Here is a 67170-nt window from a genome sequence, read left to right on the forward strand (position 1 = left end):
GTGTGTGTTTGTGTGACAAAATATACTACAGCGTGTATGTATTTATAGGTCAAGGTGAGAGGGAGCCTTTCCTACTCACAGGGATATTCACAGTTACAATATCTTGATGAGAAGACAAGTTGCACAAACATTTATCAAAGTGGGAGAATGCAAAATTACACTAACAGCCTTGATTTGGTTCATTTTTTTTTCCTCTGGCTTTGCTCCTTACAAGTCACATCTTAACCATAATTAATGAGATACATGTATACTGTCAATCTGTTGTGATAAGCAATGGTTTTTCTCTATATGATTTTATGCACATAGCAACTATTATGGCAGTAAGTAGTATCCACATGTAACTATTATGTGAGGTTTTGTGTGTGTGTGTAAGTATGTGTGTAGGTAGTTGTGTGTATGAGGGAAGGGAGAGACTTTTGTTTGTATTGTGATATTGATTTCTATGCACATGCATACACACGACACAATGAATCGTTTGGGTGTTATATGGATTCTCAGCAAAAAATAAAAAGTTCTTTTTAAATCTATCATTTCAGAATCAGTAGGCCTACTTGTACAAATATGCACTCAGAGCCTCGTTCATCGTTCTGCCTTCAGGGCAGGGCGCGCTTTGGCTGAAGGGTCTTAGTTTGTCTTGTTGCCTCACCGTTGTGATTACTGTATTTATCTGGTCTCTTTCTTTTGTACTTTTCTACGAGGAGTTACTCTTACAACAACATAAACTTGGCAGTCCTGGTGACTTTGTTATAACAGGATTTCAACCAGGGTTTTCATGTACAGCCTATAACAGTCCTACATACTTGCCAAGGTGACACAACATTTGCTCCTGCGACAATTGCTCTGGTCTTACTTTCTCCAAGGACTTACAGTTAGGGTTAGGGTTATGATAGGGTTTTAGGTTTAGTTTGATGTTAGGATTAGGATAAGGAATAGGGTTAGGATTATATTTCTGGGTATAGAATTTATGTTCCGCTTTGCGTGCAGATATTACATGGGAGCAATTGTTGCAGGAGCAAGTGTCATGGAACCTATTGCCAATGCTATACAACATGTGCAGCGACTAATTTTTAGACATGACCAAACATCTCAAATTTTCTCACATCACACTGGAACTGACAAAATTCTGCTTATGTAAATGCACTCACATGGAAAGGGGGAATTACATTTTAATCATCCAACTCTCATACAAAAATAGTGATCATTTCACAGGAATGATATTCTTAATTAAAAAAGAAAATACAGTGCTTCAGAAAATGCATATACAAAGAGAATCTTTCACAAATGTGGACATGATGAAATTCTAAATGAACTTGCATAGGTGGAAAAGAATGTTCAATCAACACTCTCAAATGCATATAAACCTCAAAGGCGAATAGTTTTTACTTGAAAAGAAAAAGAATCTAAATCTAAATTTGGTTCAATGATATGAGAACAACACAAACAATAACACATTATACCCAAAATTGACTCAAATATTCCAGTTATTGTGTAGTACCCAGTTTCTCACATCATTAACGAAGGTATGCAACTGACACCCATTATTGCCGCTTGACCAAATATATACATGCCATAAAACAAATATATAAATTTTGTACATTAAAAAAAAACCCATGTACAAATAACAATATCATATGTCATCAACACCTCGTGTCATGATTCAACATGGTCAAATAAAATCTATTACCGGTATATATCTTTCACATACAAGCCTATATCCACAGTTGTTTGATCATGCAGAAGACATTAATAATAATTATTTTTTTTTTCCTTTGGCATCATTAATTATCAAAACGATCTGAACAGTTTATCAGTACTTACAAACATACAAACACACAAAGACAAATTTACTTCCAATTGTTTGAAAAGCATCATATTTTGTAACTATCTTTGTACACCAATGCACAGATAATGCCTTATTCATATCTGTCCTTCTGTCAGGCAAAAAAAAAAAAAAAAGCCAATGACCAATTGCCTTATTCTGAGATATTCTCGTCATCACTCTTTTTTTTTTTGGGGGGGGGGGGGGGATTGGACTCTGCATATTCTACACACATGCTCCACTTAAAGCGTAAAAACATATTCTACTGTGAATGCAAGTTAAAATGAAACTGGCATTAATAGAAATTTTGGATACATCTGGCTCATGTATATGAAAATCAAATTGTTTTGTCATTAATTTGCTTCTTTTGGCCATAGCAGGGTAGCTGAAATGAGTACAGTATAGCAAAAATGCTCACTATAAATCCCATGATTACGGCTTGCGAGCACACTTCAATTTCAACATTGTGGAAGATTCTACAATCTATCTCTGTAAATATTGCTTAAGATTGCACTGAAAAAAAAATGTAACAACAATAATTATTATACATTACAAAATATCAAGATGAGTAAATCTATGTCACAAAGATTTGTGATGGAAGACAGATAAGTGCCAGAAAACAACAACTTCATGCATAAGAAACAGTAAAATATACTTTATATGTATTGCAAACATACTTCAAACACTCTACTGTACATAATCCTTATTTCAAAAATAATAGTTCAGTAAGATACAAAACATTACATTTAGCACAGAAATTAGCACAACAGCATCAGACTTGCATTTCAATTTTTCTTCAAATCTTTCCAAATAACCAAAAGTGGTGTGAGAACGAGCGACCGGTAACGGTAGTAGAGGTAGCACCAGTAGAAATAGGAACACTGATAAACTTTCCAATAACAATGATTTCCAATCACCATAAGGCGATTATGATTTGTTTTATGTGGCTACTGACAGAGCCATGAACACTCTTGTGAACACAACCAACCATGAGAGGACGAATGGCTGTAAGTCTGCCTCAGAAGGACTAGGAAACAAGGACAAAGTGTCATGCTTAGGGGTACAACTACTATACTGCCATGGGACCAGAACCAGCGACCTCACAATCAGGAGTCCATGATCTTAACCACTGGGCCACAACAACCCCTTCAATAGCTCATCATTAACCACAATATTGTGATGATTATCATACCTACCAAGTCTCATGCCCCAGCAACACAACTCACACTCACTGACCCATTAATCATTTTCTCATGCCTCCCAGCAGATTGGCTAAAGGATACCTCCTACTACAAGGTTGTTTTCTTACCAATTACAGCTATCTATTCTAAATTTAAAAATCCAGAGGGCTCTAAAATTGTGTCATCTACCGAGTCATGTCAGTAATACATTCTACAAATCAGCTCTCATTCACCCTTTCAAGAAAATTTGGGGAAATATACTCGAAATAATGTCTTTCAGAACCATCTTCCACATCCCAAACGAATGAGAATTATACAAGTTAAATTGTGTTAGGTATCACCTATGCACCTAATTGCACAATTGAAAATCCAAAAATGAAAAAGCTCCCTACCGTGGGAGGGAGACACCCATTCCTGCATCCCCCCCCCCCCCCCATGGTCGCTTAGCACCCTTGTAGTTACTCACTCCCAGCCAGTAGAGAAACTTGGTATCTCTGGATTATAGTATGATGTAATAAAAACTATATAAATACAGTCTAACCTGTCTTAGCGATCACATGTCTCTATAGAGGCCATCTGCCGTAGATGACCAATAAGAACGATTCCCTCTGAAAGACAAAGCATGTTAAATAACCTGTCTATACCGGCCACTTGTCTATAACAGCCACTTTTTTCGTCTCCGTTGGGTGGCCAGTATGGAAACGTTTGACCGTACTCTGATAGTGAAAGCAGTACTGACATAAATGACCACAATAATGACACACCTCATTTGAAAACTGAGAACTATGAGATTGAATATTGACATACGGTGTTCTACGGTTTCCAAAGGTATGTCTGAATGGCTCTGGCTGGAATCTGAGCATTGATGTAGCCCACTGCAGGATCATGAAGGCTGATGGGAATAGGTACGTCGGCCCTGAAATCGAATCATTCCAAAGATTATTAATGTAATTATGTTTAATAATACAAAATTACATGTAATAATATGGTGTAATATATGATGGTATAGTATTCATAAGGCCCTTAGACACTGTATTAAGCCAGGTAAAAATGTAACTTATAATCATTACTATCAAAGACAGAAAAAAAAAAATTACAGTTAAAGAGCACATTTACAGGGAGAGATCTAGCATTTTTTCACTCTTCAGGGTCATTTGCAACAATTGATTTGTTTTTTCATGATTTTGTCTATAAATATATAGTTATGCTGCCTGAGCCCTGTTGCATAAAAAGATGCAATCTAACATATTAAAGTCATAAATCAAACATAAGTCAGGTATCAACCAATCACAAGCAAGTATTCAGAGATTTATGTTTGATTTTCTGACTTATGTTTGATCAGAATTTTTGTAAGTTCAAGAAATGACCTTTTTCAATATAGAAATATAGGATACATAATGGCATAGTCTAGCTAAAGTGTTTGTTTGCCAATAACTTGTAAACCAAAGCTTTTGTTTTTAACATGTTACTGTTATACTATATGAAAACATATCAATCATACTTAGGTTTAATGGCTTTAAACTACACGCTCTTGTTGAACTCGGTCTTACGTGTTGAGAATGACGACAGACGTTGAGCCATCTGGCAGGCTGAAGGCGATGCTGTGGAGATTCTTGACGTCTACTCCCTTGCTATTCACTGATAGTCCCACACGCACAGAGCCTGGCACGATAAATTTACTGGAATGCAACAATACACACCATGTCATGATGCTATTATGAATGAATGCTCCTCCCATTCAAGTGCTCAATTCATCATCGTTGTACAGAAAACATCTTTCAACATTGGTGCTGAAAGCCAGTTTAGAGAGGGCTACTTTGAATACATGTACATCAAGAAACTTATCCAAATCTATAATAACTACAAGAGACATAATCGATTATAATAAACTTGTTCAAAGTATAAAACATTCATTCATAAATTGCTATCCACACTGTTGGCACTGCTTCAGTATTCACAATCTAGCCTGCTTTGTAGATATCACTACATTATCAACTTTATGCGAACATGGAAATGATTCCTACTTTACAGTAAATAATAACTGTTTTTATTTTGTATGTTTGTTGCTTTTTTTTAGGTAGGGAGCCGGAAAGGAGACACATAAAGCACACTTGATTATTTGTGATTCTGAGATTTTACCTGAAGTGGCCGAGATGGTAGTACATGGGCTGTTTGTAAAATATGTCTTGAGCGGCATCTACAATGATGGGACTGTCAACATAGTTCTGGACCCAGTTTGGTCCTCCTTGGAGATTCAGTGCTAGGTTCCAATCCACCCACCCTGTCACCCAGTGATTCATGACCTGCAGAATAATAGAAATAGTAATAGAAATAGTAATAGTAATAGTAATGATAATGGTAATGGTAATGGTAATGGTAATGGCAATGCAGAAAATATCCAGGATTTAAGACAGCACCATACAGGTTTTAGGGTCTCTCGTTCCTACATTATCAAATATCATTGTACTCTTTTGCAATTTACATAATGTATCATATTCCTATTTTCATTGACATACTGGTGGATTTCAATGCATATTGACCAGCCAGCTCATGTACAGCATGTAGCAAAATGAAGGCAGACAAACTGAGCTGAAAGAAAACACCTTATCTTTTGTTTGCTGGGCACATCACCATGGCTAACCAGTCTGTCATCAGTTGGGACCACATTCGGTTCCCTGTCCCCTGTGCCCCATTCTTAAAGTCCCAACTCCCAAGCTTTCTCTGTTTTAGTTACATCATCATCAAACATTGTTCCACTCTGCAAGAGGGTATAGCGCCCTCGCCAAAGCAAGGCCGTACTCACGTTGATGATGCTCTGGCTGTATCCCTCTCCTCGAGACCAGCTGCCGAAATCCACTCGCCCGTCAGAAAAGGCGGCGCCGTAGCACGCCTCCGAGTAGAGCATGAAGTGGTTGGGAAAGAGGCTGTGGGTTTCTGACAGCTTTAGACCCACGGGGGTGTACCTGTCTAGATACCAGTGAACTGCAATCCCTGAGAGGTACTTCTCTGAATCCTTGTCGCCAAGAATCTGAGAGAAGATCGTGGTATAGAGAAAGAGACTGTGACATGAACCAGACATTGCAAAAGCCCTACATACAATAGGCCTACATATAATACATACAATACATTACACATAGACCTGGGGCCCGTTTCATCAAACCTGTCATCAGTGACAAGTTGTCACAGATGTGACAAGCTACTGAAATCCTTGCATCTGATTGGCTGAGAGAAAATTTGTCATAGAAATGTGGCAGTTGTCACTGATAACAAGTTTTATGAAACGGGGCCCAGTATTATTACATAACCAGGCCACTTGTAACCCAGTTTGTGATTCTCTTCATCTTAACTTTTAGAAGTATACAATTGACAGATTGAATATCATATTTCATTATATGATACATATCTATTATGTTCCTATTGTTGGTCAGCTCATAGAGATTGAATTGAACCAATTGTTGGATAAGTGTGTATGATGCTATGAGATGTATGATTTCAGCAAGAAAAGTTACTTGTTCCACCAGCTGAGGGTGGATCATTTTATTGTCAACGAATACCTGCCATGATATTTTAAGGAGACCCTCTTCCTGCAAGCAAAAGTTAGTCTCATGAAGCAAGCAACATTCACAAATCCGTCTCTAAAAAAAATCTCCTTGAACCCTGACAAGAACTGCTGCTACTGAAATGTGAGGCTGGCACCGGACAAGACTCTGCAATTCCAATGTGCATCTTGACGTAACTTACTTCTTTGATTCATTCATACACTTTTGACTAGTCTTGAGGTGGTGAATCTTCTTAAACTGGAATGATGGATGCCATATTCCTCCTGAAATGTACTGTATAAGCTATTACTTTTGCATACAGATATTTTCACAAATGAGTAGATCACCCGGACAAGCTGATTTCCCATAGACGCCTGCCTGAGAATAGGAAAGACTATTCTTCAATAGGTTTATAAGGGGTGCAAGCAATCCTTACAGTCTGGGGCCAGCTGGGCAGTTTGAAGCTCTGGTCATCATTCATCATCAGTTTGAGGTCCTGGAACCCGGCAGCCTCCAGGGCTGGTCCGAGGTCCAGCTTGACAAAGTCCCGCTCCATGCTGGCATTGTAGTACATCGCCTGGAAGGAGAAGTTTCCAATGAGGCCGTCCATCGGTTCGTTCTGGACGGTAAGCCCCCAGAGGGAGACATTCTGCTTCGCATACTCCTGAACGAATCTAGTTAAATGGCAAGGACAATGATGAACGACAATATAAAACAAGTCATATCACCCAAACTAATTGCATTTCAGAAAGGCATAAAAAACAAATTGATATTGAATTCACAAAAAATGAGAAGTACAAATTAAACACCAATCATGAATTCAACACCCATCATGGGTGTTGAATTCACGAGCCATGATATCTACAATACAATTAATGAAAGTGAATTTCTGCTGAAAAGTGAGAAAAAAACTTGTTTTTCTCTCAATATGGTATTTCAATATTGTACATTGTATCTCAATATTCATCTAAAAAGAAAAGAAGATATGAACAAAAGAATAGTTATAAGCTATCAATGAATCAAGAAATGTATCTACAAAAAAGAAAAATGCTTAGAGATTTTATAACTTTTTATTGCAGTGCAATCCAAAGGAACACACACACACACACACAAACAAACAAACACACATACACACACCCTGGTTGATACAGTCCGCCTCACCTGACAAAGTACAGAGCCCATGTCTTGAAGTATTTACCACCCGGCTGACCAATCAACTGACCCTTGCCATTCATGTGTCCATTGGTCTTCATCCAGCCCGGAGCTGACCAAGGGCTGCCAAACAGTTTGACCGGCCGAGAGGAGAGCCCCATAGCTGACTTGATGACAGGAATCTGTTGAATAGGATGGTAGGTGTATAGACCCAGGGTCAACTGGGGTCAAGATAGAACAGTGACTTCTCGAAAGATCATTTTAATAGAAAAATGAGAGATGCCTTGAAGTAGTGGGTACATTTCCTGCTGCTAAATGTACCATCTTGCTGCATGGTCATGTTGCCCAGTTTGTGCAATCTTGACTCTAACTGTAATGTTGTACTTTGTTCACTAATTGGTGCAGATGTTGGAGTGTTTTCTTCATCAACTAGCACAGATGTCTGAAAACTAATTATCAATAAATCTACACTACCTAATTCCCCCTCATCCCTACTGTGATACCATAAACCTTCCTGTTGGACTGAGGTACACTGCTACATCTGATCTGGCTTGCTAATTTACAACTTGGTTAAGTTTGGACAAAATACTATTAAAATGCTAACATGACAAAGACTTGACAAGTTAAGCTATTAAGCTCCTGGGCATTGAAAGGGTTAATGAAGAAATGAAGCTAAAGTTCAGCCGGATCCTTAGATAATTTTTTGTTGTTATGGATGTTCATGTTATCTGTGTTGATTGTCTGGTGTCAAGGTAGTTGCGGGTAAGTTTCATCTTTAATCATTAAAACAAATGGAGCATAAATAGGAGATTTATAGTGAGTGTATAAGTTGCTGAATCCTTGTGAAGGTTTTGTCAAAACACACAGATCAAGCTTTGAGTACAATATCCCACATTCGATTTCGTCCAGTTTCCCTTGCAATCTCCCTGGGAAATGTTTTGTCAAATAATGACGTTGAACATGATCAAGCTGTCTCTAGGAAGGTCGGTCAGGATTAAAGAACAGTGGTGACAGTGATTAAAAAGGGATAGTACAGTATTGGTGGAGATGAGAATTGGGCTTTTAACTTTTTGCGAGATACCAAGAAAACACTTATTATATAGTATAGAGCATACCATTTTAAGAGGAATTCGAAGTTTATTTGATGAAAATCAGGTTTGGAATGACTGAAACATCCAAAAACAAAGTAAAACAAAGCGATCGTAATAAAGTGTGGGTCCCACACTTTATTAGAATCGCTCTTTTTTGGATATCTCAGCCATTTCAAAACCAATTTTCATCAAATAAATGTTGAATTCCTCATAGAATTACATGCTCTTTCATATTTCACAAGAGGTTTCTCATTATCTCACCAAAAAATGTTAGAAACCCGAAATTAGGTCTCAACCAAAACTATACAATCCCTTTAAAGCAATTGTGAGAGTGGAACTCATCGACCTTGAAGACGAGATCCTCCTTGGCCAGGGAAAAGTTGAGGAGACCGAGATCTCCGGAGTGGTCATCGTAGGAGTATTCGTGGGTGGAGAAGTCGCAGCTTGCCATGGGGATCCGTCCGATGGTGTACTCAATGCCTGTGGAATTGTTTGATGCCAAGAGAATATTATTAGCACAGTCTTGAAAAGTAGAAGTACTGTATGATGATAAGGATAATTGTAGTAACAAGAAAATAATAATTATGATGACAAAAAGCAAAGATATTTTTAAAAATAACAATTATCATTTTCATGATCATGGAAAATAAAACTACTACTAATTATAACAACAATAATGATATCAATTATGATGACTATATCACAGTACAACAGAAATAGTAAGACGAATATCAATACTATCCCTACTGCTATCAATAACAACAGTAAGTTCACCATCTTGGGAATAATAGGACTTCAGAAGCAGTTCTTGGGCCCCGGTAGAAAGGTTGAGGATGTTGATGGTTGCTGCATCCGTAAAGGCTCCACCAAATCCCAACACTGACTGGAAGCGAAGACTAGTGTTAACACTGAAGACAGCACCAAAGTCTGGTTTGGATGGGAAGAGGAGAATTAAGGGAAAGTGTATCAGTAAACCATGGACTGCAACACAGTCAGACAATCATGCAGTGCCAGAAAGATCTATAACAAGAGACTCATGAGTCTAGTGGCCATCACTTGAGCACAAACTCATATTGAGGCGAACTGTTTAAAAGATCTTGAGATTTGGAGATTGCTGTATTTATAGGCCGCTTGGGCAACACCCTCCTAATTTAGAACATTTCCATTTCTTTTTTATCATTTTCTCTCTTTTTCTTTTCATTGGGTATAAGAATTTAGCAACATTTTTACAGCATTTGACTGGTCCAATATACCCAAAATCTAATGAAACTATTTTCCCCTCTCCTATGTAAGAAAAGTGATTGCTTTAACTATATTCGTAACGTTACAACTGTGCCATGAAATCTGATGTTTCTTCTTCCTCAAGCCAGCTTATCACAAACATGTCCCTGGGAATAGTTTGCCCTTTTTCCTTTCTACTATCACAAATGACAGCCACCCTGAGATTAGAAGCCCTGGAAGGTAAAACACACACAGACACACCAACAAACAAACAAAAAGCTACACCATACTTTGCAAGATCAAAGGTGTTGTGTGCTTTGTAGAGAGAGACCATGAACTAGCAAATATTTGCATAGCATGGCTAGCTCATGCCTTATCACTTTAATATTGTACTGTCAGTCATTAGGTCAACAGAATAGGAAACTCTTGAAAGAAGCCCGCCGAGAATTTGTTTCTTTTAAATTTGAAAGAATCCATTACGGCAGGTCACTCTACAAGATTGTCACACTTTGCTAACAATGCTGTATGACGACGTCTGAATGCATGAACAAACACTTCAGCATACACAAGATGTGAGAATTACGCTGCTACCATGAAGAGTAAAATCTATGGCCAATTATCACCCTGCAAATTTACTAAATGGTTTATTTTAACACTACAGTCAGAGTACTGAATTATAGTTAATGAGGTCACTCATACAAAAGCAGTCTTTCTCTCTTTATCATTTGAAACCATTAGGATATAATTTTCAGCTCTAAATTGTTCTCATAGCTTCAGATAAAGCAGAGACTCTGGTGGATGCATAGGGCCATACAGGTCAGGTTTATCAAATTGGAAAACTTGTAATGTACAGTTTGTGTTTTGTTGTAGGTCAAACTCTTGTTCACAGTTCCAGACTCTAGTGCTATAATCATGCGGATTACATTTCAAGTGTATGGTGACATGAAAATTATGTCATACATATAAATTGTGCTGCAATGCTAAGGAATATACACCTGCAATCTGCAACTAATTATAAGCACAAGATTTGTAAAATAACAATAACAATAACAAATAATGTGCATTAGTTTATTTACCTGTTACATTGGACTGTTCAGATGTGTTGAAGATTTGCTGGCGTAGACGGTCCGATGCATTGCTAGAGGTGTAGACGACAAACTGGTCTCTAGGAACCCGACTGTAGTTGGCAACAGTGTCACAATACGTGGCATTACAGACACATACAAATCCCTGCGAACCAGGAAAGGTTTTGGATATGCATGGCTTTGCTGAAGGCACACCTACAGTTCAACAAAGAATGATACGAAAGATGAGTGTAATAAAGGGAAAATACAAGTACAGGGCTGGGGATTTCTTTTTATCAAAATAGAAATAAGAAGAAAGAGAAAATACACTCATCCTAAAATGGTGTGAGAGTCTCTGTGACAGAGAATTTGTAAGTCCCAAATGAGAGTCATTGATGATCTTTGGCATATAACGTTAGAGCATTTCATAAGTAGTAAAACTAAAAGCTAACAAACACAACTTTGTTGATGGGGTGGCAATTTAAGCCTTAAAAAGGGACTGTACAGTACTGGTTGAGGTGGGGATTCAGGTTTATAACATTCCAAAGTGAGATAATGAGAAACCTCTTATGAAATATGAAAGAGCATGTAATTCTAAGAAGGATTCAACGTTTATTTGATGAAAATTGGTTTTCAAATGGCCGAGATATCCAAAAATGTGATAATAATAAAAAGGCGACAGGCCACGCCTTTTTATAAGGATCTCTTTGTTTCACCTTGTTTTTGGATATCTCAGCCATTTCAAAACCGATTTTCATCAAATAAACTTTTGATACCCCTTAGAATTGCATGCTGTTTGACATCTCATAGAGTGGTTTCTGAATATCTCGCAAAACGTTAAAAGCCAAATCCTCACCTAAACCAGAACTGTACACACTCTTTAGAATATGTGCACTCCATTTAATTCAATTCAGTGTATTTCATAAACATTCACATCTTCACATTGTACACATTATTTGAAATTGTACACATTACAGATATTAATCACAAAAATTTTAAAAGCAGGTTTACGGGGCAACGGGGGGGGGGGGGGGTAGCCTGAGCCGCCCCCCCCCCCCCCCCCCCCCCGTTGCCCCGTAAATCTACTTTTAATATTTTTGTTTGTTTGTATTGTTTGTTGTTTTTTTGTTGTTGATTGTTAGCTCATGAAACCCGAAAGTGCCCCCCCCCCCCTGCCCACACACACACACACATACACTTTTAAAAACGTGTCCTACATATTAGAATGATGTGGACCTCAAAAAAGAAGAAGGAGAAGAAGAAGAAAAGAAGCCCTGTCACTGGTACAGAACCCTGCGCTATCGCGCTAGGCGTCTGGTCGGGCTGTCCGCCGCCGCGCCGGGCGGCTGGCCCTAGGCCTAGCTACTCGGAGAGGTCTCCCATTGTTCACTGTACTAACGTAACGTTAAGGCACAGACAAACAGGTAGCTAACATCTTCCACCAATGATTCTAAACGTGCAGGCCCTACTTACTGACATTGGTGTCCCTTGCAGCTCCGGTCTTTTTGGAAAAGGCCGCACAGAGAAGGACGAGGAAACAAATATGATAAAAGACAAGTCTGACAGACTGCGTATCCCCCGGTGCCATCATTTCACACACTACAGACCGGCGCGGCGGCCAGCAATTGGTCAATCACAAATGTACGGCCTGACGGCCTCGGATGAGCAGCTGTCGTCTTTGCACATCACAGTAATCCTAGTACTTGACGGCGGCTGTACGGTAGCCTATGGCACGCTTCGTTTAGACGTCTACTGTATGTAAAAGTGGAAATTTTCGCGGTGTCGAAATTTTCGCACATTTCTCGCAACTAGAAACTAGTGGTAAAATAAAAGCACGCAAATATTTTTGCTTGCCATATGTTCCTGTGTGTGTGTGTGATGTCTTGATTCCGCGGAATTAAAAACACGCAAAACTCGTCTTACCCGGCCAAGCGCGAAAAATTAGTCGCGCGAAAATATCCACTTTTACAGTACCTGTCTCACAGCTGTACGAACGAAGGTTAATGATCAGGGGCGGATCCAGGGCCCTTCTGATCTGAAGATTCTCCTGCCTGAAACCCCTAGCAAACGGGAGACTCCAACTTTGATGTGTGCGAAGCGCGAAGTTCCTATGGGGTTCTAGATGCTCTCTGGTGCTATCTAAGGCTTATTTTTTCAACATACGATAGAAATATAAGTAAGAAATCCTTTCCAACGGGAGACAAAGAGCCAGGGCGGGGGAAATTAAATCTCAAGCGGGAGAACGGGAGATTTTGCAAAAATGGGTTTTCGGCGGGGGATCTCCCGTCGAAAACGGGAGAGTTGGAGTCTCTGTATACCTTTTACCATTCACGGTGAGACGTAGTGAAGTAACGTCACCGCTGGTAGGTGGTCGTTTATGAAGGGTTGCAAAACAGAATTAACAACGTTTGCTAAAATGGGGGCCAATTCTGAGTTTCATGAACAAAAACAAGCAAAAAACAAAAACAAAAACAAATGCAAATACAAAAACAAGCGCAAAAACAAAGACCTTACCGGGCTCAAATGTTTCATTGTATTTTTCGTCTACACTTCCGGGATTTAAAAAAGAAGAAAAGAAAATAAAGTTGGGGGCCAAAGGACGTGGTGACACCCTGTGTATTCCTATGTACGGGTGCAAAAAAGAAAAAGAAAAAGTAAAGAGCCCCCAGTCTAACAATATTTGAGGTCTGCTTCGGTTAATGGAGATGGTCAACATTATTTGGGACATGATTTTGCCTAAAGGAGTGGTAAAGGTTCGGTTGAGATAAAGATGGGCATTACTTTTTGCGAGATCATTACAAAGCCACTGGTAAAATATCAAAGAGCATACGTTTTAAGAGGACTTCAAAGTCTATGAATTGTGAAGAACGGTTTTTGGAAGGGCTGAAAGATTACATTAATTCCTTGTGCGTCGAATAAATATAGTATTAATGGGTCAAAGAACTTCCGTTCATGTAATCCACGGGATAAAAATATCATGTCGACCATTGTTTAACTCCCGTATGCAACGCCTACCCTCGATTGCACAGCATACGGACTATACCGGTTGTGAACTCTTCTAAGAGATCTTATAGGGTTACGTAATCTCTTCGGTGGTTACGTAATCTCTTCGGTATAAAGGTGCACTCTCTTTTGTCAACATACGATCGTGCGTGGTGGCTTAGTATACTGTACTTTCCAATATTACTTGTAGCTCCATGAGCTCACCCTTTATATGTATAAGTCTATACACACTGGCTACATCTCTTTCAGAGCAACATGGCCGCATTTTGGGCCCCTCGAGGATTAACCAGATCATTATGTAACATACGCGATTTTACGTGTTTTCGTTTGTCGTCTGCGTTGAACATTCGAAGACAGAACAGTCGTTACCTGTCTTCTTCGTGGGCTTCGTCCTCTACGAGCCACGGTAGTCAGCCGCAGAAATGCCGAACGAGGGTCCTCGATGTTCCAAACTTTATTGGACATTACAAAATCATATTGGCTTCGCTCGCTTCGGCTTCTCAGAGTTCGCCATGGTCATCCGACGTCCCCTACCAGACCGATGAGGAGAATTCCGTCCTGAACACCACTTTCGCCTCCGAAAAGCCCGTGTATCCACGATGGGAGGAATGCTCCGAATTCGGTCTTGCCAACGTCGTATCGTCTGGTATCGGTGATCGGGTGGAAGTAACATGGTCATGTGATAGACATAGTCATGGTGATGAAGGGGTTAACGGAGGTACGACGAAAAACTCGTTTCCCTACGTCTGGCTGAGAGATAACTGTCGATGTAACGAATGCTTCAACAAGAATTCCAAGTCTCGAATGGTTTCTCTGCATGGGCTCTTAGCAAGGTGTGGAGTAGAGACGGTGAATCGAAGTGAAGATGGCAAATCAGTAAGTTATAGAGTGTTGTCATCAACATGTAGAAGACATACTACGATTGCTCTGCTACTTTAATATTGGAGTTCAATTGGCATCGTGCCCCATGCGGGCACTCCAGGGCTTCCAGAGCCATCAAAGCAGGGAATCTTGAACACAAAAATCTTCGTTTAATCCAGAAATGAAAGCGCTAAAATGGTATTGTATAAGCACGGATATTTACGTCTTTAACGCCGTTTCACGTGTCATCATCTACTTAGAGAGGATGAAAACCAGTTTCGCGTGTGCTATTTCTGATCCAGGGTTGCCCCCGGTAGGTCGGGGGGTGGAGGTATCACGGCAATTTTCTCTTTCCATCTTCTTGAAAAAGCTTTCTCAAATTTATCACCAAACTTGGTGTATTGTCACTAATAAGATTATACGATATATATATGTTTGTACAAATGAGGGTAAAAGGTTACTCGTCATGCTTCCCACCTTATATTTTGCATATATATCCCTCTATGCACTATACCTTTATTCACTACATACGGTAATTCACATACTTGAACGCTACTCTGCTTAATATGTTTCAATTGAATCAAAATTTACAACCTTTGAAAGAGTGTAACGGACCTTTTCGTGGTTATATTATATAGTTGAGATGGACATGACCATTATCCTATTTCAAGATCGGAGCATTTGACCGTTAGATAACTGTTTGGAGCTGTGATAAGTTTGTCACATCCTAAGCTAAAATATTCTTTCCATTTAACTTTACTACCAACTCACAGGGAATAATTTGTGCTGCAAGGCTCGTTACACGTCCTCTACCCACGTGATGCAAGGAGAGGACAACATCTAATCTACCTGTCTCTTAATACTTGTATCGTGTTATGTGAACTCACTTGTTTCAGTCCACGTTCTATCCAGATGCTATTCGGCTATGGAACTCCCTACCACCTTCCGCCATTAGCTGCACCTCCTTGGAGATCTTCAAGAAGGAGGTGCACCTTGTCAAGCTCCGATGAGCTCTCATCTTGTTTTTTTAGCTGCACATAGAAATTTTGTAGAGGATTTTTACCTGCACACTGTACACCCAGCACTTGACAAGCACAATGTACGATAATACGCCAGAGGCGGACTGTACCAGACTGGAAGAAGAAGAAGAAGAAGGGGCAATTTTCTTGGCCTTTCGTGATAATCGTCAATAACACGCCAGTTGAAACATGTACCTCAATACCTCCATGATTTTATATACATCCTCATACTTAGTAAGTGATGCTCTTCAGAACATTTGATATATCACCTGTCAGAAAATGTGTTACTAGTATCTGGCTCAATCAACAGAAAAAGATTGTTCAAATCAACATTCACTGCAATATAATGAAATCTATGCTTTCCCATGCAAGTGTTTGTTGACACTATTATAGATATCTTGGTCATCTAGTCGATTCAAGTTCATCCTTTTTTAAAACATAATCGATGAATGCTTTAAATTGTTACGTCAGGCAAACTTGTGCATTATGTCGCTTTGGAAGTGCCTAACCAAACTGAATAAAACAGAAAGAATGAAAAAGGGGCATATGTACCCGTGTTCTCGAGAGATAACTCTGTAAAATGATCGCCTTGGCCAATGCACAAACACACTATTGCCATCTCAGGCAGGTCTTATAGAAAAACACGTAAGATCCCTTACGATTGTCATCACTTCGTGGAAAATGTCCTAGGAGTCTACAGTATATAGACTGGGATATCGTGGCTCAAACAATGCTATTATCTATGTAATGAATACACGTACTCTACGAGAAAAAAAGCAAACATTTGGCAGGTTGATTGTGATTTGTAATCTCATTCCCCCATATCTCGGACATTGGTTGGAGTAAACATGGACAGTAACATGAGGCGGACATCCATGTCTTACCATTGAGCAACTTAACATTCATGTCCACATAAGGTACCCACTTCAGTACCTATACCAAATTTGTGACACACAATTTCTATACTTCCAGGTTTGGTGTCCCCCAATCATTATTTGTGTTTATGTAAAGGTAGTTGAGACTGGAAAGACGTCTCAGCCAAACAAGGCCGAAACAAGGCAAACAGTTCTTTCGTCAGTTGAATACAGGATTACGCAACTGCCATTGTCCAAACGTCTGCTGAATGCAGGTCTACTTATTTCAGATGTCAGGCAACGTTGATTATGGGATCAAGGAAAGACCTCCTTTGGTAAAAGAAAGTCTGTATCAACTCACCTCGTATAATTTGGTGACATATAAAGGTGGTGGAGATACGGTATTTTTATGGATACTTTGTTGATTCAATGCGCTTCATTTTTGATTTCCCTGCGAATCGACCGTATCGCTGCAAATCCAAATAGGATACCTGTATACGAATATTTTGTTATTATGCGCGACTGAATACATCTAGGGAGGTGTTATATACATGGATAGAAAGAATAGCATCTCTTAGCAATTTCTGAATGTTCATGCGTAGGCTCAAATGAATGCTGAGCATTCTTAAGGAAATGTTGAACCATTGTATAATTGAACTTATTTGAATGATAGAATAAATACTTCCATTTTTTTTTTTTTTTTGCCTTCTTGCCTGGGAGAAAAAAAAACCCGAGTATAACAAAGTGCGTGGTCTTAATAAAAAAAGTGGGTCCAATCTTTCATCAGGGTCCCTTTGTTTTTGGATACCTCAGCCATTTCAAAACCTATTTTCATTACATAAACTTTAATTCCCCTTCTGCTCTTTTATGCTTTCGAGGAGGTTTCTAATTATCCCACAAAAACCGTTTGAAATCTGAAGCCGAATCTCGATCAGAAGTACGCAATCTCTTTATGGCGCTGTAGTGGCTCAGTGGATTAGACCACAGACTGTCATTCACGAAGTCCCTGATTCGAGTCCCATTCATGGTTGCAACGGAGGTGCCCCAAATCAAGACGCTCGTGGTCTGTAGTCCTTCGCAGGTGTTCACTGCTTCCTATTAGTGACCAAGTAAAAACAAACAAAACAAAACAAATCAAATCAAATCACATCACATCAAATCATTCCGATTCGATTAAGAAAATTTTACATTTTATTATTTTTTCTAGCATAATTAAAGAGCACTGACTTAATTCCTCCATAGGTTAGGGAGAGTCGTATGAACCTATAACATGTCTGTAATAAATTGATGACATTATATTTTTCATTAAAAAAGAAATCCCATAGATCTAAACGAGCCCGCCTTTGTTAACACTGATTTTCAGATGACGATACAATGGAAGGATGGCCATGTAAGCCACTACCCAGCTGCCTGGCTTCGCTGCAATGTCTTCTCCGAGTCGGACCCCGACCCCGTTGCCGACCTGCCACCTCAGTTGTGGGACGCGGCCACGTGCCGGGACCGAATTCGATTTTTCGATTTCGACGACCTCCTGAGCGACGACCGGGCCCTCTTTACACTCCTGCGTGAAGTAAAAGAACTCGGAATCGCTGTCATCGAAAACACCCCTCAACGGGTTGGGCAGCTCCATCGTTTGGCAGAGAGATGTGGCTACCTGACCCCTTGCAACTATGGGTAAGCCCATAAAATGTATTCAGCAGGTCAGTTATTCTGTGTTACTTGTTCTTATTATTCTTGTTTCAAAATCAGTCATTTTTTCATGATTAATTTCGTAACGAAATTAACCGTACGACACTTGGCCCCCCATAGAGCTTCTCCTAAAAGTTAGTGCTCTTGTCAAACTTAGTCTGATAAAGGAAATGCATGAGAAACAAATGTCAATTTTTTACATCTGTTAAATATTATTGATATCCGTTAGAATGCGTTCCATGTCCTTATTATTCTTTGGATGCCGATGGACGTGAATCTCTCTGTGATTTCCGTCAGAGTGGCCAGGGGCACAAAGTTTGTTTGTTTGTTTGTTTGTTTGTTTGTTTTTTGGTGGGTTTTTTTTTTTTGGGATAGGGCGAGTTGACCCTTGTTCGATAGTTCACGTTTTCTCCTGTATCTGGACAGTACTTTGTCGTTTTCTATGCTTTTACATCCGCTAGGACTCTTTTATATCAGCCTGTTGCTGCAAGAGATGGGAACGGCTATGTACAGCACATCAAACACATACGCACCGTTCTCTGCACGTTCGCTGTACGTCTCATGCGTCACCCATTTTTGTTCCCCGTACGTTTTGTCCTGCGGGTTTGTGGTTCATATCCGTTTCTCACGTGTTTGCGTTCGTTCCACTGACATGTACACAACCGCCCCAAGTACGTTGCTTGTTAGTTTTGTTCGGCCCCTAGACCATGCATCTACATGTACGCTCTTCTTAAACGAAAATTTTACACTTTGTCCACCGGATTGACGATTTGATCAACGGATGAGTAAATTCCGCCCGTTTCTTGTACGTTTGCAAGATGTGAAACTATATGAAAATCGTTTGGACTTCCCCTTTTAAAAACGAATCAACCGAAACACACGAAGCCATGTATCGAAAGCTGGGGTGGGGGGGGGGGGGGGGGGGAGGGGAGGTGGGTATGTTTTTTGCAGATTTCAACAAACCGAAATGGTAAATAGATTTCGTCACTAGGTCCACAGGGGAGAAAAATTACAATGAGCCCAAATTTATTCTTCCATTTGCCTAAATGATTGAAAGGTGTTCCCTTTCTCAATATTTGCATTAATAGAGAGACGTTTCAGGTGGAGGCGAAGTTGGATCCGAGTAACGCAGCCTACACTTCTGGCGCCCTGAGCACTCATACCGACCTGACGTATTACAACGACCCACCTGATGTGAGTGTCAACAGGTGGATTCACACAGCAACCAATAGTCGCGCTTTTGGGGGTTGGGCTTTGAATTGCGACCCCCAAATCGGCTGTTTTTTTGTTTGTTTGTTTGATTTTTGCATGTGGTTGATGTGTGGACACAATAGTCGCGACTTTTAGCGAGCCTCAAATCATTCTTTAAATCAAGTTTTAATCATCCATACCTTTGATTTGTTTTCTTTGGCAACTGGTAATGGAGGAGTCTGGGGCCCAGTGGAGAAAGGATAGAGGAGTCGTCAGCTTTGTTAAATGCGTGGCGAGACCAAAGTTAACTCAAATTCAAATCCTTTTACAACATTTTGAGTTATTTCGCTGACAGGTCATTTTTAAGGACATTTAGGCCTAGTAGGGAACTGTGTACAGGTTCCCGCATTAGGATGATGTCATCCCCTCCAATTTCTGAATTTTGTTGCTCTTGTGGTTTTTTTTTTTCTTTTTTTTTTTGAACATGTGGAAATTGAATGTTCCATACCTTATTTGTTGTCCGATTTTTATGAGAAATGGTTATTTTGTTTTGGCTGATTTTATTTTGTTTAATAATGCCAATGTGATCATAGTATATACTTTATTGAAATGGTAATAACAATATTCATAACAATCATTTTAATAACAACAATAACATAATGGCAATAACAATTTTCAGTTGGGTAATGACGAATATGCGAAATATTAACCAAAATGGTTCCCTTAGGCTGAGTTAGCCAAGATCCTTCTGGAAGAAAAGTCCTGTTCTACGATCGAGAATATTCTCCATTTTTAATCTAAAAAACCGAAACAAAACAAAACAAAACAAAAACAAAAAACTGCAATGCAAATAGCGTCATCCAGTTAGTTTCTTGGTAGATACGATTGGAAGCAAAATATAAAATGGTGCAAGACGGGTTCTCAAACCCACGAGAACTATGTTTTAGCCCTGTCAACGTAAGAATAAACACTGTTGTCGGTTGTAAGGGATCGATTCCGACACTTCGCTTCTTGATGGGTGCTTTTAATGCTCCCACCGTTTAAGACGCAAAAAAAGGTGCTTTGAAATTTGTAAATGTAGCACCAATATCTCGAAACTATACACGAAGTGCATCTATGTCAACTGTACAGTAAAAAAAAAAAAAACAGTTCTAGCTCTACATGGTCTACGTATCACGAGTTTGTGTCGAGGATTTCGTGGGTTTTAAAAAAAATGTCTTGTGTCTTTGCAGATCCAGATGTTACACTGCATTACCCAGGCGGACGGCGAAGGAGGCGAGAACACTCTCGTCGACGGCTTCAAGATAGCCAACGACCTCCGGCAGCGCGCTCCAAAACTCTTCGACATCCTCACCACAGAAGTGCTCGAGTACCACGATGTCGGGCACGACGCTGTGGGCGACTATTATCAACATTCACGAGTTCGAACTATAAGGTACAGCCAAAGTTGTTGTTGTTGCTCCTACACTGTTGTTGTTGACGTTTTAAAGGACAATCTTGTGAACATTGCCATTCCTGTAAACAATGCATGCTTACCTCGCTGGTTGCCGCATAACAAGGTGGTAAAAGGTTATTATATGATTAATTTTTAGGACTAAAGGTTTGGCAATGAATCTAAACGGAGACAAAATAGGGAGGTTAAAGGATTAACAATCAACAAGTAGATTTCAGTGATAATATTGGTTTTCTTGTGTCTATTGATTAATAAAGACCTTTGGCACTCTGGAAGGACGTGAGAAAATTATTTTTACCAATATCTTTTTGAGTCTTCGTCGGAAAGAAGACTAAAGCATTGTCACTTGTAAAACGTTAAAAAAAGTACTACACAGACTCCAGTTGTATACTGATTTAATGACACTTGCCGTTATGATTATGTTGTTGTAACCGTTGAAAAAGATGATAAAAAAGATGAACCTTCCGACAATCTGTAAAAATCTCCTTTTCACGGTTGGACAAAGACTAAACGGCAAGGGCAATGTCGACAAGATCGTGTTCAGCGACCACGGGCGAAGTGCGATGTTCCGCATGGGCGTGGACAACGTCATCGCGACGTACGAGGCTCTGGCTGCCTTTACGGACCTTCTGTATGACCCCGCCAATGTCTTCCGGTATAGGATGAGAGATGGTGAGTATGTGTGTGCCAAGCACACTTTTCATTTACACACACACATGGTCTTCTCGGGACTGTTTCATTTTAGTTCTAAAATCAATCCTAAATTCAATGCAATTGATCTTACGGACAATTTTGAGTGCAATCAGTCCTGAGATATTCGTAAGTTTCGCTAAAGCCAGTGGGGAACAATATCTTGCACCCACCTTGCCGTGTTCTAGAATAAATCATGAATGTTTATAAATCCTTCTCAACTAGATCTCATCTGAATCTGTCCCAACTTTGGGTTTGTTGTTATGCTCCATATAGTTTCCATGTAAGTGAAAAAGGGGCCCAGGAACCCGTTTTATGAAGAGGTATAATTAATTATAACGTTGATTTCTATCATAAGTCTATGGTAGCCTGTGTGGTAAGGGAATTTACAATCGATTTTATCTTTTGATAAAACGGGGCCCAGGAACATCAGACTGGTCTCTGTGCTTCTCACTGATGGATGGTCAATAGAAACTTATGATACAGCAGGAGAGACATTGTCATACTCTTCATGCTGTGGGAAGATGGTGTTGATGACATTATGTTCGCCGTGATAGAGATTTGGTTGAAATGGATATTACAATGTAGTTATAATAGTTGGAATAATGATGATAATAACATATCAATTTATAAAGCGCAAAACCTATAGACATATATTCTTCTGTACTGCAAAAGCTTCTGATGTACTTGATGATAATGAGCAGTTGAATGAAAAATGTGTTTTGAGTCATGATGTACAGTTGGGGATTTCTTGACTTCTAAAGGTAGGTCATTCCACGATGCAATAAAAGTAATAAGAGCTAGAATGAGTAAATTGGATATGTACTAAATACTGAAGTTGGTCTCATGACTTTGACAATACCTGCTGGTATACCATATTAGTAATGAATGGATAAATAGCAGTAGAAGATAGTAAAGCTATAGTTTGATATGAATTGAAACGCTTTTTAAACTTCTTTTTCTGTGCTGATATGTTTCTCTTTCTCCTACCTTGCCTTCCTCTCTCCTTCTCTCCTAAAGGAAAGGTACAGTTTTGATTGAGATGTGGCTAAACGTTTTCAGCATGTTTTGATGATTTTTTTTTTATTTGGAGATGATTAGAAATCTCTTGTGAAATATGAAAGTACACATGATTCTAAAAGGAACAGCTCATTCGATGAAAATTGGTTTTGAAACGGTTGAGATATTCAAAACAAAACGATCCTTATAACAGGTGGGACCCACATTTTATTATGGTTGGGTTTGTTTTTTGTTTTTTATATCTCAGCAGTTCAAAAACCAATTTTTATCAAACATGTCATATTAACCTTGAATCTCTCTTCGAATCGTATGCTTTTTAACATTTTTATTAAGTGGTTTCTCAGTATCTCGCAAAAAAGGAAAAGTTGAATTCTCACCTCAACCAATACTATACAATACCTCGAACATATCTCCCTTCATCTATCTCATAGTGTATATGTATGTATGCATATATATGTTATATATATATTGTGTGTATATATATATATATATATATATATATATATTGATATGTATATCTATTTATGTGTGTTTATACATATATATATATATATATAACGTATATATATATATTCATCTATCTATCTATTTATCTATTTATTTATAATATCAGTACATAGTAATGCATTTACCGTCTAAGTGCTCCTCTCTCCACCTCTGTCTCTCCACTCTCTCTTGACCCCCTACAGGTGACATTCTCATAATGGACAACCATCGTGTGTTGCATGGTCGGGAGGCGTTCACCATGAAATCCGGCTCTTCTCGCCACTTGGAGGGAGGGTATTTGGACTGGGATGCCGTCTTGTCAAAGATGAGAGTCCTAGGACAGAACGTCGAGTGAAATACGTGGTATATGGCACCTTTTTATTGAAAAGGGAAAAGTGTGGCCCCGATACAACGGACTTCTTCCGAGGAAGGGACTCATTATTCCAAACTTCTGTTCGTTATGCCAAATACAGACTCTGTATGTGTGTGTGTGTGTGTGTGTGTGTGTGTGTGTTATAGGACCACTAAAGTTTGAATGAGACTTTGTATATAGACGAATGGATTTGTCATAATTATTATGAAAAGCGATGCGTCCAGCAAAGTGATGAATATATTATTTCCATCTTATTGCACGTATAAAATCTGATTTAAGTTTTAATTCATCCAGGTAACATTTAGTTAAGAATGAAAAGTTAAATCGGAGCATCTGTTATGGACTCACTGTTTAATTCCGAAAACGGTTTCACGTCCTATCCTGGACGCTTCATCAACTCGTCTTGTTTAATGACTGGAAAACGTGCGTCAGCGCCGATGGGGAACGTTCTCTGAATTAAACAGTGAGTCCAGATGCAGTGCTGTAATTCTTGCTTTTTAACTTATCGCACATCCGGGTATCCATGTACTACAATTAACTTTTGGAATTCGCGAAATTATATGAAATTATATAATATTAAAAATTAAATCAACTCGTATATATTGTTCGTATTACCGATACCTCTAGTTATATTGCTACATTACCATGAACTAATGTTTGTTTGTACTCTTGGTACTATCCGTGTTTTTATTCTATTTGGTTGTTGGTTTTTTGTGGGTTTGTTGGTATATTTGGGAGGATTTAACTTCATTCTTCCTGTCGTGTCATATTAATTCCTTAATTGAAGAAATTGGATGCGTTTTGGTAGGAATATCATGAACGAGAGGGTGATTTTCTTATCCCTGAAACTTAACAAGTATGGGCCAGCATTATGTGATATTGGCATTGTTTTCTGCCGAGCCAGCTGTCGTATTTGGCAGCATTGTTAGTATTCCTTAGTGTATACATATAATCATAATCAACAGAAAAATGGTATTTCATGGAAGCAAGATTTATAAGTAAATAATGTCAGTTCAACTAGTTCTCGCTCGTTAACAAGATTCATAGCATTATAATTTTGCGAGGAATGTAACCAGATAATTATCCTTTAGCAAAATTGAGGCAGACAAGGTAGCGTGGTGTCATCTACTAAGACGAAATTTAAATGCAACGATACCTGGTAGTTATCACTAGCATCATATTTTCCACGTAGGTACAACATGAATGACCGGGAAGGAGTGAACACCTTTATTTCGCAGATTGCACTGGCGAAGTAATTTCAGATGTTCAACATGTTCAAAATGACTTGGAAGAAGTTATATTATGTAAATTTATGTTATTCGTAACAGATGTATAAGGATCAAATCCAGGTAAACTATTTTGTGTGTCACATGTCTTCTTTTCCGTTTCTTCTCCCTCCCTGCTATTCGTAATGTTGTTCTTTAAGTTTATGATAACGCGTACATTTTTAATGCTTATTCTGCAAGTTTTACTTCCCAATGGATCTTTCTCCTGTCTTTTACTAAATATCATTATTTCATCAAACTGACGTATAACATATTGTCGTATATTCATTAGGGCATCAGTATAATGTTCGTAATGAAATTAAAGGTGTTTGCGTTCTACGACTTAAAAAATGCTTCGAGAGAATTTTGAATGAAATCACTTGTTTCATTTCAACCCAGACGAATGACTGCGATATCAAATATCAATAAAACCGAGAGCTAACTTGAATGACGCCTGTGGTACCCACATGTTAGTTATAAAACATGAACGGATTGTCATGTCATTCTTTAGTCCATAATAATGACGTGTGTCGTGCTTACCATGCTTCACCATGGGAGATAAAATTTCCGTGCTGATTATACTTATTTGCATATTTTGAATAAATGTCATTGACCGATGACATTTTCCAGCCCCCCTCAAAAATAAATAGATAAATAAATAAATCCCCGGTATATGCAAAGACTGAATTACAAATAAAGTTGTACATGAAACTCACGAAACTTCATTGGAAACCTGAAGGAAAGAGAAAAGGGGAACGTCCCAAACCCACCTGAAGAAGAACAGTGGAGAGAGAATTAAATTTCATAAACCATTCATGGGGATCTACGAGTATCCAAAGACTCGCCCAGGACCTCCTTCGTTACTGCCCTACATGCCAATCAGGCATACCGGCAGTTAAAGTAAGAAACTCATGAAGCCTACATCTGATTTGCATACCAATTAGAATATTCGCATTGGATAGCACTGAAAAAGGGATACTGCTTTTCACCTAACCCTAAAAACCTTAATAAAGTCTACACTGACTTTGATTTGCCTTTAAAAGAATAAAAAAACAAAAACACTCTCCCGGTGCTGTTTATTTGCATATTTCAGTACTAATTTGCATATTGATGAATTAAAGTATACGATTAAGAACCTGCAAAATGTTCATACTTCATATTGCAAAGTCTATTCTATGCACAAATACTATTAACGAGCGTTCTCTTATTCAAATGCTTAACATATTCGATTTATTTATTGCACTATAAATTTGAGCTAAATTGGACGAGGGATAAGGAAGCTACAGCTGTTTGTATAAATGAACCGTAGAGAACTTGTGGACGACTCTTCATTTATTTTCTACACAAAATTTCATTACAATTTATTTCAAAGTTTTCTCTTGATTCATATTAAAAACATGGTTTAAATTCAAAATACATGCTTGCAAAATATATTCTGTCGTGCCATATTTGGATTTCAGATAAAGAGTTATGCCCATTGTTGAGAAATGATGAAGAATGTGAGATTTTATGGGTATTAAAGTCATTATTTACCTTTTGCAGATAAAACACAAACCCAGCTTTACTACTTCAAAATACACAAGTTCTAAAATATGAGTCGGGGATAGAAACAACCAGTGTAAAAAAAAAAAAAAATATATATATATATATATATATATATATATATATCAAGTCAATAAAGTCAATGTTCAGCATTGTTAGATATGCAAAATGTGAACAATAGTTGTACGGTAATAAAATATTGCTTCTAGACTAAACCCTCCACAGTTATGGTATAGTGAGAAAAATAGTGATATATCCTTATATCTTAGGTTCTGTTGTAATTTTTTTGGAATGGTAGGATCTAGGATGTATTGGGATACAACTGACCTACACATATGCATCAAATGTGATAACTCGAACATTTTTTAAATCACTGTTCCCAATGGTATATGGCACTTTTAAACTTTGCAAACATGTCCACAAATAATGAGCAGAAACAAGGTCATTCGGACCAACAGGCATAATGATTTTTAAATTCACTGGGATAAGCATCTGTAATGTAATGATTATTCATGAGATACCTATAAATACTGCTTGCCAGCACATCCACCTGACAGCAAAAGTGGTATTTGGCAATATCAATAGAAAGAGATTGTCAATACATTCAATGCAAAATAATGAAATGGATGCTTCCCAAGTGTAAATTGACGGATCGTTCTGCTCATCTGGTCTACGCAACTCTATTCTTTGTTTGAACAGGATTGTGAATCCCATAAATTGTTATGTAAAGCTTATGCATTATGTCGCTCTAAAACGAGTTAAGTGCCCCTAACCGACTGAGAAAAGAGAAAGGTCATTCGTGCCAATGCGCCCATGAGCTAACTCCGAACTAGCTTATTAATCAATCACAAGTTGTTTGCTGCTCTCTACTGACTTAAATTTTGCAAAGCTGAGATTTCCCTACTCCTTGCCCGTTTTGGCTTAAACTTGCAGTGGTTAATTCGAACATATCAGACATTTGAATAAGAATTACTTCAGATTAAGGTATTGGTTCCCTTTAATTCACTTTTTTTCTGCTTGATTGTAAAGATTTCATAGAAATTGTGTCTCTGAAATTGACAATATTTTTCGTGACTCGGCAGCCATCTTGTTTATGCAAATTACTTCCCAGCTGCGTTTGTGCATTTCCCTTTGATGCGGTTTTCGAGATTTGTACATTTTCATTTACGTTTACATTTCCGGGCCTTTGTACTGCATCCCGGTTCCACAGACCGATCCCTGGCAACTGCCTAATGCCATGAAGTAATTTTATAGTAAACGACAACTGCTGTTGTGAGCTGACTTGGTATTGGAAATGTTACGGTCCCACCCCCCCCCCCCCCCATCTCAAGTGGTCATCTATATATCGCATGCTCGTTCCCAATTCTTTGGAAAAGGGGTATATAAAATCCCGAAAATTCCTTCAAATATGACATCTTTCATTATTTTCCCCCGAAATATTTTCTAATTAGAAGTTTGTTTTTTTTTTTTTTTTTTTTTTTTTTTTTTTATATCGGACGTGTCCATCTGTCGACCTGAGGGAAGGAAAGTACTGCCCGAGGTACATTATGGCACCAGGCAGGAGCTCACGTCCTCCCGGATAGCACTTTTCAAAGACAAAGAAGCAGAAGGAGGAGCGGAGCTAGATTTTGTTGTTGTTGTTGTTGCTGTTGTTGTTGTTGTTGTTGTTGTTGCTTAAATGTTTCTGTTTTGCAGCCCTTCATAATACGCCCGCCTACCAGCTGTGACGTTATTTCGCTAACTTCGCCCAGTGAGTTTTAACCCTAACTTACCTGGGGGGGGGGGGGGGACATAATGCCCCCCCCCCCCCTCGACGAATTCCGCGACCATTCCGGCGCGCAAAATTTTTTGACCGCGCCACTCGCTGACTTTTTACTTTCAAGTCTCGCGCAACTTTTGAGACCAAATTTGTTGCGCCCGGGCATACCGTTCCGAAGCCACTCCCATTCAAAAATTTTTCGTCAACCCAAAATTGCTCAAAAACGTGATTTTGTGTACAAAATCAATACAAATTGTGTTTTTTCAATTAATTCATATAAAGATTCATATTTCTAATTTTAATGGCTGAAATCAATTTATATTAGTATAATTATGCTTCAAAAATGTGTATGACAAATTCTGCTGAAAAAACAACAAAAACAAAAGCTCGAAGAAACAAAGAAATATATTAAAAATTGATAAAACAATAAAAAACATAAGAAATTAATTTTGATACAGATTTTTTTTTACGCACAAATGTTCAGAATGTCACTAGGAATTTTTACATAAAAAAATCCGCATTCCATAAGCTTTTAAAAGCCAATTACAGACGAAAATGAGGGGTTTTTTGCATATATTTGAATAATTAATTAATTTAAAATAGAAAATGCAAATCTTTTGAACATTTAACTGAATAATCTGGTAAATTACATCCGGCTTTATGTTCATGCAAAATTTTGCGGCGATCGCGTGATCAACGGCCGAGATCTGAAGGGGGGCCATGTAATGCCCCCCCCCCCCCCCCCAGGAATTCAAGCTCGCTAAATAGCCCAGGTAAGTTAGGTTAAGGTTATAGTTTTGGTATACAAAAGGCACTCCTATTGCAATAGCTTGATCATAAACATTCGACCGTTGGCTGCACTATCTTTGCCGTCGCATAACGCCAGCAGCTAGCAAGCGAGCACGGATAAAAGCGACATTGAGATATTGCTATCATGGTTCATTTCCCCGTTAGAATAGGCGACGGGGACCTGGTCAAGATTTCCACGCAATATCTGATTTTCCGTCACCAGTTTTTGACCGGTAACTGAATGGTCAGCGTTGTCCGATCCATTGATTGACCAACTGCTGGACGCTCTGTAGTGTAGGAAATGATGGAATCGGGGAATACAGAGTCCATCAGATTTGTCTTTTATCGTATTTGTTTTCTCGTTCTTCTCTGTGCGGCCGTTCTCAAAAAGACCGGAGCTGCAAGGGACATCAAAGTCGGTAAGTACACATTATACGTTTTAATTGGTCCTACCTATAGGCCTACTTCCGCACATATAGAATCATTGGTGGTCGTGGAAAATGTCAGCAACCTGTGTTTCTATGTATTCCAAATGGCTAATGGAGCAATGGAGGTAAGGCAGGGGATTCTAAAAGGGGGAGGCGCAAAGCGAGAGAGCGTATAGCGACCAAGCCCAAGTGATCGGAGTGAGCGAGGAGGAGGGTGTGGTAGGGATGTAATATATATAACACTGTTGGTCATCGTGCGATTTCATGCAGACTTTAGGTGTACTTTTTATATTCATAACTCGCTATAATTCTGTACATATATATGTATATGTATATATAGATATGTATATTACATATTATGTATTATATATGATATATATGATATATTATATATTATATATCATATATTTTATATTATATACTATATATTCTATATTATATATCATATATTATATATCATATATTATCAAAAATAAAATTAAAGGGGAGCGAGCCAGGTGCGCCCTTCCCCCTTGGATCCGCCACTGGTACGGTGAACACAGGGGCCCGTATTCTGCTAAAAACTTAGACCCGAGTTTAAACCCACGCCTGGGTCTAAAGTGGGTTTTTGAGGTTTAAACCTGGGTTTAAACCACCAGTTTAGACCCAGGTTTAAACCCAAGTTTAATTTGTATTCTACTAAGTCCAGCTGTGGTCTAAATTGGGTTTAAATTAAACCTACCCAGGAGGAGGTTTATTTCGAGTTTAAATCGAGTCTAACGATGACTGGTAAGGGTACCAGCACACAGATCAATGCCAATGGCACAAAACGAGAGGCTGGCTGGATACGTACAGCAGCTAGCTTGCCGGCCACACGCGTGTACACACGAGATACGCCTACTACATACTAGATCCAGGCTAGTACTTGTACACTTAGAAGAGACTCGAGATCTAAATGTCGTAGTTAGTCTAGACTTTACGATGAAAATAACCTGAAGACTAGACCAAGAACTCAATGCAAGACTAGAGGGTAGGTTGAGCCTGACTGAGGTCGATTTGGCATAACATGCATAGATAGACTAACGTTAACTGTTAGATCGAGAACCTAGATCGTAGGACTATTACGTTAGGAGTAGGAGTAGGGTCCTACTAACGTTAGTAGAACCTATTCGAATAGCTAGAATACATTATTGTAACGTTAGGACTAATGTTAGATCTAAAGTTAGGTTAGTGTGGTAGGTAAAATCTACTTCTAACGTTATTATCGAGACAGGGTTGATATAGTCTAGGCCTAAATTTATTTCTAAATATTTTAGAATGGTTTCCATTTTTATTAACTGACAATCTTTCTGATGCTTAAGTGCACGCCTTAACAGAAAAGCTTTTATTCAATTTCCTACCTCAAAGTCCTGGCTTGATCAATCACCAATCCATTCCGAATTCACGATTCAATCGACATAAAATTAAAAGCCATGTCCCATCCATGCAGCGCACACAGCAACCGTGCCGCCGGCCGGCGCGGCGCGTTAAATTGGCTCTACTGAGCATTCAAAGCTAGCTAGCCAGAAATAATAGAAAGATTAAACGAGAACTTACCTGTTTGAAGTTTGATCTTTATTTCATGAGGGAGTTGGAGAAAGAATTCACAGTGAGAGAGCCCGCTCAACGCGCGCGCAGTCATACTTCGTAGCAACAAGATGTGACTTCTGTCAGAGTGGAAAGATTGAGAACTTACTTGAAGTTGATCTATACATTTTGTAATAGTATTCATGCCATGGGAAGGGAGAGGAGGGACTGTGAATTCTTTCTCCAACTCCCTCATAAAATAAAGATCAAACTTCAAACAGGTAAGTTCTCGTTTAATCTTTCTATTTTATTTCGTGAGTTTACGCAAGAACTCACAGTGAGATTTTGTAGCACAGAAGTCACATTTGTTCCAACTGAACAAACTCAAGCATGCACAATGGCAAGCAAAATGTAAGCTCAAATTACCTTGGTCTGAGGTCATTATTCCCTCACAATGAGTTGTGACAGGCACTGTCCCTCTTCTTGTAGAGGTTTGTCGTAGAATTTACGGAATGTTCGTTCTTTTGACCAGCCTGCTTTTGCGAGGATCAGAGGAATAGGTGCATCCGCCCTGTTTGCTGCTGAGCTAGATGCTGCTCGGGTTGAATGTGCACTGAACATTGTGGTGTCAATGCCAGCGCCAGTCATGATTTCTTTGATCCATCGAGAAATTGTCTGTGCCGTTACTCTCTTGAAAGGCTTGCGAAAACTAATGAAGAGATGACTTTCCTCTCCTCGGATCTCTTTGGTTCTCCGAAGGTAGGCCTTAATGTATGTAACTACACACAAACGTCTGTCTGGGGGGTACGCTTTCAAAAGTACGTCCAATCCAAAATTCCCAGGTCTAGACTGCTTAAGATGTTCATTAACTTTGAATGACACCATAGATTGTTTGAGAATCATGCTGTCTAGATTCAGGCAATGCAAAGTCTGTACCCTCTGGGTGGATATCAAGGCCAGTAACATGCACAGCTTCATCGTTAATTGCTTCAAGCTAAGCGAGTTAGCGGGAGCTAGACTTCTCAAATATCTAAAAACAATATTCACGTCCCAAATTTCCGAATACCGCGGCCTTGGGGGCCTGAGCTGGAACACACCTCTCATAAAACGAGAGAGAAGCGGATGAGTGCTGACAGTAAATTGTTCATCCTCTAACACTAGAAAGGTAGCAAGTGCACTCCGTGCTGAGTTAATAGCTGAATAGCTCAAGTTCTCTTCATAAAACATGTGTGTAAAAAACTCCAAAACAAAATTAATCTTGGCATGAAGGTGACTTTCCTTCTTAAGTGTACAAAACTTTCTCCATTTCCTTATATATGTACAATATTGTCTTTGGGTTGATGCCCTCCAAGATGCTGCCAAGATGTCCACCGTTCTGCTGCTCATGCCAGAGTTCTCGAACGGCAGCTTCAAAACCTGCAACATAACAGATCAAGGCAAGCGTGTAAAGGGTGCGGTTCCCCAGATACTGGTTGCGTAATCAAATTCCTGTGTCTAGGAATTAAGAGTGGTTCATCTTTAAGCATTCTCCTCATGCGAGGAAACCACGCTTGCGTAGGCCAGTTTGGGACAATCAAGAGACCATGTGCCTTGTCGTTTTCTATTTTTTGGAGACATTTGGGGATGAGGCAGAAAGGAGGGAATGCGTAGAAATACAGATCACCCCAATTCAGAGTGAATGCATCCACAGAAACCGCATCTGGGTCAGGCAGCCACGTAACGTACGCAGGCAGCTGCTTATTGAGTCTGGACGCGAAAAGATCAATTTGGGGAGTACCACATTTCTTAGTGATATCAGTAAAAACTTTCTTATTCAGCATCCATTCTGTTCTGTCATTAAAATGACGAGATCTCCTGTCTGCTTCTGTATTGTCACGACCTGGTAAATAGGCTGCTGTGATCCAGATATTCCTTTCCTTACACCAAACCCAAATGTCTCGTGCTGCCCTGTCGCAGGCTCGAGATTTAATGCCTCCCATATTGTTCAGGTAGGCTACAGCTGTTGTGTTGTCAGTTCTAATGAGCACATGTGTATCATGCAGGTGGCCGCAAAATGACTTCAAACCAAGCCCTGCAGCTAAGATTTCAAGATAGTTGATTTCATTGTTTAGAGCATGCACTATCTCCTGATCATCCCATCTACCGCCAGTTTCACTGCTTAAATCAGTGGCACCCCATCCTTGCCCACTGGCGTCAGTACGTAGCTCTAAAGCTGGCCGATCTCGACTAATTGGTGCCGACTGGCAGTGAATGTTATTGAACCACCACATTAACTCCTGTTTAGAAGCTTCAGACAAATTCATAGGTCGATCAAAATGCCCTTTGCTTGATTTTAGTGCAAGAATTTTGTCTCTTTCTAGGTTACGATAGAAGAGGGGGCCATATTGAATAGCAGGGAAAGTAGCAATCAGTTTCCCAATGACCTGCGCCACCTGCCTGATAGTAGGGTTTTGTTTCCCTAGCAATTCCGCACATACTGCCCTGATATTTTGACATTTCTCATGCGGGAGCGTTATAGTCATGCTTTCCGAATCCAAGATAAACCCCAAAAATTGGAGCCGTTGCTGAGGCTCTAGGATAGATTTCTCTGAATGAATGACAAAACCAAGGTCAGAGAGCAGTTTTGTGGTTGCTTGCACCGCTTCTAGTGCTTGTGATTCAGTTTCACCGATTATGAGAGTGTCATCTAAATACCCCACAACCAGGTGGCCTGCCTGTCGCAGCTTTGCGAACACCGGCTTCATAAGCTTTGTGAAGAGCCTAGGCGCTGTACTAAGGCCATTGGGGAGTACCTTAAATTGCCAACATTTCTCATGCCAGACAAATCTCAAATACTTGCGATATGAGGGGTGAACAGGGACAGAGTAGTAGGCATCTCGAAGGTCGATTGAGGCAAGGTAACAACCAGGGGAAATTAGGGTTGTAGCCGTATGGATGTTATCCATTTTGAAATGCTGTACATTCAGACTGTCATTGAGGTCCGATAAATCTAAAATTAGGCGTATGTCCCCATTTTTCTTTGGGCGTGTAAAGATATTGGACACAAATTCTCCAGCCACATGCTGGCATTCTTCGATTACGCCTTTCTCGGCCAGTTTTCGAATTTCAATGTCAATCTTGCTCTCCTCAGCATTACCCACTCTGTAGTGGTAAGGCGGTTTACCTCTGTGAGGTGGGCTATACGCCTCTTGAAATTCAAGTTTGTAACCGCTAATTGCATCAAGTATGAAAGGATCAGTGGTAATATGATTCCACTGTTTGCTAAAATGCCTCAATCGACCCCCAACGGGCAGGTCTAATGGAACATCTACATGTTCAATGTCAAAAACTGACTGTACAGTGTGAGTAGATTGTGTATTTCCACAACAAGAGCTAGGCCTGCAACTTACCTCCTTGGGTAGTGCAGTTACTTTCTCCGTGACACAGTGTTTGGCTTGGCTGGGGTTGCTGTCGAGTAGCTCTGCCCCCGGTTGTGCGCATGAGCTGGAGGTGGGCGAGTCTGCGTGTGCGGGGCTGAATGTCTGTATCCCCGCTGCTGCTGGCCTAAAAAAGGCCTGGATGTATCGCCAGCTGCGAGCCAGCCTGCGTTCCGATATTGCTTCCGGCTGAATCCACCGCTGGCCGTGCGCTTGTATGGGTGGTACGGCTGATGAGTAGATCTCTTAGCCTGGCCTTTAACCACACTAAAGGCAGCCCTATTCTCCTCCTTGAGATCTTTTACACGTTGTCCCAAGTCATCACCGAATAGAAACGCGGTCACGGGCGTAGTAGGCTTGCACAGATGTGCGTAAGCAGCGTTCATATCGGGCTTGATCAGCTCCTTTCTCAGGCAATTCATCTCGTAATTGGCATTACAGAGTAAAGCGAGTGCGTCCTGTTGCGCCTCGTTCAAGTCAGTAGGAAGAGTTTGTAGGAACGCACACAGCCCGCGGGTAAGAGATTTCTGTACTCTCTGCAGCTTAACGTCTCTGCTGCGCGTAGTCTGTGTCACATTATCCCAAATCACTGGATTGACTTTAGGGACTAGTAAGTTGGGGCAATTGCTCGGTGCTGGGTAGTTTGCCGCTGACTCTTCCATAGATTTTTCCTCCAGACAATGGGAGATGAGATAATTCGTAGAATTTGCCAATTCGTCATTGATAGGGTCGCCCACACAGGCGGAGACCGCAAATTTTGCAGCAAAGGATGGCACTTGTACTGGCCGCCCCGTGAGCTCTGCGGGTGCGTAACCCGCTGCCGCCGCAGGGAAATCGCATTCATCCCCACTGTAGCTGCTGCCGCCGTGGTCGTCGTGCAGCGTACCGCGTGCTTGCGTACTATCGTCTGTAGCACACACATCCATGCCCCCAAACGGCACACCACCGTGGTTTTCTGCGGTACAAGCCGTGCCAACATGGCCGGCACGTAGTTGCTGTTGTTGGATACGAGTAGGCTGAGACGGCAGTATTTCCATGACCTTTTCAAACATGGATTCGAGTTTAGAAAGGCGGGAAAGCACCTCCGCGTCCGTCTTCTCTTTAGGGGGAGCTGCCTTCTTACTTAGGCCCGGTTTGGTGGGTTTTTTAAGGGTTTTCCCATTCCCTTCTTTCTTTGTTGGAGCCTTAATACTAGCCGGCGAACACTTGGGTTCATGATGCACGGCTGTAGTCACCATCGCCACGACAGACTTAGCTGTATGCAGGGCGCTCGTACTAGTGGTGCCACCCACGACAGGCTTAGCTGTATGCTGTGGGGGAGCGGAAAGCGGAATTTCCATCCCGCGATATCTCGTGAATAAAAATCCACTTCCGAAGCAAAGTCAGCTCTAACTGAGCTATAAATAATAACAATCCACAATATGATAAGATATTGCGAAGATGCACAGTTAAAAGGACGAATAAAACTGGATTTAGACTGCGATGAGGGAACTTAGCCCCTCGTGCAAAACGTGCGAAGAAGCGATATGACTGCGCGCGCGTTGAGCGGGCTCTCTCACTGTGAGTTCTTGCGTAAACTCACGAAATAAAAATAATAGCGCTAAGCGCTACACTTACCATGTATCCTGTGATGTGCGTCGCACACGTACACAAACTGCACAGTAATGTACAGTGCTTCACGAGTCGTCACAAGCAAAAATACGGCGGGCCCTTATTCGACATAATATATACCCGTAAAAACTATTCAAAATCCAAGAAAGTCACGCTCATGTGGCTGATACACTGCCAATAATAAATTTAAGTGGATTTGTGGAGAGAAAAGTACTCAGAGAGGGAGAATTTCTTCTTCCTTAGAGGGCACCATGGTGGCTTGACCCAAGACTACTTCAGGTTTAATTTAAACCCAAAATAGACTTGGGTTTAACTAAACCTCGCTAGCAGAATACAAAATTAAACCTCGGGTCTAGCTAAACCATAGGTGAGTCTAAAATGGGTTTAAACCTTGGTCTACAGTAGAATACGGGCCACTGAATCAAGTTACGGAAGAAATTTACTCCAAAATTGAATCAATTTCGTTTAAAAAAAAGAGAAAAATATTCCTTGGAGAACGGTGAAAAAAAATGATCAAAATCGGATGAAAAATAAGGAAATCATGACATTTTTAAATTTCAAAAATTTTCGGAAAACACTTCTTGACCAGTAAAATTAGCAAGTTGATGAAGTCATCCCTCTCATAATATCTTACTCATTTTATCTATATATACAGAAATGACAAAAATATCATATTTCAGCTGTATAAACGTAAAACTTGTCTTAAAACCACCCAAAATAAAAAAAAGAAATTGGTATCGGAATATGCTTTTTACCTGTATTAACTAAATGTAACATTTTTCCGCATTTCATAGATAACAAACACGAAAATAATTGTGAGGGCATGTCATCATCAGCTACGGTAGCTTATATGAATATTCATAGAGGACTGGTCAAGATAATTATGTTTTCCGAAAGAAATGTGAAATTTCAAAATGTCATATCTCCGTTATTTCTCATACGATTTTGTCAGAATTGCAACGTTCTGTAGGGATATATTTTTCTCTCTCTTTAAGAGTTTGTTTATTTTTTTTTGAGTGGTTTTCCTCTTTAAAGAGCATCCTCTTTCATATCATATTACACCATCTTTCATTTGTTATCATCCTTTGTTGAACTATAGGTTCGCCATCAGCAAAGCCATGCGTACCCAAAACCTTTCCTGGTTTCCAGGGATTTGTATGTGTCTGTAATGCCACCTATTGTGACACCGTTGCCAACTATAATCCGGTTCCAAGAGACCAGTTTGTTGTCTACACCTCTAGCAATGCATCGGACCGTCTACGCCAGCAAGTCTTCAGCACATCTAAACAGTCCAATGTAACAGGTCAAGAAAATAACTCACGTTATTTTTTGTAATCGTTAAATTATCATTTTACAAATCTTGTGTTTATACTTAATTGCAGATGAATCAGCATAGCAGCACAATTCATATTTGTGACATTTCTTGTCACTGTACAACTGGAATTTAATATTTAACTTGTATTCATTAGCACAAGAGCAATAAGCCAGTTTGCTGTTAGCATTGGCTTGCAATGACATCTGAACCCAGATGTTTTAAAACATGGATTAATGTTTTAAACAGATGAGCAGTTAAAAACACCTAGGCAAAAAGTGGTAGTTTAATTGTATTAGTGTTGCATGAATGGCCTTTGTTAATTTGGTTGAAAAGAATAATGTATACAATTTGACCTGTATATGCATATAGAACAGTCTCCGGACTGAAGTATGTACCGTGCTTAAATACATGAATGAAATGAAATATAAGCCTGAAATGTTTATAACATACGATTATACTTTTCATGACAAAGGATCCAGTTCTTTAATTACCTCAGTTACAAGTCAATCTCAAGCAGTAAAATGCATCAGAGAGTCAGCAATGACCTCTATCTGTACATGTTCAGATTGTACACTGTAACCGTGAAACCGGTTTAGAGATTACAATAACTATTTTGAGAAGTTGCATCAATACAAGACCATGTTATTGTCATAGAAATGATGCCCAAATTAAGTGAGGAAACTGTGTAAGTATATAGACCTCCATTTCCATATGATAATTATTTCACTTACACTGTGTAAGTTGTGATCACTGATTTAACGGAGAACTTTGCTCCATATTTCACATTAACTTATAAGTATCTGAGATTAAAGTTAAAACAAGGAGGTTGCTCACCTACTATTACCTCCGTCAATGGTTGACTTAGTTAAAGGTTTCATGACAGCATGATAAAGAGAAGGAAACTTAATTGGTCTATGTTCCTTTCATTTTCCATTATCATATACCTCTCAGTCAGCAAAGTTTGACAATTTCTCAAAATGAACTTCCACAATGTTGAATAGTGTCTTTTGCATCTAAAAGGTAAAGATAGATTAAAATAATCCTCAGCTGGCTTCGCGAGTTTTCTGTCCTATTGACCTCATGACTGACAACACAATCAGTGATAAGGCATGAGCTAGTTCTGCTTTGCAAATATTGGCTGTAGTTCATTGTCTTTTTCTCCAAAGCATACAGGACATGTGATCTTGCAAAGTGTGTTTCAGTTTTTTGTTTGTTTGTTTTTTTTCACCATACATACAGGGATTCTCTTCTCAGGGTGGTTGTCAATAGCGATAGTAGAAAGGAAAAGAGACGTAACTACCGTGGTGTTCTCACTGAGTTTGTGATAAGACAGGAAAATGGGGCATCAGATTTCATGGTGCACTTGTAACGCTCGAGAGTTAAACAAGATTTTCTAACACAATAGGAGAGAACGCATTAGATTTTAGGTATTTAGCCTGGAGCAATCAAATATTGTAGAGGTGCTGCTTTATTCTACACCCATGCTTCTCAATAATTTTTAACCCAAGACCCACTTCGGCTCCTACAATTATTTTGAGGCCCGGTTAGATCAATTACAAATCTATAAAGACATCGCGGCCCACATGCAAGAGCTTCATGGCCCACCAGTGGTCCCTACCTATGGTCCACTGTTTTAAAAACATACTATAGAAACAGCAGTGTTAAGCCTGTGAGTATTGTGTCTGGAGTCGCTCTGGGCCCCGTTTTATCAAAAGATAAAATCGATTTTAAATTTCCTTACCACGCAGGCTGCCATAGACTTACAGTTGAAATCAAATATATAATCAATGTTAACCCTTCACAAAACAGGGCCCTGAACTACTTAAGAACAGGTGTTGCTGGATTTCCCTGACAAAGGAGAAATACAGGTCTATAGTTGTTACGCAGTATTACGTTTAGACTAATCAAGTAATCAAGTGTAGATATATTTCTGTGTATCTCCGAATATTGACTCAGAGAATTGTGGAGTCAGAGCAATACGGAAATGTCTGGATTTCTCATGGCAGAATACATGATCAAAAAAAAGAAAAAGAAAAAAAGAACAAGGCTGCAGGTGTCTCGACCAATCAAGTAAAGAAAGGATGTTTCTGTCCTTCTGTAAGTTAGGCCAGCTCCATCCCCCCCCCCCTCCCCACCATTAACTTTGGCTTGGGTCAAAATGCCCCAAATTAGGAGATCGTTGCCCAAAGTGCATCCAGCATGTAGTCCCCAAGTCTTGAGGTTTTTAAGATTGTTTGCGTCAGATTTTTCTGGCACTACTTGATTATGCAACTGTGTTGCAGTCCATCGTTTATTGATAATCCGTCCCTTAATTTTCCTCTTCCCATCCAAACCAGACTTTGGTGCTGTCTTAAGTGTTAACATCAGTCTTCGCTTCCAGTCAGTGTTGGGGTTTGGTGGAGCCTTTACGGATGCAGCAACCATTAACATCCGCAACCTTTCTACCGGGGCCCAAGAACTGCTTCTGAAGTCCTATTATTCCCAAGATGGTGAACTTTCTGTTATTATTGATAGCAGTAGGCAGGGATAGTATTGATATTTGTCTTACTGTGGTATTGTGATATAGTCGTCACAATAGAGATTATTAATTATCATTAGTAGCAGTTGTATTTTTTTATAATGATGGGGTAACGATTTATCCTGATAATCTCATTATCATTATGTAATAACTGTTATTTGATCATTTTGCCTCTGATGAAGATTCTTCTATAGGATCGAAAGCTCAGACACCTTTTGATTTCATTTCACTGTTATTTTTCTAACATCATTGCTATATTTTGTCATCATAAATATCTTTTTGTTTGTTGTTGTTGTTGTTTTTGTTTTACTGTTATCATTTAATATCCTCATCATCATACAGTGTTTTTACTTTTCAAGTCTGTGCTAATAGTATTCTCTTGCCATCAAACAATTCCACAGGCATTGAGTACACCATCGGACGGATCCCCATGGCAAGCTGCGACTTCTCCACCCACGAATACTCCTACGATGACCACTCCGGAGATCTCGGTCTCCTCAACTTTTCCCTGGCCAAGGAGGATCTCGTCTTCAAGGTCGATGAGTTCCACTCTCACATTGCTTTAAAATCACTGTCACCACTGTTCTTTTATCCTGACCTATCTTCTTAGAACCTGCTTTATCATGTTTAACATTATTATTTGACGAAACATTTCCCAGAGATATCGTCAGGCAACTTTAACTGGACGAAATAGAGCGTGGGATATCATACTCAGAGCTTGATCTCTGTGTTTTGACCAAATCTTCACAAGGATTCAGCAACTGAAATAAACTAAGTATAAACCTCCTATTTATGACCCCTTTATTTTCACGAATAAGGGTGAAACATACCCACAACTGTAACTCGACACCAGACAACCAATGCAGATAACAGTACATTGGACAAGGACGATAATATAGGAGGTTCACATATTTGAGAAATGTATCAGTGCAATTCTGTTACAATACTGCTTGCTTGCGAGTTCACCTGTGTATAAAGAGTAAGTATGTATGCCTTCTTTTGTTCTGCTTCCTTGAGCCCCAACTCATGCATTCTTATGGTGACCCTGCCATGTCATCATCCTTGTTCATTGCAATTTGTTATAAACTTCGAAAATATTCTTATTCTTCATCCCAATTATCAAAAATTCTGAAACTCATCTGTCCTCAGTATAACTAATTGATAGTTGTTAAAATGTAAAAATCTAAAAATCATCCGGAGGTCTCCTTTAAGATTGCACATACTAGACAACATGATCAAGATACGGCAAGTAGGTACATTCAACAGCATGAAATGTACCCACTACAGTACTAAACCGCATCTCTCATTTTTCTATGAAAATAATCTTTCACAAAGTCACTGGGCTATTTTGACCCCTGTTGACCCTGGTTCTATAAACCCACCATCTTATTCAACAGATTCCTGTCATCAAGTCAGCTATGGGGCTCTCCTCTCGGACGGTCAAACTGTTTGGCAGCCCTTGGTCAGCTCCAGGCTGGATGAAGACCGATGGACACATGAATGGCAAGGGTCAGTTGATTGGTCAGCCGGGTGGTAAATACTTCAAGACATGGGCTCAGTACTTTGTCAGGTGAGGCAGCAGACTGTATCAACCAGGATGTGTGTGTGTTTGTGTGTGTGTGTGTGTGTGTGTGTGTATGTGTGTTTGATGATGCTACAGTTTTATGTTTGTTGATGATGTTTGATGATTTCATTCTAGATTTGTATAATGTATCTTTTTATTTTTGTTGTATATGAAGAACCTTCAACCAAAAGACGTTAAATTCATTGAAAAATGACGGATTTAGCGCCTTTTGGAAGCAAGCTCTTCATATGCTGTTGTGAGTATACGAGTTGATTCCATGATTATATTACCATATATATGGTTGGCATATGTCAAATTTTTTTTTATTCTTTATTTATTTTTCTTTTTGGTTTAAAAGAAAAATATCAGTGGGATTGATTCATAATCGAGTTATTTATGTTGAAGAGAGATTTTGGCAGTATAGATTTAAAAATGGATTTGTTTTGTGTTTTGAATTGTATTTGTATTGTTCATGTTACACCCAGAATGGATTAATTGACGAATGATTTGAATGAAATCAATAAATATACAATGGTAAAAAAAAAGAAAATGTGTGTTCTTGGAATTGCACTACAATATATAAAGTTATGAAATCTGTATGTGTTTTGCTTTTGTAGATGCATTTCTTGACCCGTCGCAATCGGCGGTCATCCGAACCGTCGTATATACCCCGATTTTCGGTCAAAATAAAATATTCGATTTCGAGATTTTCATTCATTTCGATTGTGGACATTCCGTTTTATACATATTGTGATTTTTTTTTCAGTTTCGAATTTGATGGAATATTTTTGTAATTATCACTTTTTATAGAGTTTTGTCATTTCATTTGTTCATTTCCCCATAGGCGCTCGTGTTAAAAAACGCAAACAAAAAAGAGCGCAAACAGTACGCGGTCAACCAAACCGTCATTATTATTATATCTGACATATTGACTTGGTGCGAAGTAATGATATGGTAATTAAATATCGTATAATATTGCAGATATCATGTTGTTGAATTTGTGATTAGTAGTGTGTGTACATCTCATTGTCCATGAAACCTATTGGAATTAACTGTCCCTCGTATACCGTTGCTAACTCACTCTCGGTTTGGGCGAATTGTTTTTAATTGTCATTTATCATTGTTTTTGCCATTTTACTAGATTCGTTCAGGAGTATGCAAAGCAGAATGTTTCCCTCTGGGGGCTGACGGTCCAGAACGAACCGATGGACGGCCTCATTGGAAACTTCTCCTTCCAGGCGATGTACTACAGTGCCAGCATGGAGCGAGACTTTGTCAAGCTGGACCTGGGACCAGCCCTGGAGGCTGCTGGGTTCCAGGACCTCAAACTGATGATGATGGATGACCAGAGCTTCAAACTGCCCAGCTGGCCCCAGACTGTAAGGATTTCACCCACAAGTCCATGAATAATATATTTTCTTTGGGATTTATGTTTCATCTGTAATATCACTGCAAAGTTATTGAATCTTTAATCTATTGCAATGATGTAGGGGAAATTGTGATTCAAGAAGTGTGTCAAATAAATTAAGTGTAATAACTAAGGAGAGATAACTCTTTATTGTGGGGAGAATTACAGACTTCCTACTTTTGCAGATGTTAACTAAATCTCTCCCCTCTTATCTATCTTTTCTCTCTCTCTCTCTTTCCCTCTCTTCCTCTCCCTTAACATACATTATACCTTCTTGTGACGAGGGTCGCATAAAAGATATACATATAGTGCACGTTGACTCCATAAATCAAGGGATGAAGAGGCGAAATGTTGCCATGGTGTACAACATTTTGGATAGACTATGTCTTTAATATTTTTCAGTTCTTTCCTTTCTTTTCTTGTCTTTCTCATCACAAGGACATTTCATAACCTACTCAAATATATATATATATATTGTATATATGTATCATATATTATATATATGTATTATATATTTATGTATACATATATATATATATATGTATATATATATATATATATATATATATATATATATATATATATATACAAATGGCAAACTGTAGGCCCCTACGTCTAATATAAATAAGATGGCACATGCAAATAATTGAATGCTCTTCCCTTCGACTCGGCAATTAAACTATGCACTCTATCAGGAGTGCAAGGAGGGTGCAGGTGGTCCAAAATAAGAGCCCTATCATACCTCTTTCATGTACATAACATAATGATTATTCTACGTGATTGGGCATCTGTCTCTGTCAGTCTGAGTATCCATTATCACTACCAATGCTGCTTTAGTTCAGTGAAAAATACAAGAGCAATTAGGAATACGGAAAGATACCCTGTGGGCCTGTATAAGGAATTTTGAGGTCTCTTCGTACAGAGTATTTGCAGCGCACCCTACCAGGAGAACTATTTCAAAGGTACGTATCAAGAGGAACATGTCGTCCATCAGTTATTTGGGGAAGAAGAAATATGACATCAAGACTATTGAGTCAAGATTATTGTATCTATCATAAAAATGATTGATGTCGTGATTCACATTGCAAGTGCAGAGTCTTGTCAGGTCCATATCTCAATACATTAAACATTTTCATATGAGAGTTAAACAAGTTTTGTCAAAAACTGATTTGAGAATAGTAGCTTGAATCATGTGAAAAACTTTCGCTCGCACGAAGAGGGTCGCATTTCCCCCTTCTATACTACTCTCTTCTCTCAGATTCTTGGCGACAAGGATTCAGAGAAGTACCTCTCGGGGATTGCAGTTCACTGGTATCTAGACAGGTACACCCCCGTGGGTCTAAAGCTGTCAGAAACCCACAGCCTCTTTCCCAACCACTTCATGCTCTACTCGGAGGCGTGCTACGGCGCCGCCTTTTCTGACGGGCGAGTGGATTTCGGCAGCTGGTCTCGCGGGGAGGGATACAGCCAGAGCATCATCAACGTGAGTGCAAGCCTTGCTCTGTATGGGCAGGGATGTCCCTGGTATGGCTAGGGAGGTGGGATGCGAGGGCGCTTTACCCAATATTCACTGATTAATGTGGCAAAAGTAGAGTAGAGAAAGCTCGGGAGTTGGGAATTTGAGAATGGGGCACACTGGCACAGAGGACGGGGGACAGGGAACCGAATGTGGTCTCAACTGATGACAGAATGAACACCGAAGGTGATGTGCCCCGCAGCTTTGCATAGTTTTAGGTGTTTCTTGATCGGTTCACTTTGGGATTGTTTGCTTTCAGTAAGCCACCTTGAGGTGTTCGGTCCGGGTGCTGTTCGTTATTCCGAAGGTTCGCTATTCCGAAGGTTCGTTATTCCGAAGGGTCGTTAATCCGAAACACACAAATTCCCTATACCTAGAGGTTCGTTAATCCGGAAATGAAAAAGGGTTCGTTAATCCGAACATTTGTGGCGTTATTCCGAAGCTTCGTTATTCCGAAGATTCGTTAATCCGAAAATGAAATTCAGAACAATGAACCTTCGGAATAACGAATCTTCGGACTAAAGAGCCGTCGGAATAACGAACCTTCGGAATAACGAGCTGTAACCGTTTGGTCCATGCCTATTGAAATCTACTAACATGTTGCTGAAAACAGGAATGCAAGATTACAAAAACTGCAAAATCGAAAAATACAATCTAAACATAAAAATGTGGGGATGTGAGATTCTAGAACCTGTGTAAATCGTGGATGTGTTCTGCCTTCTTAACGTCTTTTCTCACTTCATTATACACTCAATCATTTATTGAATTTCTTTGTATCTTAATAACATAGTACATAGTGATCAAACCATCTGCAGTGCAGGAATCAGAAGGAACACGAGAAATATGCATAATAATAGTTAACTAATCTAAGCAGCCAATAGTGTTATGAACCCTGCACAAGTACACGAAGAAAGATGCTCCTTTCCGTACTGGAAAGAACACAGTGTCCCACAGTGTGTTCACAGTGTGGTCACATAGTCGACTATGTGAAAAAGATAACAGTGTGGAGATGATTTCACACTGTGATTTAGTTTTCACAGAGTGTTCACATGGTATGTTCTGTGTCACACTGTGAATTGATGATTCACAATGTGTTCACACTGTTAAAACGCTCGAATTTAACAGTGTGAAGAGATTTCACACTGTGTTCACTGTGTTCACACTGTGTTTCTCACACTGTGGGACACTGCGTTATTTCCAGCAGGGTTAGGAGATGTTCCTACCACGTATTTTGTCAACTTGGTGATTGCCACATTTGTTGTTGTTTTTTTGTTTTCTGTTCAGGTAATGAATCACTGGGTGACAGGCTGGGTGGATTGGAACCTGGTACTGAATCTCCAAGGAGGACCAAACTGGGTCCACGGCCATGCTGACAGTCCCATCATTGTAGATGCCGCTCAAGACATATTTTACAAACAGCCCATGTACTACCATCTCGGCCACTTCAGGTAAAATCTCAGAATCACAAATAATCAGGTGTGTTGTACGTGTCCCCCCCCCCCCCAAAAAAAAAAGAGCTAACAACAAACATTGTACATACAAAATAAAAACAGTTATCTACTGTAAGTGCTACCCCCTAACAAAAACAAACAAACAAACAAAACAAAACAAAAACCGCACTTGACACAAAAAACTGTAAATGGTTCAGATATGATTTTACTGGTTTACTAGGAAGGTATGGCGAGATGGCTTAGTCATAGAAACATGCTTGCTCTGCAGTAACGGAGCTTTGGTTGAAAGTCCAGTGAATCGAGTTGAGTACTGTCGTTTGTTACACTCTTTCCTTCCTGTTAATAGGCAAAATATTCCCCCCTCAGATAGAACATAAATTTTGAGATATGTGTGTTGGTGATTCCCAACCCCCCCCCCCCTCAAATAGGTAGATATCGTAAAAGCTAGAACAGGTAATTAAGGTTTTGCTATAGTGATCCAGCCAGATCCTAATCCTGACCCAGAATCTTTAAAAGGATGCATGCACAGTTCTATGGTGTATAAAAAGAGACTTATATTTGTGAGGTTTGTACTTTCCGTGTACTGCTAAGTTTAAAATTAAATCAAGAACTGTTGGCAGCCACACTTGAGATTAAAGGATTAACAGTCAATTTCCAGTTTTGTTGCTGACATATCTTCAGCTGTACAATATACCTTAAGTGGGTTCAATCTAACTTATTTTTTAAATCTATTGGCAAAACTTCAGTTAATGTTACCATGCATCGAAAACCAACAAAAAGTCGCACTCCCCAATTCTAACTGAGTACTAAAAAAATGAAATGGGTCAATCAAGTCAATCTTTACTTTTTTATGATTTCTGAAAGAGCAATTCTTCTTTTACATAAGTTTGCAATAATTATGAAGTAAAAAAAGTGGTAACTTGTGGGGGGCTCAGTTTTCTTGAACTTTTTTTTGTTGTAGAACATTGTAGTTAGGTATATGTTTACAGGCTCCGTTACATTTCTTAGACGAATCCCTTTCGTACTCTTCCCTTCCAACTGTACCGTTTTGAAAGTTAGTATAAGCTATAGATAGAATGTCTGCATCAAGAGTGTGCAAAAATTGTCAGCCTAATCCGATAATCTTCTCATGCGGTTGCTGTGCAGTGTTACTTTCTGGGGTTTTTCCCCCCATTCAGTGTACAGAGCGATGTATACTTATGTTTTGTGAGATTTGGTGCTTGAATAGCTAGGTCCCTTACCTTCAAGGCCTCTTTTCCAGTGTGTACTTTCTTTCCGATGTTTAGATAGGTTTTAAAATAAGTCTATTTGTATTGATTTATACATCATTTTTTAGCTTAGAGTCTGCTCTTTTAGAATATGCCATTAACTAATAATCTGTGTGACAGGACTTTTTTTTTTCGTGGTTTTGTGATGCAGGGTCACAACGATGTTTCTCAAAGTAGGAATCTCCTCCATTTTCGTGAAAAGTTGATTATGTAGTGATGATCTACAAATCAGGCCAAAGTGTGAATATACTGAAGCAGTACCAGCAGTGTAGAAAGCAATTTATGAATATACTTTTGATACTTTGAATATTAAAGTTTGTTATGATAGATAATGTCTCTTGTATAGTTCTTATGGATTTGTTTACCTTTCATGATGTACTATATTTAAAGTAGTCCTCATTAAACTGGCTTTCATCACCAATATTAAAAGATGTTTTTCAACAATGATAGATTTAAAAGAATTAAGGGAATGAATAATTTGGTAGAATATTCATGCATAATTACATCATGACATGGTGTGTATTGTTGCATTTCAGTAAATTTATCGTGCCAGGTTCTGTGCGTGTGGGACTATCAGTGAATAACAAGGGAGTCGACATCAAGAATCTCCACAGCATCGCCTTCAGCCTGCCTGATGGCTCAACGACTGTCGTCATTCTCAACACGTAAGACCGAGTTCAACATGAACTCGTAGTTAAAAGCCATTTGAATGTTTGTAACTAAACTTGATTTATGTGTCTTCATACTAGCAAAACATTAAAGGTCCTCTTACCTTTGGGAGCAGTGATTAAAATAATTCAAGATATCACATTTGATGCATATGTGTAGGTCTGCTGTATCACAAAACATCCTACTATGGAAGATTTTCACAATAAAGTTTAAAATACAAGGAGATATCAGTATGTTTCTCAATAAAACATCACTGTAGATGGTTTAGCTTGGAAACGTTTTTATCATAACTATTATTCTCATTTTGTGCATTTAACAATACTTACTATCGATTACATGGATTCAGATTTTTACAGTGGTTGTTTCTATCCCTAACTCACATTTTAGAACTATTTTAAAGCACTAATGCTGGGTTTTTGTTTCATCTGCAAATGGTAGATTATGTCTTTAATATCTATGAGCTTTGATTTTCAAGTTATTGACAAGCCAAACTCTTTTCCTACACTGCGCCAATGTGTCTTCTATATTCGTATTTTGAAAGGAAAAATGTCATTTCTTGAACTTAATCTACCATACAATAAACATTTCTAGATAAATTACTGACAAGTAAAAAAACAAACAAGGAAATGACCCTGATGAGTGGAAAAATGATAAATTTTCTTCCTGACTATGTGCTCTTTAATTCTTCAAATTTGTTCTGTCTTTGGAATGATTTGATTACAGGGCTGACATACCTCTTCCCGTCAGCCTTCACGATCCTGCAGTGGGCTACATCAATGCTCAGATTCCAGCCAGAGCCATTCAGACTTACCTTTGGAAGCCATAGAAACCCTTACGTCTATACATGACGTCATGATTCTCAGTTTTCAAACGGGGCTTGTCATCATTTTCATATGTTACCGGCACTTTCACTTTTATAGTGTTAGTGTATTTCACCTGTTAGATAATCATCATTATTTTGTGGTTATTGATAACTGGGATTGGAGGGGCTGTTGTGGCTTAGTGATTAAGAACAAGGACCCCTGATTGCGAGGTTCTTGGTTATGGTCTGGTCTCACGGCAGCAGCAGTTGTGCCCCTAGGCACGCTGCTTTATCCTCGTTGCTGAATCCTCCTGAGGGGACATACAGCCTTTTGTCCTCCTGTGGTTGCCTGTGTTCACTTTAATGTTCATGGCTTTGTTAGTAGCCACATAAAACAAGTCCTAAGAAATCGACTTGTAGTCATTGAAAATCACTGTCACAGTAAATGTTATTAATGTTTCTTTTTCTACTGGTGCTACCTCTACTACTGCTGTCTGTTGCTTGCCCTCCCACCACTGTTAGTTAACTAGAAAGATATGAAGACAAACTGAAGTGCAAGCGTAATGGTGTTGCGCTCAGTGTTAAAGGTTTTATGTCATACAAATGCATGTTGATTTGTGTTGATTCATGATACCCTCAACATCACTTTTGCGGTGAAAGGAATACTTAGAAACATTCCATATATTTTTTTATGATTTTTATTTTATTTTTCTTCAGATTACTTGGATACGCCCACACACAAAAAAAAAACAACAACCTTCCAAACACTGGCAGATAGTTAAAAACCCCGTTCTATAGCGAGTTCACCAGAACTGCCGACTATGGGTTTTTATCCTAATCTAATCGATGCGCATTGTATACGTCAATCTTGTCTTCAGTCTTTCTTTCATTGGAGAACTTTTTCATATCATGATGAACATGATTCTTTCTACTTGAAGGTGTAAGATAATCAAACTTTATTGCCTGTATAGTTGCTCATTTGCAATTGGCAGAATAAAAGTTGTCATTCTAAGCCTCACATTCATCTCATGAATTTATGCATTCTTGGTTAGATGATGTCTCATTTTTGGGCGTGTCTTGTGCGAACTTTTTCTGAATTGTTTGCAGGAGTGTGTTTGTAAACATTGCGGTGCTGTTTGTTGTTGTTGGTTTTTTTTTACAGATTTTCACATTGTTTATCAACAAAACATAAGAAATGTGTGTTTTCCATGTAAGCCAAACTTTCGACTTGTTTCTGGCATACTTGATTGAAAAGTCAGTAGTATCTTTAAACAGACTAACAATGGTAATTTTGATGATACAGTTAAAATGTTGACAACAGTCATTTTTTTTTATTATTACCGTATTGTTATCGTTATCATTGATATTTGAATGTAGACAATACCTGCTTTATGCACGCTACTATAATTCCCAGTCTCGAACCATTCACAAAACAAACATTTCTATCCACAGTGTATACTTCTCATTGAAAAAAAAAAAGAGAGTCTATACCTTGATTCAAATCTTACTTTAAACGAGCACTTACAAACGTTATACGTACCTCGATCTACTTCAAAGGTGATTGATATTCTTTGGAAGTTAAACCTATTTTGACTAAGAAAGACATTCTAATGTAGTAGTAATTAAATTGTTTTACCACATGTGTATTAGCTATAGTGTATAACGTTGTTTGGGTAAACAACTGCAACAAATCTAAAATTGAGTCGTTATTTCTTTTACAACAAAAAAAATGGCGCATATTAACGTTGTTTGCCTGAACCCATAGAACACCAACAGGCCTAGCATATGATATATATATATATATATATATATATATATATATATTATATATATATATATATATATTTGATTATATACATATATATATATATATATACATATATATATATATATATATATATATATATAAGTAACAAAGCTGCAACAAAGTTCATGCTGTATTCACCAACGGTTTATTTCTTCACACAAATTTTCGGGCGTCTCGCCGCCCTTTCTCAAGTGTTGATACTGAGAGAACAATAACAACAACAATAACATTTTGTTATTGTTCTCTCAGTATCAACACTTGAGAAAGGGCGGCGAGACGCCCGAAAATTTGTGTGAAGAAATAAACCGTTGGTGAATACAGCATGAACTTTGTTGCAGCTTTGTTACTTATCTTTTTATCTTGCCAACACGTGGACTACCTTATCAACATATATATATATATATATATATATATATATATATATATGTGTGTGTGTGTGTGTGTGTGTGTGTGAAGAAATAAACCGTTGGTGAATACAGCATGAACTTTGTTGCAGCTTTGTTACTTATCTTTATATATATATATATATATATATATATATATATATATGGGCCGTGACGCGAGAAAAGGGCCCTTAGCTCTGACGCGCACAAACGCCAGAAAACGGCGCGGAAGTTTGACAAAGCAATACGCGCAATCCAAAAGATTTCAGCTCGTTGTTCACCTTTCCTTCACGTGGAGTCAGCTCGAATCAACCTTATCAACCCGTCCACAACGTCTTTTTCTACGGCGCCTGCAGTATTTTGATTATCTGTCTCAAGGTGAACATCAACATATTGGATCCCCAATGATGAAATGGTAAGAACATACACTGAATTTGATGTTAAATTCATGGAAAAAATGTTTGAATTTCGTGCTCGGCCCGGTCAGGCCTGTGCTCAGCGCAGTCCCAATCTTTCAATTTTTTGTTGGGGATCTGCTGACGCTATCAAACGTTTCCGTAGTAGTAACGTGTTAAGCCTACATTGTGTCTGACGATGCGTAGATGTATGACATCGTTACATTTATCTTAACGCTCCTTTCATATAAAATGTCGAAATAAGCTACAGCCAGTGTTCACACTGTCCTTAGCAATCCTGTGTTTTAGCAGTAAGGATAATTTCGGAGTACTTTAGTTCAGGCAACAACGTAAACTGCATCATGCATGTGGTTCAGCTTTGTCTGACTTGTTCAAGTGTAACGTTAGGTTTCTGCACCCAAAGGCAAACAAGGTTGGGCCTACTTACTTGAGATTGTGACATTTGTGTAATGTCATTGTCAGCAAGATAGTTCTACAACTAACGTTACATTTTTTTTTTCCTTGACAGTTATACTGCACAACTGAATTCTACATTGGTAAATCAAACTAGGTCTTAATACTTATTAATAGTCTTAATTAGATACCGGGTTGTTCTACTATGTATCAACTTTTTTAAAAAATCTGAAAAAGAATAATGGGACTAGCGTACTAACCAGTTAGAACCTTAATGAGGCTGAAGTATCAAAGGGCAAGCCCAAAAGACAAAATCAGTTCTCTCATATTTTCCACAAAAGACTCTAACGCTAAGTGCTAAACTTTGGTTACAAAGACATCTCATCGACACACTATTAGAAGTATTACCATTACATTTGTTATTCTGGTACCGGTACTGTAGAATTAGGCCTATTCATAATAAGTGTTCATTGTCAACATATGTTTCAGAGCATTGTTATAGGAGTTTTTGGGTAGGTACTCACTGTCTAAATGCCAAGGGGAGATTATTCTCCAGATTTCATGTAATGATTTAGTGACTGTGAAGGTTCTTTCACCTGTCATATCTCTGATCATTGGGTGTAGTACCGGTATTCATTTCTTCTTTTTCTTTCCGATTGAAATAAATAATTGTTGTAATACATCACTGGCAGAACACAACAACAGTCCACACAGTTGGCATCTATACCACTATTTTGATTTTAAAAATCCCACTGTACAGTCCACCTTTCAAACCCACATTAATCAGACTAAGCATTTGTTCTCATATTTCAGGGCAGAATAAAAACTTGGCTGTGCTAGTATTCCTGAACAAGCAGACAACCCTGGGCTGCACACAGAACTGGAACAGAACCGTCAGATGGAGAGGAGACGTACTTGGTGTCTGGTAGATAAAGGATTTGGCAGGAGCAAACAACTAATTGCAGGTTTGTATTGTGCTGTGCATCAGCTAATTGCATTAATAGTATCGAATGTTGAGTTTAGTAACAACCTTATGACTGTAAAGTAGAACTACATGTATAACTATAATTTGAATTTTAAAAAAAGATATCATTTGTTGTTATGGCCAATCCTTTTCATTTACTATGAATACCTGGATCTATGAACCAAATCAGAAGACATAATCATACAGTCATAATGTATTTTTGGTAATTGCATAATATGCTTTGTATTAAGATGCATCTTGCACTGGCTGATGAGGTATAGAACTAATTCATTGAGTTTACATTTCAAATCTGATTTAATCTGTTTTAATCACTCCATTTCTGTAACCTGCATGGTTCCTTTTCTTCTGCAATGACACTCTAGTATTGATTATGACCTTAAACCTTCGAAGAAATAGAATAATACATTGTACGTATCAACATTCAAAATATTCATGATTTTCAGGTCTGACTGTGACAGCCTTGAGGAGCTTTCAACAGTTTCAAAAGTCGTGGAGAAGTCATCTTCCTTCACGATTCTGGTGGGGTTGGCAATTGTAAGACTGGAAGGCGTACCTGTCCCGTTTACAGGGAGCTGTCTGAGATCAGAAAGTTTTCGTACTTTCACTTCTACCATGTTCAGCCAGGACTTGTTTGTGTGAGGGAACACCTCTGGGATAACGAAAAAAGAAAGAAAAACTATAATTGGGTTTACTCAAGACAGTTGGAGTGGTTCTTCAAAACAAACATTTACCCATCCAGGCTGATATCTACTGGATCAACACTCGACAGAGCGCTATGAATATCGTCAAGCACATCAGACCTTTCCTCTTCCAAGATGTCACCTGCCCCCAGTCCGAGAGACTGAGGCCTCATGATAGAGCTATGAAGTGTCATCCTCAACTTATTGGCATACTTGTCCAATTTATGTTTCCTACTGTATTTCACTCTTAGAGCAGATACTGGTATTGCCCTTTGGTTTGGAAACTTGGATCATGGTTGACAATATGTTTCGCCCCATGCATGTATGCAGCATATATGCTGCACATTATTATAACCTACAAATGTACTCGAGTACAGCTGGTTTAGCTAAAAAAATTCCACCCTATACTGAATGTCGTTGGCAAGAAGGCAGGTGTGATTATCATGCCCTCAAGACACTGCTAGCTGTGGAAGACTACAGTATTAATACTCATGGCATATCAGTACTCTGCTATGAATTTACGGGTAACAATTTCAAATGCATGTTTAGATAACTTAACATTCTTAGGTTTTCTTCCAGTAGTTACCATATCCTTTATGTATTGTCTTTTGTTGACATGTGTTTATAAATGGCACTATGCAATTGCAAGTATTCATAGTTGACTTGTTCAAAAAAGTTATAAGCATAGAAGTTTCCTCTTCACTTCCACTGTTTTGCTATCAGCTTACCAATAATGTGCAAATGATATTGTGATTTAATCAGCTCATGTATTAGTAGACTGTGGTCGATATCAATTTGAAAGTCAGTCTTTTTAGTGAGCCCAAGAGAGAAAAACTTGTATGTAGCTAGCCTCATCCTGAAGCAGTTGACATACATGTTTCTTCTATTCTGTTTTTCTGTGTCTAATACCAGGGGGACAAGGATACATATGATGACTTACTATTCTTCACATGTAGCTGCGTTTGGGCTGATATTAATGTAACTTGATTACTGTAATTTCATGAGGGTATGGGAAGCATGGAAACCAACAGAAATCTCACTTAAAACTTTCCACTTGAGAATCGCTGGATCTTTTTCGTGAGTACAACTGTAGATGTTACTCTTTCCTAGGGGGTATGGCAAGTATTTCATAACATTTTTCTTTGAGTGGTTCACAATACACAAGCTTGCTTTTTAGTGGACCTCTCAATTCTTTTTTTTTTCTCAATTGAAACATAACTGTATTTTTTTTTGCCAGTATGCATACATATATCTTAATCTGTATCATTTATCCTCTGCGAAGTCGAATGTATACGTTTATGATATAGTTCATGATTTATTCTGTGTTGTGTTTTGTTGGAAAAAAAAGAATGAAGAAAAAGGAATTGAATTGAATTATCTACACTTCATCATGCATTGTCTTTGATGGAGTTGAGATCCATTAAGTGGTATGAGAAGAGATTAAAGTGTTGCAAGTGCAATAACTCTTTACTCCAACAAATTCCATATGGAGCATGTTTGCCTACAATTCTATATGTATTCTTTTTCATTTTCATTTTGATATTGTCTTGGAAGTATGAGTGAATATGTATGTTACAGTTTTGTTTGCATAGTGCATGCTGTGTACCGGTACTTTTTTGTACATGTACATATGTGTGTATGCGTGTGTGTTTTTGCACATGGAGGCCTATGTTGAATGAATGAATGTATATTGGAGTACTCTTACCCCAGTGACATAATTCTAGTTTACTTTTGTAATGTAATTGTAAAAGAAGGGTTAAAATAGGCCATGATTAATTCCATCCTACATTGCAAGTATAAAATCCGCACATTTGCTAGTACATCTAGATTGTATATTTTGCAAAAACACATTACATCTTGTATGTGTAACAGTGCCGGGATGTTCCGTTAGGCCTGCACAAACATGGCTGCATTCATTTTTAACCATGGCCCTGTTCGTAGCATTTCAGCTATATCACACACCCAGCCAAACACTCATGCATGCAACTTTTTAGAATATAAAGTTTGTTCATAGACCTTTTCACATGCAGAGGAACACAATAATGGCAAATACATTCAAACACATTCAAACGTTATTTACATGTGTACAAACATGCAAGACAAACGACATGGTCCCTTATCCTCTTCCTGTCTCAGCACACACATACACTCAAACACAGACAGACAGACACATAAACATACAATATACATACGCACAAGCTCACACAGAAGTACACACATACATACACACACCCACTTTCACATGCAGGAGAACACAATGATGGCTTAACATACAATCCAACACAAGCGTTAAACTTGCATGACTGTATAGTTTACGCTAGACACTCACGACAAAAACATGGTCTGTTATCATCTTCCTGTCTCACTCACACACAAGCCTACACACACTCAAACACAAACAGACAGACACACAAATCTTCAATGTACATACACGTAAGTAGCACACAAGTACACACTCACGCACACATCCACTTCTCAATCGGATACATTTTGTTACCATATCCAACGACATGTTTCTCTATGCGTGTTTTGTTATAAAAGCCCAAATTCGTTTAGAATTTGAAATGCAACTCTTATTTTTGTGGTTGTCATGGTAACGATGATTTCATAAGAATACTTAATTTTTACATCATATCATCCATGACAAGATTTGGGGGAAAGATTCCAACTTTGATGAATAACGGACCCAAACTATGGGACTATGAGCTGTTAAAGGGGCACAGTGTTCCCCGTCCATGACTTACGCGCGCGCATGCATAAACGCGTTAAAAAGTGGCAGGATTTGGGCAAAACATGCTTTTTTAAATTTCATAATTGGGGCACTTAGGAGTGGAATTTCAGAAAACGGTTTGCATATTTAGATACATCAGAACTCGCTCTTCAATGTGGCGGTGAAAACTCAATTTCGGTATTTTACGGCCTAAGGGCCCTTTTCTCGCGTCACGGCCCATATATATATTGTAGTTGTGGTATGTATGGTTTATTAAATGAAATGTTCTCGCAGCTAACAGGCTGAATTGCAACATTTGTTCACACAATACATAGTTGATTAAAAAAAGAAAGTATTTACAATTTCAAATCATTCATCACTATTTAAAAAATAACAATTAACATCATTTACAACATTATTCATTATAAAATATATTACATTCACTGCATTCAACACACTGTACGTGACGAATAAACATAAACTGATTAAAAGGGACCCATGCGGTTACTTCCTTTTCTTACATTGTATTCACATCTTTCCTCTGCCTGGTAAGATCAGGGACGCCTACTCTCTGTCTGTTGTCAGCAACCCCCTCCCCTCCCCTCCCCTCCCCTCCCCTCCCCTCCCCTCCCCTCCCCTCCCCTCCCCTCCCCTCCCCTCCCCTCCCCCCCTCCCCTCCACCCCCCCCCCCCACACACACACACACACACACCCCAAATGGTTTTCGGTGTTTCCCCGAACTGTGTGAACCCCTGTGTCACATAATGTACGCGCGTATCTCAAGGTTGTCGGATAGAGTGCCTTTACCCTAGTACTTCGCCTCGGCAATTTGTGTGATTACGAGGTTCTTCCTGTACAAGCCGATCAACGTTGCACTCGGCTTCGTAAAAGCGAAAACCTGTGTGGCTTGTTGCTGAACAACTAGTGATAAATACGTTGAATTCCAGCTACAGAGCATTCCTTTTCATCAGTTTATCTTACTCTTTATTACCAGATGCTTTATATGCATTGCTGCGGACATATGCATTTCTTGAGCAGCAAGCTAATTCAGTTACAGGTGATGGAAATATTCTACCTGCGAGTTCAAGAAAGGGATTTCCAGTTTGAAGGCTGACCCTTTTTATAGGAATCGGATTATCGGGTTCTCCTATCACCCATCACATCGGCTGACTTGACCAGGACAATTTGCTGCAAAAAGATACAACTAGAGGTATGGTATCGACAGTCGTCTTTATTGTTCATCCAGCTGTGGTGTACGTAAGACTAAACGACAGTGTAGACAAAATAGAAATGAAAGACTTGAGCTTGTGGTTATTCACGTTCGTGCTTGTGCTTGCTGTGATGTGGTGTAAGTTTGTCGGGTTATGCTGAACAGCGTTTGGTGGACAAGGGTCCAAGGCAAGGGATCAGGTGCTTCTCGAAGACCGCACTTTACAAAATTGCACTTGCCTGTATTGTGGCAATGGTTTTTGTTGTAGGGTGTCTTAACACCCATCGCCCTTATTCTGTATGTATAGTATAAGGGTAATAACATTCTTATCTCAACTGCTTGTGCCATAGCACAGGCCCTGTCCTGGCCTGCCTTGGATAAGTAGAGAAATGAATGCTGTATAAATACACACACTGACGATCCTTTTAGTGGTACGGTAATGAAACTTGTGAGTGTCACATAGATACAAGAACTTTAAAGAATCTTTGCTGTGAAGACCTACATATAGAAGCCACTTATATCTTATTAAGTGGAAGAACTTTACTTCAGATTTGTTGACATCTCTGAAATATTGTTGTTTGTTTGTGTTCTGTATTCTTCTTTGTCACTTCCCAAACTTCATGTACACAGGTTGGTGCCATGATGACCTCATTGCTGCATACCACTGCCTTCGGATTACTTCTGCTTTACTGTATCACTGTAGAAAGAACAGAAGGTATTTGATATGATTACAAGATGATTATTAGAGGGTCAGCCTCTATTTACATTTAAAGGGTAGGAACCCCACACATGCAGGGGCGGATCCAGGAATTCCATGAAGAGGAGGCACCTACACAAAATTAAAGGGGAGGCGCACGCACCCCACCCCCCCCCCCCCATTTTTTCTTTTTTATTTCTTTTGTTTTAACAAAAAAAGGGGGGGGGGCGTGCACCCGGTGCGCCCCTGCTCGATGGATCCGCCACTGCACATGGATCTTCATAGATCTGGGGGGGGGGGGGATGTTGATTTTTTATTCTATGTGCACATTGTGCTAGTCATATATGTAGTTTTACCCAAATCAAGTGTCCTTGCTGAACATTGCCATTACAGGGTTGGCCGAAAGTTGTGTTGAAGGTCTTTTTTTATTTTTAGCTTGTCGGCTGACGAAACCCAGAAGTGGGTTGGAAGTTGTGTTGAAGGCCTTGTCTTTTTTTCTTTTCTTTTTTATCGCTTGTTAGCTGATGAAACCTGCTGGTGGTGCCAAAAATGATAAACTGCCCCCCCCCCCCCCCCCCACTTTTAGAAACATGGCACCAACCGTGCATTATGCACTCTGTTGCTGGCAAGCATATAGTAAAATATATATAGTATATATGTATATTTATATATGCATACATATTATATGTCTATAATTTTCCATCAGTAAAAAACAATGATGCACTAGGTATGATACTGAATGAGAAGAAAGGTTATTCACATAATTATAACAAGTGCAATTTAGATAATTGTGCAAGTCTTATTGATATCAGGTTAATACCACAGGCACAACTTGCAACCTAGTGATCATCTAGTGAATCAAGAGTGAATAAAAAAACAACTTCAAGGCAATATTATTTATAATAGACATTTTTTGCCACTAATGCACTACACTTGAAGCACAAAACCTAGATCTGGAAAGAAAAAAAAAATCATCAGTTTAGGATGACTCCTGAAACATCTCTGTCCAAAGTCCCCTCCCATTTCAGTGAGCCTGTGATCAGAAATAACATTTCTGTGGCTTCATGATCATATCTGTTTATCATGATTCTTTCTCTTTATTTTTAGTGTTTCATAAAATGGAGATCAGAAAGACCATTTTCCCTTTTTTGCCATTTATTATTCGTAACATTGTTTTGGTTGCAGAATTTTGTAAAAGACTCTTAGATTACTAGAGATATATCTGATTCTGAAATTGGCAACACATAATGATGAAAGTTCCTGTTTGTTTCTCTCTCAGATTGAGAGAGAATATCAAATATCTTGATTTTGTGCAAGTTGAAATACAGTCAGCCAGTTCCATAATTTTTTTTTTTTCAGTGTTGTAAGATTAGGGCCCCATTTCATACCGAGTATACTTGGGCAGGTGTCTATGGGAAATGTGTGTTGTAGCAAAATCAGTCTGTCCTCAATGGGTTAAGATGGCAACTCTTGCTGGATTGGCAACTTCCCATAGCAACAGCCAATCAGGAAGCTGGTTATTTGTTGTTACCATGACAACTGCCATTCTAGCAAGAGTTTCTGTCATAGCAATTTTTCTGATGAAATGGGGCTCTGAAGTAAATTCAGAGTTGTAAATCAGTGAGCACAAAATGATAATTTCCATACATTTGCAGAATTATACCAGGGTTTTCTGGATTGATTAGTGAACACAACAAGGAGTAAACAGCTTGGAGGTAATTGAACACATTGTTAGCTTAGTGCCAGGGGTACTTTTCCAAAAATAATTCTTAGCTGCTGTAACAGAAAATGATTGTGATTATACTAAGGCAATAATTTGAAGTCAATGGCATAAAAAGAAATCAGCTTACATTACTCCTACATGTAGCTACACTTATACAAGCTTAATTGAATTTTTGAATCAAGACCTAGATTTGTTTTTAATGAACACAAAGTTAATTCTCTTCATATATGTGTTAAAATGCAAACTGCAGTTGCCATAGACACACATATTATTAATGCTGTGTGATAGTAACTGAAATAAAAATGTTATATCTCTTAATCATTCAAATAACTAGCATGTTTCCAAACAGCAGTAATTATCACACTTTTCATTAGTCATTAACATACTTTCATCTTGTGATTGTAGTCTTCCTTCTCCAAATGCAACTTTAAAGAGACTGTACAGTTCTGGTCGAGGTGAGGATTTAGCTTTTAATATTTTGTGAGATATTCAGAAACCACTCTATGAGATGTCAAAGAGCATGCAACTCTAAGGGGTATCAAAAGTTTATTTGATGAAAAATTGGTTTTGAAGTGGCCGAGATATCTCAAAACAAGGTGCAAAAAAGAGATCCTAATAAAGGTGGGGCATGTAGTCTTCTATTATTATCTCTTTTTTGGATATCTCATCCATTTGAAAACCAATTTTCATCAAATAAACGTTGAATCCTTCTTAAAATTACATGCTCTTTCATATTTCATAAAAGGTTTTTCCTTATCTCACTTAGGAATGTAAAAAACATGAATCCCCACCTCAACCAGTACTGTACAGTCCCTTAAATACAAAATTTAAATACGTACACATAGCTGTCAGTAGAGCCTATGTCTCCTCTAAAGTGAACTTCATGATGTCATGATGTGTTGCTACGCCCCCTCTTTCAAAATATTGATATAACAAATTTAGAACTGAAATGAAAATGGCACTCTTGATGCATCACATATCTATCAGATTAGTCATATAAAACAGGATGGTTCAAAGTCAATCAGGAAGATTTCAGCGTGGGATCAAGTTTTGTTTATTCAAGTTCCCATTAACATGCCACCAGATTGCTGTGCAAGCTAGGGCAAGAAAAAGGTCCTTATCACTTTGAGTGGAGCGATAAGGGGGCAAAATCAAAGGGCTGCTGTATGTGCTGATGATCTAAGCACATGTCATAAAAGGTTTACATGTATAATGTGTTACAGAGGAAAAGAATACTGGTATTTGTATTTATAGTAATCCTTTAGTTTAGCAAGTAGGCATCTGCTGGTCTTCGTGGTATAAAAGGTATCGTAAATGACATTTGTGTGTTTCGTTTAAAACATTATCTGTTAGGTTATTATATATTTATATTATGGTCATGCTACAATAAAAGATAGTTAAGAGACCATACACCCACATACATATACATTCATACACATACTCAAACACAAACACATACCTACAGGACTAAAGTACGTGTATACATTGAATTGAGTAGCTCTATATATTATGCAAGTAGTAACAAAAGCAACTTATTGAACAACAACTAATTACAGTGATTGAGATGAAAAATGTCCAGGTTTTTTGAATGGCATTTCAATAGCTGGTTAGGATGCATTTAGCTTGTTAAGACTATTCACAAGTCTACTTGGGCAGGTGTCTATGGGAAATGCATCTTGTAACACAATTAGTTTGTCTTTAACAGGTTAATATCATCCTAAATGGGATTAAAAAGTTCTTGGAGGACTTGACATGAATACATGCACTATTTTCCTTGCAGGTGCGACCCCGTGCTACCCAGAGAAGTTTCCTACTGGGGATGCCTTTGTCTGCAGGTGTAACTCAACCTACTGTGACACAGTCGAGAGCTATGAGCCTCTGCAGCCTGGGAGATTTAGCCTGTACACCTCCAGCAACTCTACGGGGGACAGACTGATCAAAAGGGATTTTCCCATCTCAAAGACCTCCAACTCTTCAGGTAGGCTAATAGAAGAGAGAGATGAATGCTGAATGAGGGAAGTAGATTAAGGTGGATATATTTTTCAGCACAGAGGTTAAATGGAATTATTGCAAATGGCAGAGAATTTATCAAATTTCACGCATAACCATGCATTCACTAGAAATAGGTACATCATGTATTTTAATAATTGAAATCATGCATAATGTCTATGTTATGTCTGAAGAAATATATCTTAGTGAAAAAATGGAGATATATATTTTCATCACTAATACAATGTAATAAACTCTTAAATCATTACTATGGAGCCTACATTCTACAAGTGTCTGCTTCTTAGTAGGTTTCTCATATTGCACATTATTCGTATTTGCGTGATTATATTTGTTTATTTCTATGTCAAATAGGCTATTTCATGTTTTATTTCTGATTTGAAATTAGTTGTATGAAATTCTGACTATAAAAAGAATTAATGAATAGATAATAAATGAAAAAATGAATTATATACCAGTATATATATATATATATATCAGTATATATATATATATTTGTATATATATTATTATATATATATATATGATATATATAGATAGATAGATAGAGAGAGAGAGAGAGAGAAACATACACATACAGAAATATGTATTCTTCTTCCTCCAATGTCTGTGATGTCCAACCCAGGCTCAGCTGTAACATTCACAATTGATAAGTCGATCAAATACCAGTCAGTTATTGGATTTGGAGGTGCCACGACAGACGCCACAGCAATAAATACATTCAATGTGTCGGACGCAACGCGGCAAAATCTCATGAAGTCCTACTTTTCACCAGATGGTAAGGACTCTCTCCAACTGTTTCATGTATCATAAACACACCAAACTGACTAGACCTCATCACTCTGGTGTCTTTGCTTTGTAGAGGTAGAGGTAGATTATATCACTGGATTCTGTTACCTTTAAGATTCAAAAAATGTCAGGAGATGTCAGCTCCTTTTTGACCTTAACAACAACCCTGGATATATCAAAATTACTCAGAGTTAATTGACTTATGGGAAAACTGACCTTGCTTACCTAAACCTAACCTGGTTTGCATTTATTGTGTTCTTTGTTTGACAGAGTCACGTGCCAGTCTCGGCAAAGCATATGACAGATTGTGTGATTGTTCATTAGTGCCAGGTCAATGATTGGCTGATAAGTTTAGTTTATTGGCCTTTCTTTTATTCTTTGGGACACTAGGTCGTGATTAGATTACTTTGTGGCATGATTTGTGTTACTTTATGATATAGAACTTTGTGATAGTGCTGCTGGTATCATAAAGGCTTAGGTTTGCCAAGGCACATTGTTTAGGACAAGGCAAGACAACAACTTGTACAAACTTGCTAAGTTTTCATATTTTTGTGTCACTGTCACTTGCCTGTTTGTCCTGAACAAGGTGCATAGGCAAGTTTAAGAAGTCACCCTCTTGCCAAATTTACATGTAAATGATGTCTGCAAGTTTTTAACCATTGAAAAGAGGTATGGCTGGTTAAAAACCATTTGCAGACAAATTCATTCCACTCCCGAAGCACAGCCATGGAGAGAAAAGAGAGAGAGAGAGAGAGAGAGAGAGGGAGGGAGAGATCTAATCATCATCAGCATCAAAAACATTGCACAATGTGAAATTCCTAGCAAATTGACCTTTATATTGGGTAGAAACAATTGGTTTGAGTAGTTGACAGTTTAAGTTTTTAATTGATCATACATGTGAAAATAAATGTTTCTTTTTCTTTTATTAAAGGGTGTGTACAGATCTGGTCGAGGTGAAGATTTAGCTTTTAACGTTTTGCGAGATATTCAGAAACTGCTCTATGAGATGTCAAAGAGCAAGCAGTTCTAAGGGGTATCAAAAGTTTATTAGATGAAAATCGGTTTTGAAATGGCTGAGATATCCAAAAACAATGTGAAACAAAGATATCCTAATAAAGTTGGGGCATGTCGCCTTTTATTATTAGCACTTTTTTGATATCTCAGCCATTTGAAAACCAATTTTCATCAAATAAATGTTGAATCCTTCTTAAAATTACATGCTCTTTCATATTTCATAAGAGGCTTTTCATTATCTCACTTAGGAATGTTCAAAACATGAATCCTCACCTCAACCAGTACTGCACAGTCCCTTTAAGTGGAACAAATCTCAATGTCATTGATATAACTAAACTTGATATCTTAGAGAATTGGTGTGAGATTTGCCTCATACCAGACAGGGTACATGACTAACAGCTAAGCTGGTCTCCCTAGGCAATGTGGGAGGTGAAGAATCCTTCAGCTTCTAATATTCTATGGGTACTTGTTTTATCGTTGTGAATTTGATCCCCATCTGCAATCTTCTGTTTTCATCCCTTCCAATGTCTCAGAATTAGTACAGACTTCAGTAACTGAACACAAGGTTAATACCTGCTATAAGGTGTACTGTTGTGTCTCAACTTTAGATGCTTTAATTCATACAGTCAAGCTCGTCGAAGACAACCTCACACAAGTCAAAAAATTGGCTAAGTTAAAGAAATATTCTACCCTGGATGGACTTCAACATGTGTTCAGTATATTGTGTTCGTTGAAATTCACACAAGTCAAAGGATCATTTTTTGGTCCCTTCATGTTCAACTTAGATGAGGTTGACTATAAATGATAGAAGCCAAGAGCAGTCTCTAAATGTAATTTGTTTCTTGCTAGTCCATGGGCCAAGGCTCGAAAAATGGGTTGTTGGTACCACCTGAGGTGGCAAAACCTTTTTGGTGTCATTTTGTTTGTCGGGCATAGATATGCTTATCAAGCTGTGATAGCATTTGCAAATGAGTAGCTTAGTCATAATAAATGATTTTTTAACCAATTTGGTCTCGTTTTTATATCCCTATACTTCTGAATCGAAACTAACCGCTACACAAAGAAGATCACTGTATTCTGTATGTTCACAGGTGTTCTGTTGTACACGCGGTGCGCTTAGTCTTTATTGAAGGCAGCGAAGGGAATATCCAAAGGGTTGTGATGTCCACAGCTGTCACGCGGTGTGCTTAGTCTTTATCTAGACCAATGTACCGTTATCATATCTAAAGTTCCTCATAAAGGGATTACCTATACTGTTTTTATACTACCCTCTCAACAAATACATCAGTTTTAAACAAAAATCACCCTGTTCATTTACAGTATTATTCATTATAATGTATTGTAGTGTACCGGTACATTGTTTTTGCATTATCTTTTATTGTTGGACGGAAATGAAGCGACTTTGGCGTGGTGTTAGCGTTTCAACCGTAGCGTTTTCACCGGAAAATGATAAATAATTGAAAAATACGGTAAAATTCAAGAGGAATTGCTTTTGTTGTTGTTGTTGTTTTTAGATAAAAGGATATACACTGTATCATAAGCTTTGGCTATTCCCTTTGCCGTCTTGAATAAAGACTAAGCGCTGTGGACATCATAACCTTTGGATATTCCCTTCGCAGCCTTGAATAAAGACTAAGCGCACCGCGTTAACAACAGAACACCTGTGAACATACAGAAGACAGTGCTCTTCTTTGTATAGCGGTTAGTTTCGATTCAGAAGTATAGGGTTATAACAACGAGACCAAATTGGTAAAAATTCATTTATTATGACTAAGCTACTCATTTGGAAATGCTATCATAGCTTGATAAGCATATCTATGCCCGACAAACAAAATGACACCAAAAAGGTTTTGCCACCTCAGGTGGTACCTATATCTGGCCTGGCCCATGGACTATGCTGATTGTTGATGGATGGGGCGAGTGCTGTGTCAAGTGTCATGATCTTGTCGTTGTTCTGCAGGGGTAGAATATACCGTGTCTCGTGTCCCCATTGGCTGCACGGATCTGTCACCACGCTACTATTCCTATGATGACCATCCCGACGACTTCAACCTGGTCAACTTCTCACTGGCCACGGAAGACTTGAAGTACAAGGTGATTGTGGTGCAGGCTTGGTGAAGAGATTTATGTTTAAACAATTGTAGATTTTATGACTTTATCTCTGAAGTTAAAATGGTTCATGTCCAAATGTCAGCAGTATTACAATTTGATCCATCAACTCTCCTCCATGTACTCCTTATATGTCCTTTCGGATTCAATACAAATAACCAACAAGAGAAATGAATTTGAATGAATAATGTTTAAAGGGATGGTACAGTATTGGTTGAGATTTGAAATCAGCTTTTAACTTTTTGCAAGATACTTGGACACCACTTTGATAAATATTAATGAGTGTTTAAAATCTCAGAGGATTTCAAAATTCATTTGATGAAAATCAATTTTGAAATCACTGAGATGTCCAAAGACAAAGTTAAACAAAGTGGTCATAATAAAAGGTGGGTCCCACCTTTTATTAGGATAGCTCTGTCTTGGATATCTCAGCCATTTCAAAACCAAATTTCATCAACTAAACTTTGAATTCCTCTTAAAATTATATTATGCTCTTTCATATTTCATAAGAGGTTTTTTTAATTATCTCAAAAAGCATTGGAAACCTGAAGCCCTATCTCAACTGAAACTATACCATACTTTTAATGCATGAGCAAATGAAACCAATCGTTTCCTGAGACATACCTGTCATTGATTGCTATGATTAACACTTTAGAGTAGGATCAATGTACCTACAATGTGCCAAGAAACTTTGAAATTTATCTGTGGTGTGTAGATAGATTAACAGCACACAGATAAATGTGCCTATTTCAAACAAAGTGATAGGGAAATTGTGACACTGCTTGTGATGTTGCAGTTCTCTTTGTCAATTTTGTGAACAAGTAATGATCCCTAAAATAATCTTTCATTGTTTTTTGCACTTTGTTTTTGCTTGGCTTTTCTTTTTGCAATCCTAGCAAGAGTGGGTCTCCTGGCCCAGAACTTGGAGAACTTTCAATGATAACAAGTGCACCAACTGCAACATCAGCACTGGGCAAACCTGATTGCTAATCATGTGATGTTTGTGTGGATAGTGCATTTTGACATATCTGGAAGAGAAATTTTCAAGTTTGTGAAAGTATGCTGCATCCGTGCCCCACTTTTTTTCAGATTCCCTTTCTGCAAGAGGCAATGTCCATGTCCCGCCGACCCATCAAGCTGTTCGGGAGCCCCTGGACCCCGCCAGAGTGGATGAAAACCAATGGGGACTTTCACGGGGCGGGGCAACTCATTGGGAAGCCCGGGGAAAAACACTTCAAGACGTGGGCCAACTATTTCGTCAGGTGACTTGCTTTATAAATCGCGGAAATAATCTGATTATTTGCAGTACCAGATCGACTGCTTCTCCTGACCATATTGAAATGTATAAAATCTATATAAAAAAATCAAACAAACAAGCAGAATCTTGTAATAGCCAGCCCCTCTCTATAAAAACAGTCTGATATGGATGGTATACTTTTTTCTTATATATGGTGATCCTGATGTATACAACTGCAGGTTTCTGCAGGAGTATGAGAAGCACAATGTGACATTCTGGGGCATCACGGTGGAGAATGAGCCGATGGCCGGGGGTATCGTCGGCTACAAGACGCCGTCGTGCTACTTCACACCTGAGATGGAAAGGGACTTCATCAAGCTGGACCTCGGACCCGCCCTCCATGCTGGGGGCTTCCAGCATCTCAAGATGATGATGATG

The 67170-nt window shown here is 38.7% G+C and overlaps 6 protein-coding genes across 6 annotated transcripts in view; 3 read left to right on the forward strand and 3 right to left on the reverse strand.

Annotated features, from left to right (window-relative positions):
• Positions 1 to 3813: 3813 nt before the first annotated feature.
• LOC139744869 (lysosomal acid glucosylceramidase-like) lies at positions 3814 to 12655 on the reverse strand. The gene is made up of 10 exons (XM_071655280.1): positions 12541 to 12655; positions 11080 to 11283; positions 9557 to 9709; positions 9129 to 9262; positions 7701 to 7873; positions 6976 to 7213; positions 5804 to 6028; positions 5140 to 5303; positions 4551 to 4679; positions 3814 to 3916 (listed from the first exon to the last, which is right to left on the reverse strand). The coding sequence occupies exons 1-10, from the start codon at positions 12653 to 12655 to the stop codon at positions 3814 to 3816; spliced, it is 1638 nt and encodes a 545-aa protein (XP_071511381.1).
• Positions 12656 to 12706: 51 nt separating this feature from the next.
• Positions 12707 to 23688, forward strand: LOC139744870 (gamma-butyrobetaine dioxygenase-like). Its single transcript, XM_071655282.1, has 7 exons — positions 12707 to 12787; positions 14575 to 14946; positions 18168 to 18478; positions 19582 to 19687; positions 20917 to 21119; positions 21643 to 21809; positions 23537 to 23688. The coding sequence occupies exons 1-7, from the start codon at positions 12707 to 12709 to the stop codon at positions 23686 to 23688; spliced, it is 1392 nt and encodes a 463-aa protein (XP_071511383.1).
• A 7471-nt stretch (positions 23689 to 31159) lies between these two features.
• LOC139744887 (uncharacterized) lies at positions 31160 to 34438 on the reverse strand. The gene has a single exon (XM_071655297.1). The coding sequence runs from the start codon at positions 32457 to 32459 to the stop codon at positions 31476 to 31478; it is 984 nt and encodes a 327-aa protein (XP_071511398.1). The 5' UTR covers positions 32460 to 34438; the 3' UTR covers positions 31160 to 31475.
• Positions 32326 to 35942, reverse strand: LOC139744886 (uncharacterized). Its single transcript, XM_071655296.1, has 2 exons — positions 34424 to 35942; positions 32326 to 32450 (listed from the first exon to the last, which is right to left on the reverse strand). The coding sequence occupies exon 1, from the start codon at positions 35788 to 35790 to the stop codon at positions 34441 to 34443; it is 1350 nt and encodes a 449-aa protein (XP_071511397.1). The 5' UTR covers positions 35791 to 35942; the 3' UTR covers positions 32326 to 32450; positions 34424 to 34440.
• A 34-nt stretch (positions 35943 to 35976) lies between these two features.
• LOC139744871 (lysosomal acid glucosylceramidase-like) lies at positions 35977 to 48596 on the forward strand. The gene is made up of 10 exons (XM_071655283.1): positions 35977 to 36010; positions 37161 to 37364; positions 39713 to 39865; positions 40296 to 40429; positions 41292 to 41464; positions 42600 to 42837; positions 44125 to 44349; positions 45667 to 45830; positions 47638 to 47766; positions 48494 to 48596. The coding sequence occupies exons 1-10, from the start codon at positions 35977 to 35979 to the stop codon at positions 48594 to 48596; spliced, it is 1557 nt and encodes a 518-aa protein (XP_071511384.1).
• Positions 48597 to 65287: 16691 nt separating this feature from the next.
• The window catches only part of LOC139744872 (lysosomal acid glucosylceramidase-like), a 3058-nt gene continuing 1175 nt past the window's right edge, over positions 65288 to 67170 (forward strand). The window contains exons 1-3 of the mRNA XM_071655284.1: positions 65288 to 65480; positions 66585 to 66757; positions 66972 to 67170. The exon at positions 66972 to 67170 is cut by the window's right edge and continues 39 nt beyond it. Coding sequence (XP_071511385.1) covers positions 66606 to 66757; positions 66972 to 67170 — 351 coding nt within the window. The 5' untranslated portion in view covers positions 65288 to 65480; positions 66585 to 66605. The remainder of the gene's footprint in view (positions 65481 to 66584; positions 66758 to 66971) is intronic.

This window comes from Diadema antillarum, unplaced genomic scaffold (assembly GCF_040938485.1).
Source record: "Diadema antillarum isolate AM-2024a unplaced genomic scaffold, OU_Dant_1.0 seq00001216_RagTag, whole genome shotgun sequence".
In the NCBI taxonomy this organism is placed as follows: Eukaryota; Metazoa; Echinodermata; class Echinoidea; order Diadematoida; family Diadematidae; genus Diadema; species Diadema antillarum.

What these genes read in the sequence shown, in the direction of transcription:
- LOC139744869 (XM_071655280.1), bottom strand. Translation starts at nt 12,655, where the DNA reads ATGGCACCGGGGGATACGCAGTCTGTCAGACTTGTCTTTTATCATATT. An exon ending in TGGGCTCTGTACTTTGTCAG is followed by an intron (nt 7,214 to 7,700) that starts GTGAGGCGGACT and finishes CCATTTAACTAG; the next exon opens with ATTCGTTCAGGAGTATGCGA. An exon ending in TACCATCTCGGCCACTTCAG is followed by an intron (nt 4,680 to 5,139) that starts GTAAAATCTCAG and finishes GTTGCATTCCAG; the next exon opens with TAAATTTATCGTGCCAGGCT.
- LOC139744886 (XM_071655296.1), bottom strand. Translation starts at nt 35,790, where the DNA reads ATGGAAATTCCGCTTTCCGCTCCCCCACAGCATACAGCTAAGCCTGTC.
- LOC139744871 (XM_071655283.1), top strand. Translation starts at nt 35,977, where the DNA reads ATGACTGCGCGCGCGTTGAGCGGGCTCTCTCACT. An exon ending in TGGGCTCAGTACTTTGTCAG is followed by an intron (nt 41,465 to 42,599) that starts GTGAGGCAGCAG and finishes CCATTTTACTAG; the next exon opens with ATTCGTTCAGGAGTATGCAA. An exon ending in ACTGTCGTCATTCTCAACAC is followed by an intron (nt 47,767 to 48,493) that starts GTAAGACCGAGT and finishes ATTTGATTACAG; the next exon opens with GGCTGACATACCTCTTCCCG.
- LOC139744870 (XM_071655282.1), top strand. Translation starts at nt 12,707, where the DNA reads ATGTACGGCCTGACGGCCTCGGATGAGCAGCTGTCGTCTTTGCACATC. An exon ending in TACTTGACGGCGGCTGTACG is followed by an intron (nt 12,788 to 14,574) that starts GTAGCCTATGGC and finishes TCGGCTTCTCAG; the next exon opens with AGTTCGCCATGGTCATCCGA. An exon ending in TCACGAGTTCGAACTATAAG is followed by an intron (nt 21,120 to 21,642) that starts GTACAGCCAAAG and finishes GGTTGGACAAAG; the next exon opens with ACTAAACGGCAAGGGCAATG.
- LOC139744887 (XM_071655297.1), bottom strand. Translation starts at nt 32,459, where the DNA reads ATGTTGCAGGTTTTGAAGCTGCCGTTCGAGAACTCTGGCATGAGCAGC.